The following is a 72,089-nucleotide window of genomic DNA, read 5'->3' as shown; positions in this document are numbered from 1 at the left end:
TGTTCTTTTAACTGTCGCAGTGTATGACTTTTTGTGTGTGCTACTTTTAAACAGTTTTTTATCTCCATTTTACAGTCACCCCGTTTTTTGTCTATTGCCTTCCATGATGTTCCCCCTTTTATATATATATATATATATATATATATATATATATATATATATATATATATATATATTCACCATATTCTCTCCTTTGTTATTTTTAAATGTCTTCTATTGTTTGTTCTATGTCTTTCGGCTGAAGAGCAGCGCATATGCTGCTGCCAGCCAGCCCCGATGGGGAATTGAAATACAATAAAGAAACAAAAAAGAAAAAAAATATATATTGTAATATGGGAGAAAATCAAGTAAATTATGGTTAATTCGCATTGTCTTTCGCATTATACTCCCCTCATGGTTCATTCTTTGACATGTGACCAATTGTATATGTTAGAATAGAAGTTCTTTATGATGTCTTGTTTTGGAAGGAATGGTAGAAATCGCCTTAGATGGTGCATGTTCGTCTCATTTATCATTAAATGAGCCCAATTGAGCCTGATTTACAGGGCTTGGTGGAACTGCAGTTTGATCAGAAAGTTGGAATGTGTGCTCTTCTGCCACATCAATGAATGGCTTAACTTTAACACCAACACGAGTGTATTGTGAACAACAGAATTGCACAAATTGTGTTACATAAAAGAGCTGTTAGTTTCTGTGTGAAGCCCTTCCTTTCCTTTCAACAGAAATATTAGTATTTCTATGGAATTTTGGCCACCACTCCTTAAAATTTGGAACCTCTTCTGTTTTTGATATTTTCACTACAAAATTCCTCTTTGTGCGGGATTCAGTTATTAATTCTGCATATTCTTTCAGAACATATATCCTATCCACCTTGCTAATTTTCCTTTTTGTCTGTTGATATGCCTATCATGTGCAAGGTAGGACTACCCTCCAGTTGGAAAGTAATGGGTGATGAACTGAAACCTTCCCTGTGCCACAAGCATTAAACAAACCTCACCATTGAATGGTTTTTATTTTGGCCTCCACAATAGTCAGAGAATGAGTGAAAGTCTTTAACACGTTGTCCACCATTTTCATTTATATAATTAAAAAGAAATGAACAGGCTTCATCAGGGTTTTTTTGTGCTGTTCCTTCATGATGCAGATAAAAACCTGGCTGTACCACTCTGTAATTCGTGCGCATTAAAAGAATTAATGAAAGCTGCCACAAGTGAAATGTAAGTTGTCTTTGTATCTGAGGTAATTGCAAATTCTGCATTATATCAAACGAGAGGCCTGCAATGGTAGAATCAGTGTCAGTTTTTGCTGTAACTGGGTGTAATTTCTTGTGCACTATTAACTCAGCTATGCTGTCCTTTTAGCAGCATTATTCAGAGATGGACTTTTCATATGTACCCAAGGCTCTTCACATGTACTGCTCGCAGACACTTGTGGTTGCCCAAATTTTAAATTAAAATGCCATGTTTAATTTTCAGATAAAATTTATAATCAACTTAAATATCCGGTTTAAAAGTTTTGAACATCTGCCACATAATCTTCACATGTTTATGGTCAAGATAATTCCATTCTTCATTGGCGTAATGTGCTTTCTGGACTGGAAATGATTTGATGTGATTTTTCATTTCCACTTCTTAAGCCACTGGTTTTGCACTGCCAGTATGTCATTTTCCCCTCTTGCAATGCTCCAGCACCTGCGTTATTCTGAATTACGATACAATGTCCCTCTTAATAGGTGGGTTATCTGGATTCGAGTCCGAGTATGGCACAAGTTTTCATTGTCGTCATTCCATCATACAGCTGAAGCTTGTCCATATTCACAACTGTGAATACATTTCATGTTTTCACCTCTTATCTCTTGGAGATTTACCTTCTTTCAACATATTGCCTTACTCGGCCATTGCTGACACCACCAACAATTTGGAAGGCTGTTTTCCAAAACTGAATCTTTTTTTCAGACCTTGATAACCGATAAATGCATGATTGCAATTTTGGTTTCTTCCACCTAAATTCCTTATCACTTCTAGGCTTCTTCCTTGCCATTTGTTTTACTTCTATGAGGCTTCGAATGATTCCATCCTGTTCATTTTTTGTTCTATTGTGCTGCCCTCTGTTATCTTGTCATGCCTTTCATCTGACAAGTGGAAACAGAATGACATATTCAGCTGAACTTAATGTTCTACATTATAATGTTCACTGTGGTAGTTAAACTTTAATTCTGAAGTAATACTACATTTCAGGTTAGAACTCACATGCTGTTAGAACCATGACATTTTGGTTGAACTCTGTTCCCTCTCCAATTTATACAAGCTTCATTTTTCACTCTGCTCGCTTTATGGCTACATGTTTTGGGAGCTGCACTACATTCTTTCTTTCTTCATCACTCCCTGACATTTGTCACTAACATTATGACTGTCTGACATTTTATCACCAATGACAATAGAGATTAATCAATGAGAATGAGGCAATAATGATTATTTGCCCTTCTTAAAATTGTGCTGACAATATAAAATTTTGGTGAGAGCCCCAGTCTTTTGTACCTGTGGGCATTCTCTTCAGTGAAAGTGATAACAATGACTGCATAACAATACAAAAAGTACCAGAACATATGGGATTTTTATACATCTTTATCAGGCTACATCCTTATAGCACAAAACCGTACCTAACTCAATGTTGTCAAAAAATGGATGTGTGTATTTTCTTAATATTCCCATTCATTTACAAATTAATTCAGTATTGCTTCTTGTGTTCTTACCTTACTCCTAAATCTTATCTGGTCTTTCTTGAAGTCATGTTTTACTATCTATTCACTACTTCTGTATACAGTTCCTGATAGTATTTTGCAGCCATAAATACTCTGGATTTCGTATGTTGTTAGACATAAAATGGACAGATGGATCAGTGTAAGAGGCAAAGGGCATGAAAGTAGAACAGTGGCTGAGAAGGGACTGAGACAGGGTTGTAGCCTATTCACTGTGTCATTCAATCTGTGCACTGAACAATCTGTCAAGGACACCAAGAAAAGTTTTGACATAATTTTTACAGTTCATGAATAAGAAATTACAGCTATAAGTTTTGCCAATGCCAGTGTAGTTCTATCACTGTTGGCAGAGGCCTTGGAGGGTAAGTTGAATGGAAGGAATAGTGTCTCTAAAAGAGTGTATAAGATGAACAACAAGAAAATTGGTATCCTTCAGCTATTGTCATTAGGGAGTTGATCGTCATTTGTTTTACATGTCATTTGTTTCGTGGGTAACAGTGCTCCACATTTGGTAATTGAAGGATCAAGTACTTTAGTCCATTATTAAAAGTTGTTATCTTTTGATAACTGGGTCAAGTTATTTACAATATTGTCCATGGGCAATTTTAAAGTCTTGATTACAGCTAGTTCTCTGCATTAAACACAGCTGTCTCTTCCCAGTACAACATACATTGAACCGGATGAAGGAAAGACTTCTTACTTCTCATCCATGTGGTAGGTCTCCCCAGACACAGTTTTTGGGTGCCTCTCCCAAAACCTACCCATCTCCTAAACCTAACCAGCCCTTTTCCTTCACCCCTCTTCTTTCCTCTTCAATCCTTCTACAAGGAGATGGAGCCACTGCCTCCAAAATCTTGCACATTTCTATAATCTTTGTATATCTTTTCTCCCGTCACCAGTTATTGAGCAGATAAGCATCTACAAAATTACATTACGTCATCAATGAGAGGTAAAGACACGCTCAGACCACTACATAGCTGAAATTAATATAATATTTACACCTTTAAAGAAAATTAGATTCAACCTACATCAGTTGATTAAAAATGAGAAGTACCACCAAATAAAACAAATCATTAAATTAAGATATGACCTGGACAAACTGATATCAAGTCCCCCCACCCCCCAAAAAAAAGAACCATAAACCTCAAAATCACAAAAATTCCAGGAGAGTCTACAAAATCCTTGGGAATTAATTGCAATAGTATTAACTACCTACGGTAATATTTGAGGATAAAGCTAGAAGACACTCACACAGTAACAAAGAAAATGCTGAAACTGTGACAGAAATATTTAATAAACTTTTGGACCATGAAGAAGGCAAAGATCTCTTACTGACCAATGTAAGCAACCCAACAAAAACCAAACCTAACAAATCAGTCCCCTCAAATTTCCCAGATGTACAAAAAGAAATCAGAGGTCAAAAAATTGTAAGGTGGTTGTTAAAATGTGACGCAGCCAAGATCTCCTTACACATACACAGCCCTCTCTTCCCAGTATAACGTAGATTGAACCAGAAGAAGGAAAGACTTCTTCCTTCTCATCCATCTGGCAAGTCTCCCCAGACCCAGTGTTCTGGGTGGCTTTCCCAAACCCTACCCATCTCCTAAATCTGGTTCACGACATTCTTCCATTTTTCTGGCGTTATTCATATGACAGCCTCATTTACGAGACTCTCTGTGTCACCCAGTGTAAAGTTTTCTTTTCGCTCCACAACATCTACTTTTATTTGAGCCGAGATGAGTTCAGTTGCATTGTAATGGCAGTGGTACGGTGGAAGACAAATAACTTTGTAGCCGTGGTTATCTGCTAACATATCAATTACATAATGCGTCTTCTGTGGCTTGTATCATTTGACTACTTCCAGAAGTTCCGATTTCCACATATTCTGTTCGAAGCCTGTTTTATTATGTTTCAACCAGTTGAATACTCTGCCTCTCCTTGCAGCAGCTGTTGGCGCCTTATCTAATTACACAAATGGTATGGCGAGTTGTCCACTACAAAAACACTACCAGAACTGACGTTTGGTAGCAAACAAGTAACAAACCAGTCTTTGAATGTATCTGAATTGATCTCCTCATGGTAGTTGAGAGATTTTATTGACTGAAACATCATCATAGCACTGGGCACAAAACCGTTCATAGAGCCAGCATGGCATATAATTAGTCACCCTCCCTTACCAGTTGGTACACACATAGTTCCGTGGTGCATGTCATCTGTCCTTGTGACAGAACGTGCGTGACGCACATTGACCCACATTTCGACCATCCATATTACATTTTCCAGACTGACTGCTAGCAACTTGCACAGGAAACGACATCTCCGTGCTACAGTGTCTCTGCATTCCGTTAATACTTTTATTACTGAGAACTTTTTCCAATGGAAGCAAATTTTTTTTTTTTTTTTTTTTTTTTTTTTTTTTTTTTTTTTTTTTTTCCAGAACAATGGAGAGACTTGTCGTTCTGCCTGCGAACAAACCACTGTCTGACAGTGTTGCCATCAACTTTTTAAGTTTCGATTTCTCCTTCCTGCTGTAGTACGCGTATATGTGTTGCCTGATAGCACTTTTGACAAAGTTGTCTGTTTCAGTCACACAACACGATCTCTTCCTGGAGATTCCAGGCGTCACAATAACAGGGCTCGCAGCTGAATTGGCAGCTTCTTCAGCATTTGTAACTCTCTTCACTGTTGCTGCAGAGATGTGCAATGCTTCTGCCTTTCAGTCAACCAATTTTCTCACTGATAACAAAAGGCCCACCAATGACCCTTTCCCTTTCAAAGTAAACACGCAATCTGTATATAAATTCGTGTGCTTGGGATTTCAGCGTAGCTCCTTTCCCAAAAGCCATTTTCCCCTTATACACACTTTTGCACTTATACGGCAAGACTCACAGATGTAGCAGCATGCACACGTGTACACACAAACCTGAACGTAGCACGAGGCATAACTGACTGAAAGCAGTGGTCCAGCGAGTACTACGGCAACACTCGGCCATTGCCACGGTAACGTAAACAAAAGCTCATGATCCAATCGGCCGTCGCGGATGCGCGAAGCAAGTGCGCCAAGGCCGTGTCAACTGTCGGAGCTATTCTCTCGCCGTATGGAGTATAGCTGTGCACGCTGTGAACACTACACGTTGTTTATCAAATTTGTATCTATTTGGCCCGTAAGGCAATTACATCACGCCAGTTGTGCATGCACAGAAGCTCCTTAAAATTGCACAAGTGAAGGTAAGCTCACGATCCTGATGCCAGTTTCCACCAAATCTAGAGGAGTAATGCAGCACAGCACGGTAGACTTAGTGCCGTGTATTTCAGATTATACATTACATTTTAACAGCATTCAGAAATAAAAGAAAACAGTAAATCCAGAAGGTGTCAAAAGTTAGGGTGCTCACGGTCTCTTGTGCTCTGACACAGCAGCTTCCACTGGTAACATTGTAATGGCTACTGCAGTGATCTATAAGTTATTATTATTTCTCTCCCCTCTCAGACGCCACATCTGGTCAAAGAAGGCAAGTGACGCTAACCATGATGAAGCGTGACTTCCTTTTAACTGTATGGTATATGTTATATTGCATTTAGGAACTTTCGAGTAATTGAACATGTATCAATAATTACGGATTTCTGTAGTTGTATATATAAGTTTTGATGTAGCTGTATTGCATTGATGTACTGGTGGATATTGTGTGGTATGACTCCTGTAGTTGATAGTATAATTGGTATAATGTCAACTTTATCCTGATGCCACATGTCCTTGACTTCCTCAGCCAGTTGGATGTATTTTTCAATTTTTTCTCCTGTTTTCTTTTGTATATTTTTTGTATTGGGTATGGATATTTCAATTAGTTGTGTTAATTTCTTCTTTTTATTGGTGAGTATGATGTCAGGTTTGTTATGTGGTGGTGTTTTATCCGTTATAATGATTCTGTTCCAGTATAATTTGTATTCATCACTCTCCAGTACATTTTGTGGTGCATACTTGTATGTGGGAACGTGTTGTTTTATTAGTTTATGTTGTATGGCAAGTTGTTGATGTATTATTTTTGCTACATTGTCATGTCTTTTGGGGTATTCTGTATTTGCTAGTATTGTACATCCACTTGTGATGTGATCTACTGTTTCTATTTGTTGTTTGCAAAGTCTGCATTTATCTGTTGTCGTATTGGGATCTTTACTAATATGCTTGCTGTAATATCTGGTATTTATTGTTTGATCCTGTATTGCAATCACGAATCCTCCAGTCTCACTGTATATGTTGCCTTTTCTTAGCCACGTGTCGGATGCGTCTTGATCGATGTGTGGCTGTGTTAGATGATACGGGTGCTTGCCATGTAGTGTTGTCTGTTTCCAATTTACTTTCTTTGTATCTGTTGATGTTATGTGATCTTAAGGGTTGTAGAAGTGGTTATGAAATTGCAATGGTGTAGCCGATGTATTTATATGAGTGATTGCTTTGTGTATTTTGCTAGTTTCTGCTCATTCTATACAGAATTTTCTTAAATTGTCTACCTGTCCATAATGTAGGTTTTTTATGTCGATAAATCCCCTTCCTCCTTCCTTTCTGCTTAATGTGAATCTTTCTGTTGCTGAATGTATGTGATGTATTCTATATTTTTGCTATTGTGATCGTGTAAGTGTATTGAGTGCTTCTAGGTCTGTGTTACTCCATTTCACTACTCCAAATGAGTAGCTCAATATTGGTATAGCATAAGTATTTATAGCTTTTGTCTTGTTTCTTGCTGTCAATTCTGTTTTCAGTATTTTTGTTAGTCTTTGTCTATATTTTTCTTTTAGTTCTTCTTTGATATTTGTATTATCTATTCCTATTTTTTGTCTGTATCCTAGATATTTATAGGCATCTGTTTTTTCCATCGCTTCTATGCAGTCGCTGTGGTTATCCAATATGTAATCTAATTGTTTAGTGTGTTTTCCCTTGACTATGCTATTTTTCTTACATTTGTCTATTCCAAAAGCCATATTTATATCACTGCTGAATACTTCTGTAATTGTTTGAGTTGTTGCTGTCATTAGTTTTAGATCATCCATGTATAGCACATGTGTTATTTTGTGTTGGTATGTTCCAGTAATATTGTATCCATAATTTGTATTATTTAAATTGTTGGATAGTGGGTTCAGAGCAAGGCAGAACCACAAAGTACTTAATGAGTCTCCTTGGTATATTCCACGCTTAATCTTATTATTATTATTATTATTATTATTATTATTTAGTGGGAGTGCTCAGACATGAAGCATTGGCATGCTGAAGCCTTCTAATTTCTGCTAGTATGGAAGGTTGTCCAGCAATCAAATAATTTCCAAACAGGAAGAACCACATTTTAACTGTGTTGATTTTATCTGAGGGCAAAGTGTGTGGAAGAAGTAAATGCTAGTAGGTAGGACAGTGCACATTTCTTTTCTGAGGTGGAGTTGTTGATGGCACTTGTGATGCACTGGGTATTACTTTACCGTTCATTTTATTTCACAGACTGCTGCAACACACACACACACTGAAAGAAACACTGCACTGCAGTCATGGACTGTGTGGCTGGTGCCGGCAAAGATTAGAGGCCTCCCTTGGGCATGGGTGTGTGCGTTTGTCCTTAGGATAATTTAGGTTAAGTAGTGTGTAAGCTTAGGGACTGATGACCTTAGCAGTTAAGTCCCATAAGATTTCACACACAATTGAACATTTTTGAGAAACACTACATTCAAGATATACTCATTTGAAAGTAGATTTTTGATTATGATATCAATGAAACAAAAAGAACCTGAATAGACTTTGTACATGACTTACAATGTGTAGTGCCTGAGAAGAAACCAGATGTAAAAAAAAATGAATAAAAATAAGCAGCACCCATATCTCACAGACTCACTAGTTCTTGGTTCAGTATAATAGAATCAAGAACCAAATATTATTTATCTTTAATCATTTTATAAATAAAACTAATCAAATTTTTTTCTAAAATTAAGTTTGGCAATAATGTCTGTGATATAGGAGGGAGATGGAATTAGCTGATACCTTACACACTCGGGGATAGGGACAATGACCTTATAATGGTTGCCACCACAGGCAAGAAGTAACATATACTTTATCGACTATAGCAGGTCATTTCTATATTTTAAATTTACATTGTTCATATTTACTGAAATTATTTTCCCGACTTTGATATAATCCTCGAGTGCTTCGCATATGTGCCACTTCAGATTTCAGGAACTCTGTGTGATGCAGCTGTTGTTGAAATTCGAAATAAATGTTTTAGACTTGTGTAAATGTTTCCAGTTGTTGGCACGGAGCGTAAGTGCGAGTCTCTCTTCAGCCGAGGTCTCTAGTCTATAGCCACGGTCTTGATTTTAGTTTTCCTTTCAATACGTGTTACCAACCAGTGAAAATCATCCACCGACATACATATCGAAGCAGGCCTTATGAAGTTAGTGACTAGTGAACTGCCACCACATATCTGACGCTTCCACAAAAATTCAGACCGAAATTTTTCTCTTCCTTCGCTGCTTTATTTCCTGCATCAGCAACAGCGCAGTTGACATACACGACAATCCTGTCTAGATATCACTGTTTTCATCGCAACTATTTCACTGCGGTGTGGTTCTATCGGGTATCTGTGTATGTAAGTTTAGTACCAAAGAAACAAAATCGCAGACTTCGCTTTTGTTCACTCTCTCAATACTTGTTTGGCAGTGCTTTCTTTCGCTCGTCTAGTGTAAACACTTGTTCGTAAGTACAAGCGAATTGTAGTGAACTGTTGTCTGGATTGCTCGTTCGCTTGTGTTTGCTGCGGTGCACAGTCACTACACAGCAGACGGCAACAGGAGAGACAAGACTACACTGACAGAGTAAGGGACGTAGTTCACATAAGTTACGACATCCAGTTGAAGGGTCAATTGTAGTGTCTGATTCCAACCGTTGGCTTTGAACAGTGATGTCATATCTAAGGCAAAGACGCTACATTGAGGTAATCTTTGAAAGTAACTGATCAAAAAAGTAACTGATAAAAAAAAAAAAAAATGTAGCATACTATAAAATTATGTACAATCACAGGTGATTAATTACTTAGCCGAGATTTATATTGGAAAGAACTGAAGGTAACGAAAATAAATAACAGAAAAAGAGTAATATCCATGTCTGGAATAAATTAATATCGTAATTTATGTGAGTAAGAAAAGGACAGATAACCTTTAAATCTATTACAGTAGAGCATGTGGTGAAGTCATTATGTTATAAAATAGTGTTAATATGTAATAATTATTGAATCTAAAAATTCTACTGGGGGAAAGTGGGAGTTTTTGTGCATGGAGAAACTAAAATGTAACACAATAACAGAAAATGAAATAAATCGTAACATATATGAAACATTAAAAAAAACAGTAGCAAGAAATGTGAAGAAACTGACACACAAATCCTGAAAGAGCTGTCGGTATACAGGTAATGAACAGTCACATAAAGTAACAAATGTTGGCATCAGTAAGTAGCATTAAATGATGTAGGTCAGTTCTATTTACCGATTCCAGCCATTTCATGGTTCATTATTTATATAGTTTATCCAGCAGGTTTGGGCACTGGGTAATAGGGTTTCACCATTAATGATTACTCTCTGAACTACTATGGGAAAGTAACAAATATTGGAATCAGTAACCCCAATTGACCTAATTGGTTTATTCTGTTTACCAATTCCAGTCCTTCTGCAGTTCGTTATTTAGACAGTTTTAATAACACATATATACAGTACAGTATTATAGGACTTCTACATTTACTATTACTTTTTGCACTACTATGAAAAAGAAAAAAACTTGAAATCAGTACGGTACTTTCGTATTCCCTGGATCATTTGCACAACAAGTTGTAATGATGTGGAAAGAATCATTTTACGCTCAAGTAACAAATTTACAATATGCTGCTACATCCAGACTATTTACTGGGTGTTTTTATTATTTTTTAAGTATAAAGAAGTTAATTACTAATTACTACCAATCACATTTTACACATTATTGGTACACAAACAGAAATACAGAACAGTTGTTATCGAGGAGAATCTTTTCAGTTGGTTTTCAAATTTAACTTTGCCGTGTGTCACATGTCTCTGATGAAAATTTTGACAGTAATATTGTGCTTCACTTTTTGTGCAAAAGACAACCTCAAACAAGGATAAGTTACACCAGAACTTTATTCCACGTGACATTATTGAATGCAAGTATGGAAAATATGTTGCCTCTCCCCAATATCTACGTGGCCGAACTAACTTGTTTTAGGGCTTACGAAAACCTTTTTTTTACCTTGTAAGTCTTATCAATATAGACATTAAGAAAATTTTGATGTTCCACCCTATGTATCACCCCCCCCCCCCCCCCAATTTGTTACAGTTATCATGGGTTTAGTACCCCTAAGAGGGCAGAACTGCATAATTTGTGCCTTTTGAAATTGAGAGCGAGACCATGTGAAGAAAACAATCAATGATATGTTAAAGAAGATTGTTTCTCATTTCTTACCCTGCTGTATACATGCTTGGATTGATTGCAAAACTAGTGTCATCTACAAAAGGAACTAACTCTGTTTGTTGTGTGTTAGACGAGTGGCAATTTACATGATTGCAGATCTATGATGGGACCTTGGGGAACCCTATTATGATTTCTCTCATTAGAAGAATCTACCCTGATTGCATTGGTTGGTTTACTATGCATAACTTTTCACATTCCATTGGTTATGTATGATATTATCTGTTGGTTGGCTGTGCCATCAATTCCATAAAACCTCAGATCATCTACAAGAATGTTGTGATTTACACACTCAGATGTCTTAGATAGATAACGGGAAATAACAACTGGTGCTATTTTGTTATTTCATCATCACAAGTTTTCATGCTCATCATGGAGCATTATGACTCCACAAACGGAGTGTCTCCATCCTGTTAGGCCCTGTTGAAGAAGTAGACCAGAGATTATCTTCTCCTCGGTCTCTTGCCCTCGATGTTCCCTTCCGAGATTATTTTCTCCACATCTTCTCACAGTATGGCCAAAGGGTGGAGAATTTTTTGATTGATACAAGAAGAAAGGCGTCTGGAGATATTCAGTTGCTCGACAACAAACATCTGTTCTTCTTTCCATCCGTTTTATGTACAGTAATCTGTCAGCACCAAAGTTCAAATGCATCAATATGCTGCACACATGTGCATCTCTCGTGTCTTTGGACAAAATGATAAGCAACTACTGATGCTCTAAAAATTAGTGAATGACAAATAATAAGAATTGACAGTGAGACATTAGCAAAAGAAGATTAGCCATCATCTAAATTGGTGATGCTTGGGAAGCAGAAGCCCCTCAAGAGGACAGTCGCAAATTGTATTCTTTCTCATCATAAAATATACAGTTTGTGTATTATTCGAGAAAGGAACAGCCAATGCATATAAAACTATCTGCATCTCTTGTCGCAGCAGACCTGTTTCAGGGTAGTTAATCGTTATTGCCTCAATTTGTAAGAAAGTTAGGATTCCATTACATGCCTGTTTGTGGCTGGATGTTATTAATGCAGCACCAAGATACTACAGCCTGGCACTGCCGTTTTCTGAGTGAATCAGTAGGGACGAATTTTCACAAAATCATTTGGCTTGATGAAACCTGGGTAAAAGCGGGACACAGCTTTGGAAAAGGTTGTAAATATGATACCATCAGCAGTAGTGTGGCAGCTCAAACTGACACAGAGAAGTAAAATAATTGTAGAGCACACTGGAACTTCAGAAAGTTTCATTCCTAGTTGTCTGCTGTTATTAAGTTCGCAGAAGACCTCCGAAGAAGAGGTGAGGCACAGAACTTTTGTAAAATGGTTTTAGGATACTGTACTTAAAATCGTTACAAAATAAATCTGTGATCTTTATGGATTACTATTTATATTATTCAGTATACAAGGTAGAACACCCACAAAGACAGTGAGGAAAAACAAGACATTATTTGCTGTCTAGAGAAATGAAACGAACCTGTTGACAGTAACTTGAAATGCTGGCACCTCCAACATAGTAGTTGCCCATTCACTTGTTGCCCATTCACTTGCCAGTCCATTCAACTGTGGACTGGCTTTTCTGGGTGATGTCTAACTACTTATAGATGTAGGTAAGAATGAGTTATTATTTAGAAAAGAACATAATGCAATGAAATATGGCTTGATTGGAATTTAGATTTTCATGGCCTAAAGAATCAACAGAATTCTGAATTACATACAACTTTGCTGGCTAAAAATTTACAATAATGAACATTATTTTTCTTCTGCATTGTGAGCCTTGTCTTCTATATGAATGAGAAAAAGTGCAAATTGGAATGGATTACTTGAAATAATTAGTATCTTGATTCACCAATGGTGTACATCTGACGGTATAGAAAATTTAAGGTAAGAAAGTAGTTGAAGCCCAGAGTCTAACGGTGGCTCTGACTAAATCTGCAATGGAAAACACTACTGGTGGGGGGGGGGGGGGGGGGGGGGGAGTCGGGGGGGAGGGGGGGGGAGAGCTTTTCCAATAGTGTCAACATTCATAATTCATACAGCATGGTTCCATGGCCTAGGAGCAGATTTCTATTGTTGAGGAACTGAACGACTGTTCAATGTTCTGACCATTGTTTAGAGACTTTGCGACTGTGCTGAAAAAAATAGTGCCACATATCTGTGTCACTTGGAAATGTAATGCAGCGTCCAGTAAACGTTATTCTGCCTGCAATAATAAAGTTTACCATACAAAGAGTGGTTCAACAATTTGAGATTTATCACGTCACGTTGTTCTGGGTCTGGTGAGCTTATAAAAGTATTTTTGAAACAAACTGCCATAGTTTGAATTTGTTGCCACATAATTTGCAAATCTGTTCAGTATGATGCTTCAGAGTCCATTGGTTTCTGGTGTGAATTTACTCCCTTTGTCAGATAAGTTCCCGGACAGGTATTTTAATAAAATAGAAAATTACACTTACTGAGTAGTTATCCTAGCTCCTATCGAAATTAGTCCCCTTGGCTCTCTATACACAGTGGCCAATGTTTCTGGAGGTCTTGGAAGCAAGCAGGAAAATTTTTAACTGCAATTGCTGTAAGGTCATTTCTCACAGCCCATTGGATGCCTGCAATATCCTGATGGAGCTTTCCTTTCAGTCACCCTTTCACTCAAACACGGAAAAAACAAAAAACTGTGAGGTGAAAGGTCAGGTGAATACGGTTGATGTGGGATGGCAATAACAGAATGTCTGCCCAGCTTTGGGGTATTGCATTGTCATGCAGTGAAAACCAGTACTGAGAATGTCACAAATCAGGGTGGTGATATCAAATGACTTGTTGTAAATGTTTCGAGACTTCAGTGTAAAGAGTTTGGTTCACTGTTTGAACTGTAGGAGCATACTCATGGCGAATAATCCCTATCAAAGGATGTGGTCAACATTTCCTATATTCTCAAAGGTTGTCATTTGACTTGTTTTTTATAGGCTGGTAATCCAGGTCTCCGCCATTCAGCACTTTGACACTTGGTGTGAGGGCTATACTGGTAGCACCAACTTTCTTCTTCAGTAATAACCTTTTACAGAAATGAGGGATTGTCCAATTTTCACAAGTGGTTTTCCAGAGCGTAAAGCAGAACATAATGTTAATTCATTGCTCACAATCAGCATTCATTGTGTGACCATAACTAAAACCCAAACAGTGTATTCCTAAGCTCAGTCCTTTCACTTAGTGATTTTGTATGGCAACCTGTCCAAGTTTATTTGAAGGACATACACATACCACATAACGTAAAAATAACATTTTTCATTTTTACAAACAAAGAAAGAAAAAACCGCCCTGAAACTTTTTTGACAGAAGGAGTGTTTTAAAATAATGTATATATGTAAAAGCTACTGATTATGGGAAAAAACGTGATATTTTCACAGCTACATCGTATTCTGCAGTCAGTGTGAAGTGCATGGCACAAAGTACTTCCTGTTGTAATAGATATTGATAAGTCTTCCAATTCCATTAGCTTGTATAAATCTGTTTGTACTGTGTTTAAAATGCAAAGTATTTATAGTAAAGTAAAGGGGTATGTTACATCCAGAGAAATTATGCTGTTCGAGCAATGACATTTCTACAGACTAATAGTATGTTGACTGGGAAAATTCTTTAAAGGAATAAAATACAGGATGTACATAAAGTTTGGGAACACGTTGAATTATTTATTGCACAAGAACTAAATATTGTAGAGATGTCATACATATGGCATTTTGAAGAGGAAATCTGAAAGTGTTTCCCCCCCCCCCCCCCACCCCCCCAAACATTTGGTGTGTGAACCATGAGTGAGCTGTCAGATGTCAATATGGTAATCAAATTCCTGCCATACCCGTCTGAGCATTGCATTGTCGACTGTGGCAGTCACTTCCAGTATTCTCTCCCGGAGATCTCCTACATCACGTGGTAGAGGCGGTACATGCACCAGATCTTTAATGTCCCACAGAAAGAAGTCACACCGAGTGACATCTGGCGATCTGGGAGGCCATTTCGAACTCCAACACACAGAAAGCTTGCTCCGCACCTGAACTCGCCATGTCTGCGACTGGCGCTGACTATCGGCAAATTACCAAACTACACTGTGGCGGAATAAGTGAAGAAAGAAAAAAAAAAAACTTTCAGGGTTTCTCTTCATAATGACATATGTATGATATCTAACAGTGTTTGGTTTTTGTGCAATAAATAATTGAAAGTGTTCCTGGACTTTATGTACCTCCTGTATTTATGTCGGTGGATTAGCTTCCACCTAACACAAAACATGACACTGCAAATTGCCACCAGTTAAACAAAAAATTAAATGAATGCACTTCCTCCACAACTGACCTGACTACCTACATTCAGGGTTTAAACGTTACTGTCAGCTACTGACAAGTAACAGTATTGGCTATAAGGATGCACAAGTGGTGATATAACATAACAACAACTTTGTTACAGGTGTAGGGAAACATTTTCTGCAAAACACGGAAATCCGCTCAAGTAAACATTAAGCTACCAATACAAGATAAACAGTGAATATCTGGTACAACTGAGTCAGTAGTAGCACTGTTAAAAATGGCAGCATTCCTGCTGATTCACTATATTTCATTTAGCGGGCATAATCACTGAGCATATTAAAAGGTTTAGTAACAGTTCATCCCAATGTATTATTTTCCTATAATTTCCTTGTTCCTTATTAAGCACTGTATTCAGCATTGAATAGTAGCTCTAGGAAGCTTTGGTCCTGATGCACCATATTGAACCTTCAGTAGATGGAGACTACTTCCTGCCATCTTTTCACTGTTTTCAGATTGCAACTGCTGCTTACATCTTCTTTGCACATTCCAACGATGTGAAAATACAGCCCGTGTGATGATCATTAAATGCAGTTTAGTGGACACCTTTTGTGTAACAAATTAAGTTATATTAACCAATAACAATAATAAAACCATGAGGAAGGAAGAATGGAGTAGGAGTCTATTGTTGAAGTGGTCTGCAGACTTACAGCACAGGTTATAAGTTATTATCTCAAAAAGTTTATTATTCTTTTCCCACATCACTAACACATTCTGTATACCACAGTTGTCACTATAATACTGCTAAATGCTCTCACTTATACACTAATATAAATTTTTTTCACTGAACACACATTCTCTTCATCACTTCTTGTTGCTGTAAGACATTTGGAAAGAGTACAAGCTTTTTGTGCAAATTAGACATTTAACAAGTAATCTACTGCAATGAACTGCAAAATTATCAATGACAGACAAAAGGCAATTACCAACAGCTCAATGGAGAAGTGCATTTTCTACATATGGTATTGTCTGTCTGTCTGTGTGTGTGTGTGTGTGTGTGTTGGTAATTGCCAAACACGGATTGCAATAACAATACTGGAAACCCATGTGCAGAAGAATTCATCCACACACACACACACACACACACACACACACACACACACACACACGCCAATACAAACTGATTACAAAGTTCTGACCAGGAAACAGCTTCTCAGTTATTTCGGAAGTGGATACACATTTATCTTCTTAAAACAACAAATTGCTAGCACATTTCTTTTAATCATAAGTACAACAAACACTGCACATCCACTCCTGCAGATCCACAACACACACACACACACACACACACACACACACACACACACAGGGTAATAGGAACCTAAGGATGCACCAGCATGTCAAAGTATTTTCCATTACCAGTTGCCATGTGCCACTACAATAAGACAGTCATACACGATCACATTACATTTTTATGTGCGGATAACTTAACAACAAGACATAGCCAATAATCACCAAACTACATTAGGAATGATTTAAATCAAGTTTTTCCTAAAGTGGCTCTTACTCCTTTCTGTTTGATACATCCCTATAGAGCTCATCAGTGTTCTTTCCCCAACCAATGGATATTCAAAAACCTCAATGTAATACTTGATGAGAGCTTTTTTATTATTTATTTTTCATTTTTTATTTGTTCATCTGTACATTTTGGTTGCCATGCTATCACAATAAATAGCAGCCTGCAAGAAATACCATGTGGAATAATCTGATAAAGGAAAGCTTTAAAAAAAGAAGGGGTTCACCACAAGTATTTACCTTTGGGAATGATTTACTACGAGTTTTGAGTGTGATGTGTCTTTTTACAGATATGAAAGATGAACAGCTAGTGGAGAAGTAGGAGAGCAGAGGACAGACATGTTAGATATATGGAGCCGTCTTTAGATGGCAGAGGTACCACTGCCTGTCAAGAGCAGCCAGGGTATTCCACCAACAGGATACAACCTTCAAATACCATTACAACATGCCACTACTCCTGCATTGGTCCTATAATTGATGGAGGTATGTTATGAACCATATTAGAATGTCCTGAAGCCTGTTAGGATGTAAGATCAGTACCAAGAATGTTGTACACTGATCAAGGAACATCTACACCATCAACCCAATACAGAAATGAAACATATGGCACAGGACATGAGATAATCCAAGAGAACCAACATTTGGTTCAAAGGTTACAGAAGAAGGCTGCCCTCAGTTCTTATGATGTGGATCACCCAGCGTCAGAGGGATATGAGAAGATTAATTGGATACAATAGAAAATTTTCCCCAAATATGCCAATGGAGCAAAGTACAGCTTTCATACATTAATTCCCCACAATTTACGTTACCCAAAATTTATTTTCTTATTTTAACACTTATCCAAAACATTCCACTTGTATTGGCAAGTTCTTGGCCTCACACAACTTCACTTAATCTGCACAAGTCCTCTTTATGAAATGATATGCTTGTGATTGTTTTACTATTGCAACAAACATTTTCAACAAAGAGTTCACATTACACAATACCTCCGAGCTCCTGGCCACATAAGTGTAATCAGTGAGCTTCCAACAAATTGGCCTACAGTAATAATTAGGACTTCGAGTACAAAATAGTGGATCTTTCTCGTGAGTTTTAGCCACTTGTGTCCTCACATTTCAATGGAACTCACATAAACACAAGTATGGCAACACAAGACCGCCCGGTTTGGTAACAACACTACATAACAGCTAACAGTTCCAGGCAAAGATCCAGCTGAGGTAACTGCATTTCTGTTGAGCCAATGCTCTGTTTTAGACTGAGTGTAGTATAGTAGGTTGGTAGATGGAGTTGGAGTGAAACCTGCAGTTTTAAAGAGAGTTCTGTTCAAATGTTGGGAGGATCGTCAGCAAGCAAACTGGGAATTAGTGGGAGGCACATGGAAGCCAATAGCTACACAAATAAGTAGATGACATTAGAAAATGACAAGCAGCAGCAGTAGGAATGGATGTGGGTGAAAATTTGTAAGGTGTGGCAAAGTGAAGAGGCAGCTTTTATTTAGTAGTGGGTGTCAAATGGATGGTGATGAAGAATGAAAGTGAGGACTGATGGTCAGGGGCAATAGCGGAGAGTAATGACAGTCTTAAATAACTGCTAAAAGCGGGTAAGTTCTCAGTATTTGTGACAGTATTTATGAAACTTAATATTCCATTTTTTTAATTTTTTCTTGAGAATTAATTAATTTGAAACAAACTCATGTACAGTACACTCAAGTAGGGACTCATCTCATTTTCTGCCATTAAAAGAAGGGTTTTCATGTTTAAATGTGTCCCTAAGATCCTTGAAGATGACCCACATTAAGTACATCTGAGAAAACCAGTATCACAGTAGCCATGGCTGAAACCCAAATTTTCACCACCCTGTTACATCTCTAATCCACAGTTAGAGTGGTTAAAAAAATCCTGTCTCCAAAAAGTTTATGGCAGAAAGAGTTTCTGTCATCTGACACAGGTTATTTTTGTGAGAAAGCTAGCATGAATTCAAAGTCATTCATTGCTTCACTACCTGACCATCATAGCTTACCTTCAACCCAACAGAGGCCATTTTCCCCCCAAATCAGGATTTCTCATTAATTTCCTTTGTGAAGAATCTAATTGTCATAGTACCAAATGACTAGGATACAGTCATTACTTCCTCTATACAATATCCGGTACCCTTCAGTATCTGTAATATAGAGTAGTCCTCCATGTGGGAAGAAGCTGTTGCTCAGCCTTTCATATGTCCAGTGAAAAAACATGACAATCACAAAATATTGAGAATGTATGCAGCTACAGTATGTGCCAGAACTGCTATGCATATCTTCAAGATCTATTGCACTCTGGAACAAAATGAAGTCTCTTCAACTGTTTACCAGAAGGAGATCGAAATTATTAAGTCAGAAGCCCACCTCAAATTCATCTCTCCTTTCTCAACCCAAAACTTCAACACAGTGATAGCTTTGGGACAGTAATTTTTGAGAACAATTTTCTTGAACAGTAGTTTTCCTTAATACTTTAAAATGTACATAAACAGTCTCGACCACAAGAACCGTTATTTTTGTGGTTGCTAGTTTCCTTCTGTTACTATCTGATGGTAGGTGGTATGGACTCCACAAAACTCCGCAGTGGACATTAATGCATTTTGTAATGCCTGCTCTCTTCTCTGCCAACACCTGTCAGCATTATATGTGGTCTGAAGGTGGTCAGTAACTGACAGAAACCAGTAACTACAAAAATAAAGTTTTTTGCAGTCGAGACTGTTTATCTTCATTTTTAAGCTCTGGGACAAGTAGAAAATTGACCAAAGTTGGTAGTGAGTGAGTCTGACAACACTAGTTGCGAGGCAACATAAATGGCAGAGTTTTCTGCATTTCTAATGTAATTTTTGTTTTTCTAGGAACTTGATATGTTCCATGCATGATTTTGTAACAAGACATTCATCACTGAGGACTGTATTTTATTAGAATATTTATTTTTGTTAGGACACAAATTACATTACTTGAGATGCCAAAGGCACATGCTAGTAGGATTAGGAAGTAACATACAAAATGTAATGAGACGAGACAGCAGACAGTAAGATTGAGAAGATTTTAGTTGCTGGCAAATTTTTTGGGGTTGTACTTTCATGGTCCACAAATGTTTTTGGCCCTGACATGTCATATAGAGCAGAGTCAGATATCTCCACAGCTGCTTCTGATTCTGCCATGTCTTGCCGAGATTCAGGTCAGGCATGTGACACGAATATTGTGAAAAGGGGGCATGGTACGTGTTTTAATGTGATTGACAGACGTAATCACCATCAAAGATGAAACTTAACTATTGATTCTTGATTCATAAAGAAATTAATAGTGCACAAAGAACAGCAGAATTAGTACAGATCATTGACCAAAGTGTCCCTGCATAACACTGGTATTTAAAATTCTGACAGTGCATCTATACCATTGTTTAAAACATGCATCAAAGCCAGTTTGGAATAATTCAGTATTTTGCTTCTTGACCCACCGTTTTAAAGCTGATTTTATGTCATCCATCAACCAAGCGTACGGTGATGCTGCAGTCAACACCAGCTGTGTGTGGTACTGCGTGAAAGAGATGGGTTACAGAGAAACAGATACTGCTGTGCCAACATATGTCACAGATGTCAATTGATGTGTTGTTGAAGTGATTCACAGTGACAGACATGGTGACAAAAATAGGTTAAGAAGCAAAAGTGTGACTTTTTTCCCCCAAATTGGTTTTGATGCCTGGGTTCAATGATGGTGCAAATGTGTATAAATGCATGGCAACTGTGTTGAATAGTTGTGTTGTCTAGAGGGCTAAGATCTGTAACAATTCCAGTGCTGTATGTTCATTATTAAATATTTTTATCAATCCACATACCACTAAGTCTCATGGCTTCTTTTCTGTTAAAATCATCCACGTATTTATGTACTTTGATGGCTTCTCTATATAGCTGTGGACAACATTTGATCACTGAATATGAAATATTTGTATTTATATTTCTTTCCAATGCCTAACTCTTCATTTGGCAAAACAAAGTGGCACCAGGAGCATCTCTGAAGATGTCAAAACACAGCTCTGGACGTTAACCACACAAGTTGGAAGATTCGTTAGCAACTATGACAACTGCCCATGAAAGCATTAACTGTGTGCTGAGCAGGTTTTACCACTGTCTTGAAAAAGTTTATTTTGGACTGGGGATATTTTGTAACCCACACCTATTTCACTGGTGGTGCAATCAGTGTACCCCCTGCAAACTCTATAGCCACTCAGTGGGAACTGAAGACAGTGTTTACTAGTGGACAGATTACCAGAGACTTAGAGACAGGATGCAACTTTAATGAAAGACAGAGGGGCTATATATTGAAAGATGTTCGGCCAAGGGATGACAACATGCGGAATGTGATGTCGATGGTGCCAAATTGTGGAGGATGATGTAATACTTAACATTAAAAAATAAATCGGCCTGACATTTATTTGGATGCTGTTGGTCCCTTTGCCACATTTTCCAAAATATGAAGTGATGACAGTTTTGGATGGATTATATAACTAGTGGAATACAAAAAGAAAACCACATAGGATTCAGAAGAGGTTCTAGGCAGTGGATGCACATACAGGTAAAGTAGTAAACATGTGGCTAATTTTTGCAGCTCTGTACTTCAGTCTGCAATGCAATGTTGTCACTGTTTTTCATCACAGCCAGAATTCTCTGAACACAATTTGCATCCAAAACTTACTGTGTTTTCCAGTAGAAAATGAACACAGTCTGTGGAATTTGAGTGCTTGGTAACAGTGTGCCTCACACATTTTCACTCAGTGTTGGCCTGTGGCATAATCTTCACTCATTCATTAATTCACATACTGTGTACGGTAAATCCCATCATAGTGCAGAGCCTGCAGCAATGCGGGCTGATATGAGTCATGGATCACCAGGCAGAAGCAGCCAGTCTAGGAAACATCCACAAAGCACACTCACTACCAATTGAGGCTCTATCGCAGAGAAGCAGAGGTCAAAAAACTACTTAGTCTATAGTGAGAATATTGAGTAAAGTGGAAAAACCAACATCAACAGATAAACATATGTTCACTCTTTTGTCTTATCTGAGGTAAATAATAATGAATTTAGGACAAACTGCCTAAATACTAGAAGTAAAAATGCTTTTCATGTAGACTATGAATCCTGACTGGGGTTTGGGACTGAGTTTTTTGTTCTGGTGAAAATGTTTTTGGAAGGTTGCCAACAGACATCAGGTAGAGAAATGGAAATCTCCAAATATTCAAAACTAAGGTGCAGTGGTACCATCACACTTACAGGTTATCAGAACAATGGAGTTTTAAATGCCCTAACACTGATAATTAGTCAGGTTTAACTACGGTCTAACACATACAGTCGTGACATTCCGACTCATTTATGTTATATATTGCAACAGCAGTGTTCCAAGCCAACAGAAAGGTACGTTTACAAATATGGTATCAGACTAGTGTAAACAGTACCATTTATGTTGATTTCTAACAGCTTTTACAATAGGGAACTTCATGTACTGCCGTAAAAATAAGCACTAACTAAGAAAGAAAAAGAAGGAAGGGTGGGCGAGACCACATTTGTCTTTCTTTAGTTTCCTAAGGGCCTTGGGAGGTATGAAACAGTCCGTTACAGAATAGTTTGTTTATGTTTCCCTTATAGCCTACAGATATTTGCTGAAGCATGTTTTTTTTAACCCTTAACCCAAACCAATGGTCTCTCAGACCCATCATTCATTTTAAACATTCATTCTAAAACATGTGGCAACATTCAACAATGAGCTTGACTTTGTCAGCCTAGCAATAAGACATATCATTTCGAAGTTAGTGCAAAATTGAGTGCCTTTGTGACCACGTTTCACATTATGTATAATAATTAGGTAGGTCCAACACACTGCATGTTTCTAGTCAGTACATATTTTGCTTTCAGTTGATATTTTGGATATTCTTACTTTATAGCATTTTATTGTATGTGTGAATTTATGCTATTTTTAGCTTCAGCATGCAGCAACTTTATAAGAAGACAAAGGGGTCTGCAGTTGAACCAAAGAAGAGGAAGCAGAAAATGGGAAAAACAATAACATTTTTGATGATTCTAGTATCGATTCTGACTTTGTAGTAGCTGATGGTCACCACAAAACAGGAGTGGTACAATAAAGACGTTGCTTTACTGGAAGGAGAGCCTGTTTGAATTGTACTACAGCTAATTACTCACAGCAAACACAGTAATTTTATGGCAAAGATAATTTCAAGTAGAAACATTCAGTCTGTTACAGCAAGAAAAACAGCTCAGCATAATATTTTGGAAAGAGGAATGGTTCTACTAAAAGCAAAAATCGAATTTTGGTGCAAATGCCTATTAAATCTCAAACACAGGAGAATTTATTTGATGACACCTTAGAGGCATACCAAATGATAGAATGGAAAAGAAGAAGATGTGTATAAAGTACCCAGCATAAAAAAAGGAACTGGTGGTCTCATAAGTGCATCAATCGTGCTCAGCCAACATTCATGGAATGCAATAGGAAGATGTGCATCGAGTGTGAAAAAGTTCTCTGAATTGCTTTTGTTTGCATTTTCTGCAATCTTTCATTTATACTCATGTACATCGTGATTGATGTCACAATATTAAATCATTTCAAGATTCTTACTAAATGACTGCACATATGTTTTTTATTCATTTTGAATACTGTAAGTTCTCAATAGTATTGCATCTACTCGTAATATGAAACAGTTGACTATTCACTTAATTTTTGTCAGCTAATGTGGGGATATGTGATAACAATATTACAAACTTTAGGAGACATGTTTCTTGTTACATACTTGAGAGATGTTTTGGGTTAAGGTCTTAAGAACAAAAAGTACTAGTAAACAGCAGAAGAACTGACTTTTTGCAGAAAGACACCCATGTTGAGTATCTACTCAATTATGTTAACTCTTTTCATTACAGTTCCAATCAAATCAGAGAATATGTAATGTAGGAAAGCTGTTTGAAACGCAATACCTGCATTATTTAATGTACTACATATGCCTCCACAGATGCAGCTGAAGGTGAAACCACACAGACATTACAATAAAATGCCAAAAGCAATAATCCTGCAGGATTTCTCGCTGCAATGTGCACTAGTGTTGTTCCAGCTTGCAGACAGTAACAGTTCCCACAGCAATGAATATCATGACCATATATGTTAAACTGTGCTTTAACTTTAATGTTCTGTAGACAGCTGACACTGTTCTGTGCAAATTTACTCAAAACTATTAGATAAAAACAGCAGCTAGTAGTATGATAAGAAGATCAGTAATTTCCTTTAAAAAATAATAATGTTGCTAATGTCCAACTACATTCTGCCAAACAAAATTCTAGAAACTAAATACAAAACAATTAAGTGATTCTTGAGTCAAATATTTGGATAAATTGTTCTAGGAACTAGTTTTGAAAACAGTATGGATGTAGCCCACTGACAAAGTATTTCAAATGGGCAAAGAGGCGCTGAGGAAATATAAAAGAAAAGAAAGTAATCACAAATTATTTTGTTAATAAAAGGATGGATGAAGGAGCAAACAAGGAGATTCTAAATTAGATCAATATTTCTTCACATGTAAAAATATGCACTAAACTTCTATGGGATATTACAAGAATAGAGTCAACCAGATTAACCAGGTAAGTTGTGGAGCTCTACAAAACCAGCAGTAAAGCTAGAATACAGACAATGGAACTTGTCATGACAGTAAAGACGACTTGAAAAAAGCAGGGATAACACAACAGCCAATGTTCGACAAATTTCATGTCTCTACGCACACCTTTTAATGAATACTTTAACTCACTCCATACCCCTAATGTGGAGCCAGAACAAAATGGGTGAATGAATGGATGAAAAACATGTTTACCACTAAATTCTTTTTACACTGTACAAGTTGAACCCACATTAGAAATACCATATTTGTTGATTTCTTTGCCATTTATGCAATATGTGTTTGTATAAGTTCAGCCGTGACGGAAGTGGTGCAGATAGCAATGCAGTGTGTTGTATTGAGTTCTATTTAAACTGATGCATTATTCAAAAGAGTGAAGTACAGATGCAGCTTGATTTCGAATTACTCAATTTAATACAGGTACCAAAAATCAGCTGACAGTGGGTGAGTGAATGATGAAATAAAGAAACATTTATATTTAAAAAAATTTTAAAGCTGAAATGGCAAAATGGTTTTAACCTTAAAAAAATTTACTTTGGCAAGGAACCCATACACACAAGACAAGACAGATTCTTCTAAAGTGCAACATGCTCTAGAAAAATAATTACAGTGCAGTAAATATGATGGAAAACGTACATGTGCAAATTTTTTGATTGGTTTGTATCTGTGACCTTTTATAGGCAACTAGTTTTATTTTGGAGGCATCTTTTCTATGCCATTCAACAATATTATTCAGCCATCTTTACACCATCCAATGCCTCCTCCCTTCTGTAGTATTGTTCTTCATCACACGATTATTGATTTCCTGGTCAGAACTTTTTCCAATATTGTAATAATTATTGTCATACTTTTGCTCACAGTTTACCAGGTAAGCAATTGCCCATATTTAATAAGTCCACTGAAATGTTACATTTGTGAAAGTTTCTACACTGCACAGTATTGCATCACCAGTTAACTTTAGCAACATTTTTCTGCCTCATATAATCTCTCCCACTCTCTTTGGCTGCTTCTGTCGAAGCTTCATGCACCTATAAAACTGATTTTGCAGTGCTTCATTATTTGCAGCAATTCAGCTGAACAGAAGAGAACTGACAATAAAAAGCACAGCTATTACAAACTGAGGAATACTGAGTGTTTACAATTTTTTCCTTTTTTACAAAACTAGAAAATAAATGGACCAAGTTGTTGCAGCCTCTGTAGAGAAGGCTGGAATGTCTCAGGCTGAGAACCCACAGATCAGCACCTGCAACACAGTAACAGGGAAAACAAACAGCCACACATACTGGATTTCAAACATTCAGTTTACGTGGTTGTGGGAAACATACAAGCTGTGTAAAGGGAAATTAAAGAAACCTTTGGAAAAGCTCAGAGGGCAAACTCATATTTAGCAAAGAAAGGAAGGCTGAAATGTGGAAGAAATATACAGAGGCAGTAGATGAACATGATATGGGAGATATGACATTGTGAGAAGAGTCTGACAGAGCATTGAAAGATGTAAGTGAAAACAAGGTACTTGGAAATAGATTAAATTCCCCCAGAAATACTGAGCTCCTTGGAAGAGTCAGCCATGACAAAACTATGCTGCCTGGTGTGCAAGACATATGATACAGGTGAAATACCCACAAACATAAAGAAAAATTTTATAACTGCTATTTTTTAAAAAAAAAAAAAAAAAAAAAAAAAAAAAAATTATTCTGATTGTGAAGCGAGACGAAAATTTAATAGTCATGGGTGACTGGAATTCGAGTGTAGGAAAAGGGAGAGAAGGAAACGTAGTAGGTGAATATGGATTGGGGGACAGAAATGAAAGAGGAAGCCGCCTGGTCGAATTTTGCACAGAGCACAACATAATCATAACTAACACTTGGTTTAAGAATCATGAAAGAAGGTTGTATACATGGAAGAACCCTGGAGATACTAAAAGGTATCAGATAGAATATATAATGGTAAGACAGAGATTTAGGAACCAGGTTCTAAATTGTAAGACATTTCCAGGGGCAGATGTGGACTCTGACCACAATCTATTGGTTATGACCTGTAGATTAAAACTGAAGACACTGCAAAAAGGTGGGAATTTAAGGAGATGGGACCTGGATAAACTAAAAGAACCAGAGGTTGTACAGAGATTCAGGGAGAGCATAAGGGAGCAATTGACAGGAATGGGGGAAATAAATACAGTAGAAGAAGAATGGGTAGCTTTGAGGGATGAAGTAGTGAAGGCAGCAGAGGATCAAGTAGGTAAAAAGACTAGGGCTAGTAGAAATCCTTGGGTAACAGAAGAAATATTGAATTTAATTGATGAAAGGAGAAAATATAAAAATGCAGTAAGTGAAACAGGCAAAAAGGAATACAAACGTCTCAAAAATGAGATCGACAGGAAGTGCAAAATGGCTAAGCAGGGATGGCTAGAGGACAAATGTAAGGATGCAGAGGCCTATCTCACTAGGGGTAAGATAGATACCGCCTACAGGAAAATTAAAGAGACCTTTGGAGATAAGAGAACGACTTGTATGAATATCAAGAGCTCAGATGGAAACCCAGTTCTAAGCAAAGAAGGGAAAGCAGAAAGGTGGAAGGAGTATATAGAGGGTCTATACAAGGGCGATGTACTTGAGGACAATATTATGGAAATGGAAGAGGATGTAGATGAAGATGAAATGGGAGATACGATACTGCGTGAAGAGTTTGACAGAGCACTGAAAGACCTGAGTCGAAACAAGGCCCCCGGAGTAGACAATATTCCATTGGAACTACTGACGGCCGTGGGAGAGCCAGTCCTGACAAAACTCTACCATCTGGTGAGCAAGATGTATGAAACAGGCGAAATACCCTCAGACTTCAAGAAGAATATAATAATTCCAATCCCAAAGAAAGCAGGTGTTGACAGATGTGAAAATTACCGAACTATCAGCTTAATAAGTCACAGCTGCAAAATACTAACACGAATTCTTTACAGACGAATGGAAAAACTAGTAGAAGCCAACCTCGGGGAAGATCAGTTTGGATTCCGTAGAAACACTGGAACACGTGAGGCAATACTGACCTTACGACTTATCTTAGAAGAAAGATTAAGGAAAGGCAAACCTACGTTTCTAGCATTTGTAGACTTAGAGAAAGCTTTTGACAATGTTGACTGGAATACTCTCTTTCAAATTCTAAAGGTGGCAGGGGTAAAATACAGGGAGCGAAAGGCTATTTACAATTTGTACAGAAACCAGATGGCAGTTATAAGAGTCGAGGGACATGAAAGGGAAGCAGTGGTTGGGAAGGGAGTAAGACAGGGTTGTAGCCTCTCCCCGATGTTGTTCAATCTGTATATTGAGCAAGCAGTAAAGGAAACAAAAGAAAAATTCGGAGTAGGTATTAAAATTCATGGAGAAGAAATAAAAACTTTGAGGTTCGCCGATGACATTGTAATTCTGTCAGAGACAGCAAAGGACTTGGAAGAGCAGTTGAATGGAATGGACAGTGTCTTGAAAGGAGGATATAAGATGAACATCAACAAAAGCAAAACAAGGATAATGGAATGTAGTCTAATTAAGTCGGGTGATGCTGAGGGAATTAGATTAGGAAATGAGGCACTTAAAGTAGTAAAGGAGTTTTGCTATTTGGGGAGCAAAATAACTGATGATGGTCGAAGTAGAGAGGATATAAAATGTAGGCTGGCAATGGCAAGGAAAGCGTTTCTGAAGAAGAGAAATTTGTTAACATCCAGTATTGATTTAAGTGTCAGGAAGTCATTTCTGAAAGTATTCGTATGGAGTGTAGCCATGTATGGAAGTGAAACATGGATGATAAATAGTTTGGACAAGAAGAGAATAGAAGCTTTTGAAATGTGGTGCTACAGAAGAATGTTGAAGATTAGATGGGTAGATCACATAACTAATGAGGAAGTATTGAATAGGATTGGGGAGAAGAGAAGTTTGTGGCACAACTTGACCAGAAGAAGGGATCGGTTGGTAGGACATGTTTTGAGGCATCAAGGGATCACCAATTTAGTATTGGAGGGCAGCGTGGAGGGTAAAAATCGTAGAGGGAGACCAAGAGATGAATACACTAAGCAGATTCAGAAGGATGTAGGTTGCAGTAGGTACTGGGAGATGAAAAAGCTTGCACAGGATAGAGTAGCATGGAGAGCTGCATCAAACCAGTCTCAGGACTGAAGACCACAACAACAACAACATTTCAAAAAAGGCAAGTGACAGGTTTGAAGGCAAATGACAGGTGTGATAATACTGAACCATAAATTTAATAATTCATGACTGCAAACTACTGGCAAATTATTTATAGAAGAATGGAAAGAATCATACAAGCCAATTTGGAGGAGAATATTCTCTTTGCAGTTGCTAAGACAGCAGGAATAAAATTCAGGATGCAAAAGCTTACAGTCAGTAAAGAAACCAGAGTATAGTTATAGGAATTAAAAGGTGTGAGAGGAATGAGTCAGGGTTGCAGCAAACCAGACTGCAGTTACAAGAACTGAAGGACACAAAAGGAATGAGACGAGGTTGTAGCCTATCTCCCAAGTCACTCAGTTTGTACATTGAGCAACAGAAAAGGAAACCAGACAATTTTGGACAGGGAATTAAAATTTAGGGAGCAGACAAAAAATTGTTGTTTATTGATAACATCATAATTGTCTCAGAGACAGCAGAGGACTAGGAGAATCAGACGAATGGAGTGGATAATGCCTTCAGAAGAGGCTACAAGGTGAACACCAACAAAAGTAAAGCAAGGCTAGTGCAATGTAGCCTAATTAAAAAAGGAGGGGTCAGGAATATTTTATTAGGAAATGAGACACTGAAAGCTACAGATGAGTTTTGCTATTTGGGCAGCAAAATAACCAAAGCAGACACGATGTCAAATGTAAATAGGATGATAAGTTTTCCCAAAAAAGAGAAATTTATTAACATCAAATACAAATTTAAGTGTTACGTCAGTCTGTTCTGAAAGTATCTCCCTTAAGTTCCACCCTGTATAGAAGTTTAATGTCAATGATATCGATTTCTGGGAAGAGACATGGTGCTATAGGAGAATTCTGAAGATTAGATGGATAGACTGGAAAACCAAATTATGGAAAAACCAAATTATGGAAAAAAAGGAAATTTATGGCACAACGTGACAGAAAGAGCAGTTTAATTGCGAGGGCTTAATCCTGAGGCAGCAATGAATTGTTGGAGGGGAGAATCTGCAGGGGAGGGAAGGAGAAATGGTAGAGCTTTGCTGCAGAAATAAGGCTGATACAAACCTAATCTCAATCTCTTTTACCATGAGAAGGCATGTTGCATATTTTATACTATTTTCATTATGTTCAGTCATGTATAACTGAAATTCATATCTACATCTACATCCATATTCTTCAATCCACTGTGAGGTGCACGGCAGAGGATACATAACATTGTACCAGTTATTAAACTTTCTTCCTGTTCCATTGATGTATGGAGTCCAGGAAGATTGATTGAATGCCTCTGTGCACGCAGTAATTATTCTAATCTTATCCTCACAGTCCCTGTGTGAGTTATACATTTGGGATTGTAATATATCCCTAGAGTAATCATTTAAAGCTGGTTCTCGAAACTCTGTCAGTAGACATTCTGGGGATACTTTACACATATCTTTGAGAGTCTTCCAGTTCAGGTCCTTCAGTATCTCTCTGACAATCTTCCATGGATTAAACAAACCTGTGATTATTCAAGCTGCCCTGCTCTGTATACAAGGTGACAACTATTGAACTATATGAAAAAAAGTTAAATTAATTACAAATTATGGCATGCATACACTCTATTCAACATGTAAATGTCACTGCAGATATTGGGTTTAGGTTATGACATGTTTGATATGTCTGCCAACATTGGCGATGATGTGACGCAGATGAATAGCAAAATTGTACATGATTTGCTGAATTGTCTGAACTTTGATGCTGTTGATGACCTCCGAAATGGCATTTTCCAGCTCGGCAATGGTTTTGGGGTTATTGTGTACACCTTGTCTTTAATATAGCCCCACAAAAAGCAGTCACATGTTTTCAGATCCAGAGAACCTGAATGAGAGGAATGAGGCTCATGCCAGTGGCCTATGGGTACTCCAGAGCCAGGATGGGGTCCCCAAAGTGCTCCTCCAGGGCATCAAACACTCTCCTGCTTCCATGAGGTTAAACTCTGTTTTGCATGAACCACCTCCTGACAAAATAAGGATCATTTTAGATAATGGGGACAAAATCGTTTTACAAAACATTCACATACTGTTAGGTAGTTACTGTGCCAGCAAGAGATACGGCACCGATTATTCCACGACTGGGCATTGCACACCAAACAGACACCCACTGAAGGTGAAGAGACTTCTCGATATTGAAATGCAGATTCTCAGTCCTCCCAAATGCACCAATTTTGCTTACTGACGGACTCATCTAAATGAAAATACGCTTTTCTGTTAAACCGAACAATATTCAGATTGAAGTCCTGTTTGTCAGTTCTGTGGATAATAGTGCTGGTGAAACACAACCACTGTTCCATACCCTTGGGGCTTAATGGCTGACGGGTTTGAATTTTGTATGGGAAGAGACGCATGTTTCAACAACAATTCTCTCCGGTTGGTCCCCACCTGTTGTGCAGCTCATCTGATCAATTTCCTGTGGCCGGTTTGAAACACAACACACGTATCCTCGATGTTTTCAGCCTCTTTCGATGACCGATATTGCCGGCGCTGTCTTCACGACACTACCCATTCTCTCAAATTTGTGAATCAAATTCTTGATTGTTAGCACACTTGGACTAGTTGTCTTCAGCTTGAACTCGGTTGCAAATTTCCTTCGGACCACAGCTGGGGTGTTATTGCTCGTATGGTAGGCCTTTACAAGTGCTATACACTCAGGCACGCTGTACTGTGACATTTTCATGTGCAAATGGTGAAAGACCTGTGTGTATCCACATACTAATTCCCATCATGCCCTGCAGCCAACCATGTAAATAGCTGTCAGAATGTATGTTCAATATCTCCTGTTAGTCCTGTCTGGTATGGGTCCCACACATGAGCAATATTCTTGAACCAGCCATACAAGTGATTTGTAAGCTATCTCCCGTGTAGACTGAATGCATTTCAACAGTATTTTACCAATGAATCAAAGTCTAACAGCTGTTTTACCCACAAATGAGCCTGTATGAACATTCCATTACATATCCCTACAAATCGTTACAACCAGGTATTTGTATGAGCTGGCCAATCTGAACTGTGGCTCATTGATATTATAGTAATAGGATAATGAGTTTTTTCATTTTGTCGAGTGCAAAATTTTACATTTTTGAACATGTAGAGAAAATTGCCAATCATCTCTGCATCACACTGAAATCTTATTAAGATCTAACTGAATATTTATCCCACTTTGTTTCAGATAGTACTTCATTATAGATAACTGCATCATCTGCAAAAATCCTGATTTTTACTATTAATATTGTCTGCAAGGTCATTAACATACAACAACAGCGTGGGTCCAACACACTTCCTTGGGGCACAACCAAAATTACTTCTGCATCTGACAACAACTCCCCATCCGAGATAGCATGCTGTGTCCTTCTTACCAAAAAGTCCTCAATCCAGTCACAAATTTCACTTGATACCTCATATGATCATACTTTTTACAATAAGCAAAGCTGCAGTACTAAGTCAAATGCTTTTCAAAAATCAAGAAATATCACTTCCACCTGGTTTCCTTGATCCAAAGCTTTCAATATGTCATGTGAGAAAAGTGAAAGTTTGGTTTGAAAACCATGCTGTCTGGCATTGAGGAGGTCATTCTATTCAATGTACATCATTTTGTTTGAGCTCAGAATATGTTCTAAGATTCTACAACAAATTGATGTGAAGGATATTAGATGACATTTTTGTGGATCACTTCTACTACCTTTCTTGTAGATAGGTGTGACCTATACCTTTTTCCATGAACTGGACACAGTTTTTTGTTTGAGGGATCTACAATAGATTATACTTAGAAGATGGGCTGACTCAGCCAAATTCAGTATAGAATCTGACAGGGATACCATCGGGCCTGAAGCTTTGATCAGCTTTAACAATCTCAGCCATTTCTTAACACCACTGGCACCAATACTTCTTTCATTCATCTTTTCAGTGGTACAAGGACTGAATTGGAGCAATTCTCCTGGGTTTTACTTTGCAAAGGAAATTTGAAAATGTAGTTAAGCATTTCAGCTTTTGCTCTGCTACCCTCAATTTCAGTTCCTGTCTCATTCACTAGGGCTGGACGCTAACTCTGTGCATTAACAGCCTTTACACAGGAACAGAATCTCTTTGGTTTTTGTGAAATGTCATTTTCACAATATTCTGCTATGGTAGTCACTGAAGGCATCACTAGTTGATATCTTGACAGCCAAATGCATTTCATTCAGTATCTATCTATAGCCCTACTATTTGTTTTGCACCTATTATGCAGTAATCTTTGTTTGTTTAGAAGTTTCTTTGCGGTGACTGTATATCATAGAGTTTCCCTAATGGCAGTAAATAGACAACCTTGACATAATTTACTTTTAGATATGCACTGTGAAGTGTTGGATGAAAGTTCAGCCTATTCCCCTGGCATGTTTCACTCAGACTTGCATTTCTTCTTAAAATTCAAAGTTGCTCTTGTTCATCAGCATTTTTCACCTAACACAGAAACAACTCCAGCTGTGGAAGAGAACCCTTCCAATGGTACACTACAAAGATGAAATTTCACTGGATGAAATATGTTAATGTTAAAGAAGATTATGTTGAAAAACATTCTGGAAACATAAATGCACGTTTTTCAGTATGAGGCAGAGAACTTTCGAGACCTCCCTCCTATCTTCACTGATTTCATCTCTACTGGTTACACTTATTACACATTTCAGTTAATTCTGAAGTCCATTATGAAGTGCACAGCAGAAGACACAGCCCACTGTACCACATATTTACATTTCATCCTGCTCCATTACCTCATACAATTCTGTCTGTATTATGTCTGAAATGCAAAGTCTTTTTTGTGAGGTAAGGGAGATTGTTACACACAGAGAAATAATCCATTTTAAAAATGACATTCCTACAGCGTGACTATATCAAAACTATGGAAATGCTGGAAAGGCATTATTTCAGTGGATAAAAAGTGATATTATTGGTTTGTCCCATGCATGATATCTTTATGTAATTACTGATGCAAGGGGATGGGAGATTGTCACCCCCAAGGAAGTTGCATCACAGGAATGCCATTTTTGAAAATACTGCAGTGAATGGAAAGAGTAATGACTCAAGAAATAAACTCTGGAATTTTGGTGTATGGAGTTATTACTCCTTCTATGAAAACAGGCAACAAATGTTCATTATATTGAGGTATTAAGTGGTGTGATTCATTACCATTTGGAAAGCAAGTATTCATTTATTTGCATACCATTTATATATATATTTCTTTTCACACATTTTGTAATTCTTCCATGAGGTCTTCCATGAGATCCTATAGCTCTGATATTTTGCTTTCATGGACTTTTACATGCTTGTAGTATTGTGATTCTTCACTGAATAACTGTCTATTAAAGTTGGAAATCTGCTGCTTGCTTTAGAAAATATGTTGCTCTGACATCCACAAATCCACAAAAATATTTATATAATAGGGCACCAGGTGGTGGTGATGAAAGGACTAATGCACATATAGCTGAGCACGACCTCACAAATTAAGTTCTGACACAGGTAAACAAGAAAAATTATCCAGTCAGTATACTCTGTGACCTTGCTACAGTCTGTGACATCATGCCTTCTACAAATGGCATCTAACCTTCAGAATAGAAAGTAGAGGGTCACACTGGTGCACTTAGACACAAGAACGAAACAAACTTGACAATTGTATAACATCAAATGTGGGTCCCATAAATGACAGTACCAGGTCTGTTGTTTATCTTAGGTCAAATTATGATGATCCCTCAAGTACAGGGAACAAAAATTCATGGTCACATGCCATGTGGATTCACCTTTCAGCTCACAGCAGTCCCCACTGTACTCTGTCGACATCACATTGGGGCGACGTGGTGGCCATCTATGCCATTGAGCGGCTCCTCCTGGGTCTTGGTGTCTGCAGCTGGTCCCACACCATTGGACAGGTCACCGGCCACACGTGTCAGCTGCAGCGAGTTGGAGCCCTGCACACAGATATATACTGGCTGTAGCCACTGACTGTACTAGAGCCAAATATGAGAAACTTTAAACTGTCAATATTTTATGGAACTTTTCCAAGGCCTTCAGATGCACAGATCATTTAATTCTACAAGAGAAACTATAAAATGTTGCATTGTGAATAGAGTCTTGTCTCAAGGACAGAAAACAGACCACATTAACAAATTGTAATACAGGAACAAAACCAAATTCACAGTGAGAGAAACACTAAGTATGGAGATCCACAAGGTTCAGTATTTGGCCCACTACTGTTTTGACCTAAATAAAACGTGATATATTGTTGAGCAATATTTCTGAGCGTTTTGTTATGAGAAATCCATGCTATCCAGTGGCTTGTTACAGAATAACTGCATCTAGTTTGACACTTTACACAAATTTTTTTCATATCTGGATTGGGCTGTGCACTAAGCTTTTATTTGATTCAGCTGCTATATTCGGGACCTAATTGTTAAATATTGTATATTGTACTGTCATGGTAAGCTATTTGGACGTCACTTATAACTCCCTGCAACTGACTTTACGAGAATATAATGATTTCAAAGCAATCTAATAAACAGGACATTGAACTTACAGAGACACAGAACTACACTGTCCACTGGTTGTAGCTTTTCTGATCTGGTATGAAGATATTATGATATGGTTTGCCATCCATGTGAGAATATTTCATTATAGCATCACTGTATTGTTCCTTCCACTGCATTCAGTGAACCTTCACACTAGATGTATTGGCCAACTCGATCCATATTACTCTGCACTACTGTTAACATACAGCTAACACTGCCAGAAAAGAAACCTGAGAAAGTACTGAGCTGTTTGAAAAGCCAGCTTGAGGGCAAGGACTAAAGTGGACATTATTGACATTGGCAGCAAGAACTGTGAGCAAATTGAACAAATTTGTTTCCAAACAAGACACACAGTGCATAAAATAAATGTTGGGTTGCAAATGTCTATGATATGCAGACATTTGCAGCACAACCACATCACAATACCTTCACAGCAGGCCAGAAAAGCTACACCCAGGCCTATCACTGAAGCCTGTTTGTGTACAGTGTAGTTTTGCCTTTCTTTAAGGTTACAGTTCTGTTAGTTTGGTTACTCTGAAATCTTCTTCTTCTTCTTCTTCTTCTTCTTCTACTACTACTACTACTACTACATAAGCCAGTTGCTGGAAGTTATAAGTGAACTTTAAGTAACTTTCAACAATAAGTACAATGTAGAGTAGTTAACAGTAACTTTCTGAATATAGTGGGTAAGTTAAATAAAAACTTAGTTTCTCCAGGGAATTATCTAATTCTCTTAGGAAATGGCTTTCAAAGACTGCTATCTGAAATACACCTCTATGATACTGGAAAGGTGGAGATTCAGTCACTGAGTAAATAAGTGAAGACTAAGAACTCTCAGGTACATGATGGATTATCTAGCGGAATACTAAAGCAATGTGCTGCCTATGTTGGTCCAGTACATGGCCAAATTTGTAATTCTTCTTTTAGGAATGTTTAGTTTCTGAATGATTAAAGAACATAACAGTGAAACCACTTTATAAAAAAAAGAGAGAAAAGAATAATGGAGACAAATTCACATTTCAGTGCCAATGGCTTTTCAGAAGAAGTTTAAAAAAATTAATAAGTAGCAATAATATTTTGTCTAATTCAAGTAATTGTGCAACTGGGAATTTGCAGAAGTGACTTTATACTGGCTGACAAACCCAGTGACTGTACATGGTTGTGCACGAACTGACCTCTGCTCTGTAGCAGCAGCTATTTACAGATGCATATAAATCTGTCTTTACAGAACAATAAATTATGTATAAGATTTTTGAAAACATAGTCAGTGATCTTAAAAGTAGTTAAAATCAGGACTCTTTTAAATTTTAATTTTAATAAACTATGCAGTTGTTGAATTTCAACAGTAACATAAAAGACAGAAAAGTAGAGAAAACATATATACATTAAGCAATTAAGTTATTTTGATTAACAACTAGCTGGATGCACAAAAAACAGCACATGTAGCTGGTTCTGGTTTTATGAGCAAAATTTTAAGCGTGTACTAGGATTGTGTGGAAGAAAACATTGAGATTTGAGGGGTCTCACTAAAATACATCATCCTGGTGCTGTAGGGAACAGAACACCATGTTATAGTAAAAGTAGCTTCTTTTCCACATTTTCAAAGGTCCAAACGAAAAAATTTTACTGTGCAATCAAGTTTTGAACACAAGCACAACTGTTCAGAAGAGGAAAGTTTACACTTTTATCACAAATGCAATGTAGAATGAAATGAGTCAGTTCTTAATTGAAAAAGCCAGAGAATCTGAAATCTGTTCAATACTGCCCCACCTACCACAAATGAAAAGAAAGTTTCAGGTAAACCCTAGGTATTTTTTGGCATAGACTCCAAATCTGCGATGAAATGAAGATTTCCATTTGAAAATAAAAAATTGACCACTGCATTGTGGGAATGGAAGTTAGTGGGTAGCACATATATATACAATCCAAATGGTGCTCCGTATATCTAAAAGAATGCCTATTCACTGTGAAGTAGCACTGAAGGATGCATCAGAATGCATGGTAAGCGCATGCCTGTAGCATATACCTCTATGTAACACACAGATGGGAATGAGAGGACACATTGGGCCATATCTCAACAGATACTGGTTTCTGAACACATCTTTTATTCCATTTTTGACCAATATTAGCTCCTATAGGTATATGTAACAATTTTCTATAATACCCTGTATATGCAATGGGTGACATCACAGTAAGTGGAGGAACTGTACCTCACTACATTCTGCCATGTCTAAATATAATATGTCAGGCTCTTACTTTCTCCCCATTTTATTATCAGTTTCTTGGTAGTTCTCCTTTTACCTTAAGTTGCTTTGTTTGCAGAAATATTGAGCTTTTCGGTCACCCCGACACCGCTATATGCGATCCAACATGACACACGGCATTTCCTGTAAGCTCAATCTCTCTGGTGAGCGAGATGACCTTCGACAAATGATCGGCATATATAGTGGAGCCATTCTTCTGACTCTCAGCATCCATTAAGTCACAGAGCATGTTGTGTAGCTACATCATAGAAGCTGAGTTGTCTGATCGGCCCCAGTGGGGTCACAGCAGAATGGCTCATGTGACTTTTTTTAAAACTAAGTGCCAAGATTAGTCTCTTGAGAGCCATTTAGGCCACTAGACTAAATACATTCTGCAGTCGAGAAAGACACTTTATAATTTAATAATAAAATTAAATAAATTAAGTTTAATAATAAAGTTAAGGACAAAAGAGATAAAGCTAGTGTTCTTTATCCCACAGAATCTTGGTCAAACACATGTAAATAAATAGTATGTGGCCTGTGAAAAGTACGACACTGCTGGTATATATCGCATCAGTTGTGACAATTGTCCTGCCAGGTATGTGTGGCAGACTGGCAGAGGGTCTGCTATTACGTTTCGAGAACATGATATTCTGAGAAATTTGAGGTCTACTTTAAGTAGCCACTTATGTGATTCTGGCCACTCCATAACAGGTGTAGTCAATAATTTAAAGGTCTTACACAGAGAAGTGAAGGACTAGATCTTTAAAGGACGAGATTGAAATTATGTGGAGTCTAAAGCTATACCCCAAACACATCCTTAACAATCAGCTGGAGTTAAGACGTTAAAATATACTGTCTAACTTTGATTACCTTTCAAAGATGTAGTGTCATATTTGCTTGGTTATTGATCCTGGGCTTGTTGTTACATGTTCTTACATCTGGTCTATTTGGTTTTACAATTTTTTTGCCGACATATTTTATAATTTATATGATTATGCTGTGTAACAGAGGCCTCAAACATTCCCAAGATATTTTGATTGAATAAAAATGTTTGTAGCTTTCCCTGCTATGTGCACGGTGATGCTAGTGCCCTCCATGATACACATGAACACACTGGCACACTGAGCAGGCTGAAGCATTGCTGTCTGCAGCTTCCCAGTATGAAGTGAGGATTCATAACCAGATTATATCTGAAATTGACTGCCTAATCACTTGTCAGGGCATCGCTCAGCTGGAGACAGTGCTGCCACTGTTACCACTGCCACTCACCCTGCCCCTCTCCTCACGAGCAGCGCCCTCCGGACTGGCGGCACGAAGAGGTCGGGGTCTGGTGGCGGCACGCTGCGGTCCCCCTCGCAGGCGATGCCCGCCACCCACGACGCAACGGCGCCCACGACGAGTGTCAGCAGGAATCCCAGCACGACGACCCACAGGTACGACACGCGGTACAGGTAGAAGTACTCGCTGCAATGTGGGGGATAATACGTATTGTCCATACGTGTAACATGTGGATCCCAGGAGTGGGGTGCGTGTGACATCACAATATAACTGCCGATGTTCTTGTTGTGGTCTTCAGTCCAGAGACTGGTTTGATGCAGCTCTCCGTGCTACTCTAACCTGTGCAAGCTTCTTCATCTCCCAGTACTTACTGCAACCTACATCCTTCTGAATCTGTTTAGTGTATTCATCTCTTGGTCTCCCTCTACGATTTTTACCCTCCACGCTGCCCTCCAATACTAAATTGGTGATCCCTTGATGCCTCAGAATATGTCCTACCAACCAATCCCTTCTTCTAGTCAAGTTGTGCCACAAACTCCTCTTCTCCCCTATTCTGTTCAGTAGCTCCTCATTAGTTATGTGATCTACCCATTTAATCTTGAGCATTCTTCTGTAGCACCACATTTTGAAAACTTCTATTCTCTTCTTGTCTAAACTACTTATCATCCACATTTCACTTCCATACGTTTCTACACTCCATACAAATACTTTCAGAAACGACTTCCTGACACTTAAATCTATACTCAATGTTAACAAATTTCTCTCCTTCAGAAATGCTTTTCTTGCCATTGCCAGTCTACATTTTATATCCTCTCTACTTTGACCATTGTGAGTTATTTTGCGCCCCAAATAGCAAAACTCATTTACTACTTTAAGCGTCTCATTTCTTAATATAATTCCCTCAGCATCACCCAATTTAATTCGAGTACATTCCATTATCCTCGTTTTGCTTTTTTTGATGTTCATCTCATATCATCCTTTCAAGACACTGTCCATTCCGTTCAGCTGCTCTTCCAGGTCCTTAGGTGTCTCTGACAGAATTACAATGTCATCGGCAAACCACAAAGTTTTTATTTCTCCTCCATGGATTTTAATTCCTACTCCAAATTTTTCTTTCGCTTCCTTTACTGCTTGCTCAATATACAGATTGAATAACATTGGGGATAGGCTACAACCCTGTCACAGTCCCTTCCCAACCACTGCTTCCCTTTCATGCCCCTTAAGTCTGCAATCTGGTTTCTGTACAAATTGTAAATAGCCTTTCTCTCCCTGTATTTTACTCCTGCCATCTTCAGAATTTGAAAGAGAGTATTCCAATCAACTTTGTCAAACACAGGCTTGCCTTTCCTTAATCTATTCTCTAAGATAAGTCATAGGGTCAGTATAGCCTCACATGTTCCAACATTTCTACTGCCAATACGGAATTTTAATTGAACGCTACTCTTTCCGTTTACTAAACTACCCCATACACTGTGCATTTTTTCATACTTCCATCCTTTTATTCTCAGGTGATGCTTCATTCCACTATTATGAGCCACATTTGAATGTTTTCTGCATATTCTTTACTGATTTTATGTTAATCTCGTTTTATGAGACATTGTATTTCATTAATAGTTGCTTGTAGGTGGAAGGTACACAGTGTTTCAATAGCTTTTCAATAAATTATTAGGAACAGTATAAATGTATTGAAGTACTCATATATGCAGAAATGTTAAGAATAATCAAGAAGTTAGTATTGATTAGAATGAAAGCAGTTGCTGACGTGTGTGAATATTACCAGACTATCAGTTTAGTAAGTCAGGGTTGTAAAATACTAAAACAAGTTCTTTACAGAAGAATGGAAGAACTGGTAGAAGCTGACCTGGTGGAAAGTTTGTATAGATTCTGGAGAAATGCAGCAAAATATGAGGCAATAGTGATCCTACAACTTATCTTAGAAGATACATTAAGGAAAGGCAACACTACATTTACAGTATTTGTAGACTTAAGAAAGCTTTTGACAGCCTTGACTGGAATGCTCTCTTTTAAATCCTGAAGATAGTAGGGGTAAAATACAGGGAGCAAGAGGCTATTTACACCATGTGGAAGATATAACAGTTGGGGGAATAGAGGAAAGCAGTCATTGAGTGAGTGAGGCAGGATTGTAGGTCTATCACTAATGTTATTCAATCTGTACATTGAGCAAGAAGAAAAGGAAACCTAAGAAATATTTGGAGTAGGCATTAAAGTTCAAGGAGAAGAAATAAAACTTCTGAGGTCTGTCAATGACAGTGTAATTCCCTCAGAGGCAGCAAAGGCCTTGGAAGTGCAGTTGAAAATTATGGACAGTGTCTTGAGAGGAGGATATAAGATAAACATCAACTAAAGCAAAACAAGGATAATTGGATATAGTTTAATTAAACCAAGTTATGCTATGGGGATTAAATTAGGAAATGACACACTTGAAACAGTAGACGAGTTTTGTTATTTGGGCATCAAAATAACTTAGGATGACTGAAGTAGAGAGGACATAAAATTTAGACTGGCAATGGCAAGTAAGGCGTTTCTGAAGAAGAGAAATTATGTTAAAATTGAGTATCAATTTAAGCTTTAGGAAGTCACTTCTGAAGCTATTTTTATCAGTGTATGTAGCCATGTTCGGAAGATAGAGTTGACACATGAAGAGACTAGAAGCCTCTGAAATGGGGTGCTATAGAAGAGTGTTGTAAATTTAATGCCTAGATTGTGTAACTAATGAGGAGGTACTAAATACAGTTGGGGGGCACAACCGCACTAGAGGAAGTAATCGGTTGATAGGAGACATTCTGAGATACCAGGTGATCAATTCTGTACTGGAGGGAAGTGGGGGTGGGAGGGAAGGGGGCTGTAAAAATCATACAGGGAGACCAAGACATGAACAGAGTAAGCAGATTCAGTAGGATGTACGTTGCAGTAGTTACTCAGAGATGGAGAGTCTTGCACAGGCTAGAGTAGCATGGAGAGCTGCATCAAACTAGTCTCTGGACTGAAGGCCACAACAACAGCAATAACAAATAATAATAATAATAATAATAAATAACAAAATATATGTTCACATTTTGTGCATGTCCAGGTGTGCAATGGGAACATGTGGTGATAAACACTGGAACCAATCCTTATATCGTTCAGTGTAATAGCATCGGTGCTCTTTTTACACACTCGTGATCTACAGCCTTAACTAAGACAGGTAGTGCAAAGCTGATCTTCACTAATTTTCTCTTTTAGTTCCAGGTGAGAACATAGGAAGGCAGGTTGTGGTGTCGACACTGCATTATCTGTGGCTAACATTATCCCAGGCTGAAGTTATCGCTGAATTGTTACTCGATATTTTATTAAAAAGATTTATGAATATAAGTCCTATATGCTATGGAAGGTAGAAAGTGTACGAGATGTGGCAGTAGCTGCTCCATGCCTGCTCGGGTGACTTTTGGCACCCACTGTCCACAACCTCCTCACTGCCCCACTACTACTGCAGGCCGACACCACCGTGGACAGTGAAGCTCTTGACACTGTGCTTCCAGGTGACCAGCTGAGTTGCGAAATGCACGTTCCTGTATGATATTTCAACAACAGATACAGTTGTCACCTTTGGGAGCTGCTAGCTGGGTCACTATGCATACTTGCTGCCTGGCCTACAACTGGACCGAAACACTGTCTACGTCACACAGTTATTCGTAGCTGAGACTGATTCCTAGTGCCAGTTACACACTGTGATCCTCTTTTGTTTTTCAGAGACCGCACTGATATTCCGTGAAATGCAAATGCCTTCAGTGTTTACCACCCCTGGTGGGCAAGGTGCCCAGCCTTATTTAAACTGCTATCTCCATCCCAGTTTACTAAACTTTTTGGACTTCTTTGTATTGCTAGAATCCTTAATTACAGTGTCCCAGAAACTTTGTGTTTACACGAGGACACTGGCCTTAGAGCATTTCATCTTGAGATTATATCAGAGGCAGTGCTCAGCAACAACTGATTTGCCAAGCTGTTTTAGTTGGGTGTGCCAGTGAACCTGTTCTCAATTGTTCTACTAGTCTGCCCAATGTAAGATATGCTACATACACTTGACCTTCTGAGAAGAACATCATCTCTAATATTGCAAGCCACATTGCTTATCTTTGTTGACGTGAGTGAAAGACTGTGGATGCCATTTTCCATACAGGCATACTAATTTCAGTAGATATTGAGTAATTATTTGTATGTAACCTCCCCCCCCACCCCACCCCCACCCCCCTGTAATAATAAATAACAAAATATATGTTCACATTTTGTGCATGTCCAGGTGTGCAATGGGAACATGTGGTGATAAACACTGGAACCAATCCTTATATCGTTCAGTGTAATAGCATCGGTGCTCTTTTTACACACTCGTGATCTACAGCCTTAACTAAGACAGGTAGTGCAAAGCTGATCTTCACTAATTTTCTCTTTTAGTTCCAGGTGAGAACATAGGAAGGCAGGTTGTGGTGTCGACACTGCATTATCTGTGGCTAACATTATCCCAGGCTGAAGTTATCGCTGAATTGTTACTCGATATTTTATTAAAAAGATTTATGAATATAAGTCCTATATGCTATGGAAGGTAGAAAGTGTACGAGATGTGGCAGTAGCTGCTCCATGCCTGCTCGGGTGACTTTTGGCACCCACTGTCCACAACCTCCTCACTGCCCCACTACTACTGCAGGCCGACACCACCGTGGACAGTGAAGCTCTTGACACTGTGCTTCCAGGTGACCAGCTGAGTTGCGAAATGCACGTTCCTGTATGATATTTCAACAACAGATACAGTTGTCACCTTTGGGAGCTGCTAGCTGGGTCACTATGCATACTTGCTGCCTGGCCTACAACTGGACCGAAACACTGTCTACGTCACACAGTTATTCGTAGCTGAGACTGATTCCTAGTGCCAGTTACACACTGTGATCCTCTTTTGTTTTTCAGAGACCGCACTGATATTCCGTGAAATGCAAATGCCTTCAGTGTTTACCACCCCTGGTGGGCAAGGTGCCCAGCCTTATTTAAACTGCTATCTCCATCCCAGTTTACTAAACTTTTTGGACTTCTTTGTATTGCTAGAATCCTTAATTACAGTGTCCCAGAAACTTTGTGTTTACACGAGGACACTGGCCTTAGAGCATTTCATCTTGAGATTATATCAGAGGCAGTGCTCAGCAACAACTGATTTGCCAAGCTGTTTTAGTTGGGTGTGCCAGTGAACCTGTTCTCAATTGTTCTACTAGTCTGCCCGATGTAAGATATGCTACATACACTTGACCTTCTGAGAAGAACATCATCTCCAATATTGCAAGCCACATTGCTTATCTTTGTTGACGTGAGTGAAAGACTGTGGATGCCATTTTCCATACAGGCGTACTAATTTCAGTAGATATTGAGTAATTATTTGTATGTCACCTCCCCACCCGCCTGTATCTCAGGAGTTGATTACAAAGCCCACTCAGTGTACCAATCCAACTAACCTCTATTTCAATACACTTCTTGTAGATGATATAATTCTGCAGCAGTGCTCTCATGATATGACACTACACGAGGAAGGCTTTGTTGCAATGCCCATAGTTCGTAATAATGGCACAGTACAATGAGCCTACACCTGTGTAGTTCTGGAGTACATCGGATAGTGATTCAGCTGGAACTAATGTATAAAGTAATATATCTTTTGTTATTATAATATTTTGTAACAATAGCAAAGTGTATTTCCTTAGTTTTAATTTATTGATTTATATTGATGTTTGGGGACCCATGTTTCTTATGTCACATTTAACTATATTCCTTTATTTCTGAAAGCCTATGCCTTTGTATTTTGAGTTTCCAGGATGAAATACTGATAACCATATGTGAAAAATTATGTTCCCACTTATCAATTATCAGCAGAGAATTTTGGTCTTATTAATATTTAAAACTGTTAAAACCCCATTTTAAATTTATTGCATCTGACACTAATTGATTATTCAAGCTTAACAAAACTTAAATCACTATTTGGTTAAAGTATTATACACATTCCATTTGTGAACAAATATTGATATGAGTGATACTCTACAATCCATCTTATATCTTTGGTTTATGTTTCTCTAGCTGGAGGTAGTTGGCAGTGAGCTGTGGAGAAAGGAACCCGTTTTGTAACTGTGTTGATGATCAGACATGTGGAGGCAAAACTGCAACTTCTCTCCATTGCACCCATGTGAAACACATTGTTTATGTGTGAACAAATCTGAAAAACTGAAATTTATTATTTTATTTATTTCTTTATTTTTTTTTTAAGAATTTTATTTTATACCTGATTAGATAATTCTGAGAACATGACAGAAATGCATTGTTGACTATTTTATTGCATGAATGAATTGTGCTAGTATACTGAGACCAAGAAGGAGAAGGATATATTGTTCTGAAACGTTGTCAAGATCCAGACACCCTTTTGATAAAATCATACCCCATTTTTTTCCAGACAGCAAGCAAGAACAACAAGTACAACAATGTACTTATGATTAGTGTTATTCTTAACTATTTATTGTTCACTATGTTAATGAAATATTTTTATTGCAACAGTTATTCAAACATATTTTAATCATACAGCAGGACACGGTGGCTTTAGAAGACCCATTACATACCAGCTAGCAAAATATCTGGGACACCAAGAGAATGTGTATTTCAGAAAAAATTGTGTCATCTCAGTAAAACAAACATGTGAAGCAGTGCAGCAGGAGCTAGGAGTCAAACTCAGCTATAAATAGTGGTGTAATACAAATTTTAACATCATTCTTTACAAAAAGATATCTCCAAGTCAAAAACAAAGTCATATTCTATACGAACATGGGAACATGTCTTTCAGCACCCATGTAAGGAACTATAATCTGGGAACTTCCCTCCATTACTCAACAAAATAGACCAATTAGTACAAAATAAGTCATTAGGTGGAATCCTTGGGAATCTCTGTGCACCCCCCCCCCCTTCCTTCCCTTCCAAATTGGGGCATCTTTACATTCTCACTGTGCACTCAGAGCTGTGAGGAGCGACGTGACGCGCGGTCGACAGGTGTATTACAGACGCTGTCCTACAGATCTGTGCAAAACTTCATCAGGGTTTCACTGTGGTTTCCTTTTTTGCAACTGATTGGACCTTACTTTCTGAATAGCCCTCGTATGACTTTCTTAAAAAAAAAAAAAAAAAAGGTAAATCAAGTGTGGAATGTAACAACATTATGAAAAAGATAATTGCAGTCTCTGGCTACTGAGACCTGACTTGGTTTGTGGCCTCATCAGACAGAGACTGCTGTCATGTGTGAGTGAGCCCCATTTGAATGTCTGTGTGTGGGGGGGGACGTGCGCCCAATGAGGTCTTGTTGGCCAAACCCTCATTTTCTGGTGCCTGTCTGCAACTCAGTATATCTGCTATATGGTGAGTAGCAACTATACTTTTCACAATACTGTTATTAAGAAATGAGATTTATGAAGAAGAATCTAGACCCCAAAACAGGTTCTATGTGCTATTAAAAATTACATATCAATAAGCAAAGTTTTTCCTCTGTAGCATGGAACCCGTGAGGTGTGGAACTAACAACTTATGACCCAAACCTTCCCCCAAGGGGATCAAAAGAATGTGTGCCTTCAAGGTTATAAACTAAATATTTTAATGTCATGCAGGTGATAGCAAAGGTGATATAATGTGTGAAAAAAGGGAAAAAAATTGAATTTTGTGAGAGTCCAGGCAGCAGGTACACTTATCAATACATCTCACGTCAACTGAAGAAGATGACTGCATCAGTCGTTGAAGTATCGTGTGGAATAATGGAACTGACAACTCTGCTGAGCACCCAAAAGTACAGTGTTAATTTATGACGCTGCGGAAATGTTTGAGGAGATGCTGCGGCCGACCTTGGGTCCTGGGTGGGCGGCAGCGGTGTGGCCGTTATGTTGAAGTCGCAGCCATCCGTCCTCGTGGGCAGCCTTACTGCGTCCGGCCGGGGGACGCCGAAGCCGACCCACATGGAGAAGGCGAGCCCTGTGGCCAGGCCCGTTATGGCTCCCTGCAACACCGTCACGTAGCAGTAGGCCTCAGTGGGAAGAGGTGATGAAAAATAGTCAAAAGAGTCTGCAGGCATCTGAGAAAAGTTTACGTCGCTCTTTCAGTTGACGGTGAGCAGAAAGAACTGAAGGATGAGAAAGCCTCGTGGGCATCTGTAGATATTTATGCAATCTGGGCAAGACTAATACTGCCATTTCTGATACCAAAGTATTTGGGAAATTCGTGTCGATTGTTAAGAAAAGTAACGAGGAAAAATGTCACTGATTACTACCCTTAAAAGTGAAGCAACGGGAAACGAACTTAACCATGCAGTGGGTTCACCATTTTTCGTAACACAAGCTGGCATACGGTATACTTTGTACACTTGTAAAGAGTAGTGGTCTTTATGATACCGAGATTAAGATGTGTGAGCAAAATCATTGTTTAATCTTAGTTTGATTACACAACCGTATAATAAACTTACATACCCTTGCTAAAGCATTGCTTAACTAAACTATAATGAAATAAACTTTCATTACGTCGATCTGTTGCCAAGGATAGGTGTTACTTCTCGGTAATGACCCATGGTATACAGCTGCATCAGACCCCAACCAACCAATTATTTGATTACTAATTAACTCGTAGAGAACAGCTTCATTAGGGGGTTTTGCTGCTAGCTCACCATCTGTGTCACTTTCGTGCGTGACCCATGAATTTTTTTTGTTTCCTAACACGCTGTTTATTTTATGTTACTGCTAATCACTTGGACATATGTCAATCACCAACCTAGCTGATGCAAAAACGAAGGAATTGGTATAGCCCCACAACTGTGAAACAACAATGGAATAGTGCAAAACAGTGTCATTTGTGTTGGCGGACTTTTTACTGATTGCTGCCGCTTAATGATGTTGGCAAAGATACGGACATTCTATAGTTCACAAAGCTGACCATCAACTGAGCTGTGTGTTAATAAATGTGAAGAGAAACGAACACATTGTTCCACAGTGTTGGGATATCATTTAATAACAGTGCACCACATTCAACTATCAAGCAGCAGAAGGTGCAGATGTTTATGTGCAAGTTCGGTAAGCTAAAACTGTTATATGACATATACTGAGCTGTTACAATTCTCGCAATGTCTGTCTCAGTTTCACGGATGGCTGCCGTCAGGTCAGTAAGTTGACCTTAACACTGGAATAGCAGTCTTGCATGGCTAAAACTGGTGTCTCATGCGTCAATTCCTTTACAGATACAAAGCGAGCTGGTGCATTGGTTAGCACGCTGGACTCCTACCTGGGAGGGCCACAGTTCAAATCTGTGTCTCGTCATCCACATTTAGGTTTTCCATGATTTCTCAAAATGAATCCAGCCAAACTCCAGGATGATGCCTTTGGAAGGGCATAGCAAATTTTTTTCCACATCCTTGAACATCCTGAGCTTCTGCTCCGTCTATTGATCTCAATGTTGACTGGATTAAATACTAATGTTTCCTTCCTTTCTTTCTTTCTTCCTTCCTTCCCTTCACACATGTATTGCATATTCTCAGGACCCTCCCAAGTCCTGGTTTTTCAGAACTTTTGCTACAACTGGTTTCGAGATTTCATTTTATAATCATTCTTAGTATTATCTTCGGACAGGTGATATGAAAGCCTACACAAGCTATCATCCATTTTTTAACTGAGTGCTATCAGGTTCCCTCCTTTTATAATACCTTTTATCTTTCATTTATTCACACTTCTATCAGAGTACTGCTCATCCTAATTGACAATTATTTTATAGACCGATCTAAAGCAAAAGGGCTAGTCATTGCAGTTGGCACTATGGCACTATTAGTTCCTTTCTCAGGGAACAGAGATGGATAGATTGGGGAATGTTAGAAGGAGGGGTAGCTCACCTGGACACCAGAATGAAAAGGAGCCACTGATTGTGACAATGAGGGCAGAGAGGATGAAGGAGGGAAAGGGAAACTTTTCTGAAAAAGAGAAATACCTTAATTTCTAACACATATTTAAGTAAGTTTTTTCTGGAAGAATTTGTTTGGAATGTGTCATTATATGGAAGTTAGACAAAAACAATAAACACTACAGACAAAAAGAAAATAGAACGTTTTCAAAATGGGTGCTACAGAAGAATGCTAAGAGACATGTGGGTTGTTTGGATAATTACGGAAGAGGTACCAAATCAAAATGGAGAGAAAATAATTGTGGCACACCTGAAAAAAGATCAGATGAGTGGTACACATCTGGAGGCATCAAAGAATCATCAGTTTGGTAACAGACGGTAAGTATGGGGGACAGAAATTGCAGAGGGAGACCGAGGCTCAAACACAGCAAGCAGGTTCAAGTGATGAAGGTTGCAGTCATTAAGCAGCTTAGACATGACGTGTTTGGGGAGAGCTGTATGTAACCAGTTTGTTGGTGATGTTCAGTATGTAATGGAACAGCTCAATTGTATCAGTGAAGTATGTGATAGACTCCTAATTTCCTTTATGGTACAACAAGATATCTTCCACAATTTTTTTGGATTACAACATTAAAAAATTAGTGTAACATTCACACACAAACTAACAAAAATTCATATAAGGAAAAATATTTTCACACAAATAATGTAATTTTAAAACTGTCATGCATATTTTGTGCATTCATGTAACTAGAAACATTCTCCCCCTCCTCCTCCTCACCATCACCACAATTACTACTACTGTTGGCATTAATATTGGATACTGAACTACAAAAATTAAAAATTAATTATAAATGAAATATGCAAGAAGTTGCTTATATTTACGATGTGATTGATACTTACAGCAAGCAATATCTTTGGATGTTTTGGACCCACTGACCCTTGGCGAGCAGCACCAGTTACAGTCTGACATGTTTTGGAAGTAAGTTTCCGTGTAGCATAAAGGCAAGGTGCATTGTGTTGTACAGGATGCGACAATTCAGATAGGGATTGTGAGGGTAAGATTAGAATAATTACTGCATGAACAGAGGCATTCAAAAATCATTCTTCCTGCAGTCCGTACGTGAATGCAGTGGGAAGAAAGCCTAATAACTGGTACAGTGGGACATACCATCTGTTACGCACTTCACAGTGATGTGTATGGTAGAAATATAGATGTAAATTATCAGTAAAGATTGAATGAAATGTGGAGAAAAGAAGTAACCTGCCTGTTACAGATCCTTTAATATAGTACACACAACGAAATTTGAACCCTAAAATCTCTTCCGCATCTGTAGATGCCTTGTGCATGGCACAACAAACCCTGATAATGAATTAACACTGAATGGCAGATAAAACAAAATCATTTATTTCAACACTGACAGAAAAACAGGTCTCATGTCGTCTCTTGTATTTACTTCTGAGAACACTGAGGGGTAATGGTACAAACAGATCACTGTGGGAGTTTGTCAGGCTTGCTATGTCTCATCTGCTTTACTTCAGTTATTTCATCACAGTGCCAATAACAATAGATAAGTGAGTTCACTACCGGTATATCTCGGCATCCCAGTTCTACACACCAGACCTCTCTAGCAGAGTCTCTGGCGAGGCAGCAGAACGAGGAGTACGTACCGGCTCGTTGGCGTGGGGCAGGAACATGCCGAGCGAGAAGAAGCCGAGCACGGGTCCGCCAACGGCGCCGAATATCGTGAGGCTGGCCTGCAGCATGCCACCCAGGAACTGCGCCATGAATGCCAGTCCCAGGAACAGCAGTCCGAACACCAGTGCCAGCAGCTTCCCCACAAGCGGCGACCGCGACTCCGCCAGTGGGTGGCCCCGGTACCGCACGTACAGTGGCTGCCGAACACCGCAAAACTGCGTCACCGTTTCGTCATGAACGGCAATCGCACAGCTGGCTAGCGACCATGTACGCAGAGCCCCTGCACTAACACAGTAACTGATACCTGTCTCTGCAATGTTCCGGCGGTGGTCTCTCGGCAGTCTGTTCACGGTATCGTGACAGTAATCCGTGTTTACACCGATAGGACAAAATTGTGAGGCCGCTGCCTATTGCCAGATTCAGTGCAGCCTGGTGCACTGTAGGTATGTGATGTGAGAACAAGTGGCTATGAGCACTGTGGAAACTGCACAGTTCATTGGATTTTGGCGTACTGCCGTCATTAGCATCTACGGACAGTGGTCGAAGGGTGGTGGAATCGCAAGTCGGTGACAAGGTGTTTAATGTCTGTGCCAGTTAACAGAGTGTGGAGGTCTGTGGCTCGCCTGCTCTGTGAAGAAGCACGGATGGCAGTCTTAGCGATATCTGAACGAATTCACCATACGCAGCGAGAACTAGCGGAAACTAGCAGTAAGCTCTTACATCTCCATTTATACATCAGTAACACAATGCAGTGTTATGACTGGAATGAGGTGGACTGTAACATTCAGGACCGTGGAGATCAGTGCAGAAATGGCAACTAATGGGCAATAAGAGGAAATTCCATGGCCTACAGAAAGGCAGAGGTGAAACATCAGTCGCTGGCAACTCTCAAACTGTGATTAACATGTCTGGGAGAGAATTAACAAAATAGGAACATTCAGTTCTGTCGAAAGGAGGCAACTTTCCAGTCACGCCACTAAAGGTTCCTACGGAGGACATTATAGCGAATGTGGAGGCAGGAATCCGTTTGTTACCATCGCACTCCGTGGATGCAGTTGGGACTGAAACAGCCAGAATATTACGCCAAGCGAAACCATCTACCAGCAATTTGTCTCAATCGGAAAGGAGGGCACTGAGGGAGATCAATGCGCGTAAGAGCATTATTGTACTTGCAGCTGATAAAGGAAATGCTACGGTTTTCCTGAATACTGAAGATTATCACAAGATTAGTGACCTTTTGGATCCCACTATGTACAAAAAGCTTCAGAAGGATCCTACAACCAAAATATTGAGAAATACCAATCAACTGGTGAAACAATCTTCTCTTTCTTTGGATGATAAAAAACAACTCTGCAAAACGAAGCTTATCCACAAAGACTTTTTGGACTCCCAAAGGTGCATAAACCAAAGGTCCCGTTGAGACCAATTGTGAGTGCCATAGGATCTCCGACACAAGAGGTGGCCAGATACCTCACCTGCTTGCTGCAACCACACATCGGCAGAACGGACAGTTACATTAACAACTTGGCGCATTTTATTGAAAATCTGAGGGAGCTTAACATCAGCCCAAGTGATATTCTTGTGAGCTTCGATGTAGTGTTTACCATTGTGCCTGTAAATGAAGCTATTTCATATATAGCAGATATTTTTACGACTGACATAGTGGCTTTATTTAAACACTGCCTGACAACAACTTATTTCCAGTATAACTAGTTTTACGAACAGATCGACAGGGTGGCTATGGGAAGCCCTCTCAGCCCAGCTGTTGCCAATTTATTTATGGAGATCTTCGAACAGCCAGCACTGCAGACTGCCAGTAAAAAGCCTGCTAAATGGTACCGCTATGTTGATGACACATTTGTAGTGTGGACTCATGGTGAAGAAGAGTTGGATGTCTTCTTGGTGCACCTGAACAGCATTAATCCGAAGATACAGTTTACGATGGAGAAAAAGAGCAATGGTCAACTCAATTTCCTGGATGTGTTGGTAATTAAACGGGTGGATGGGACGCTGGGCCACAAGGTATATAGAAAGAACACTCACATGGACTGATACCTCCACAAGGAATCTAACCCTCATCCTAGGCAAAAAAGAGGTGTCATTAAAACCTTGGTGGCCAGAGCCAACAAAATCTGCTATGTCCAGAGCAACAATGGTCACCTACTGGAAAAGTTTTCCTACCATTTACTAATAAGGTTACGGACCGTGTCGGGAAAGTTCTGGCCAAGTATGGGATCAAAACAATCTTCAGACCCACCAAGAAGATTAAGGAATATTTAAGAATTGCAAAAGACGCCCGACATCCCATAGCAACACCTGGGTATACAAAATTCCATGCAGTTGCGGACAAGTATATATTGGAACAATGAAAAGAAGTGTAAATACCCGCTTAGCTGAACATAAAAGAAACTGTCGCTTAGGACACATCAAAAAATCGGCCGTAGCTGAGCATGTTTTTCGAGATGGGAATCATGAAATTAAATTTAATGAGACAAGTGTTCTAGCACAAACATCCCATTATCATGCGCGCTACTATTTATAATGATTATAATGTGAAAGTATGATTAATGAAGCATCAAATGTATGTAAACGTGTCAAATGAGTTAGAAGAGAGATTGCATAATCAATGAAAAAGATTTTTATTTATTCAGGTCTAACATTAAAAACCTCTAAAATGACAGGCATCATCAATTTAATTACAGCTACCATGCTCTTAAGCAGAGAGAATGATAAAATATTTTGTACATTTTTAGTTTAGTCAGCACAATAGACACACATTCATACTTGTTTACTTTTGCAGAATTATGTTATGCTTTACCCTTTTAACAAGAAGAAACAAGAAAGCTTGTACTTATTGGCTCCGTTCTCACCTGATGATGCATGTAATGGATTTATCATCATTCTCACATCCCCAGCTGGACCTGTAAGAGCTTTGGCAACTATCTACTTATCATATTTCTTTTTGTTTCGCATTTGTTGTGTGGATCGCTTGGCTCCCAGAAGCATATATGATACATATAGTGCTGTATCACCAAAATTACTTGTTTTTTTTTTTTCAGACCACTCTATCACTCACTCCAGTTCAACCAGTGGAACAAGTGTGAGTGTAAGTAACTGTGAACCAAATGTGATCAAAGGCTGTTCACTTACGTACCATTTACAAAAGACAGAACATTTCTTGGCAGATGCTCATTCTCCTGTATCTTCTCCTGTGCAAACCAGGCTCCAGACAACAAAAATGATCTACAATTCAAAACAAATAATAAAGTAGGCCCATCCAGTTAATGCATTTAAAAACAAACACACACACACACACACACACACACACACACACACACACACACACACACACACACACACACTGGTGCACAAACACCATACATCAACTGTTTTTAATACAGGGACATATGACATCCATCCACACATAGCCCACATATTCCTCTCATCGCAGCTGCAGTAGGCCTCACCTTAAAGTAATCCTCCAATGTGACGGCAGCCAGCGAGTTGACAGCTGACGAGACGGTGCTGAGGGAACCACTGAAGATGCCAGCGACGAAGAGGCCCGGCATGCCGCTCATTGTGTCCACCACATACAACGGCATCAGCTGCAAATGAAGTGCTTGTGTCATTCCGAGGGCAGCTGCATTACATCCGGCACAGGAGACCGTGACAGCGCTGACTCGGGTAAACACAGGATGGACCGACATCTGCCTGATTTCTTGTCAAATACCTCTCAGTTCAGTTACCACAACTGCATTGTAATTTGGAACTTCCTAGCAGACTAAAACTTGGTGCAGACCACGATTCAAACCTGAAATGTCACCATTCAGTGGAATGCTCTTCCTGGCTGAACTACCCTGGTACAGTTGGCACCCCATCCTCACAGTCTGACTATTGCCAGTGCCTCTCCAGTACTTTTCAAACTTCACACAAGACTACCAGTACTCCTTGCTCTATCACAAAATTATCTCAAATTACCTTATAAATTATGTAACAAGAACCAAATTTGTTACTGAAATAAAGCATCTAATTTAATTAGATATTTAGATACCTATTTACTGTGAAAAAATTGGAAAGAAAGTTTATGATAGTGCTATAAGCTTTACTGGAGTCAAGAGCAATAATTACAAGTATATACACACACACACACACACACACACACACACACACACACACACACACACACACACACACACACACACAACGGGTAGAAAGGCCATAAGAGTGCATTACTGTTTTTTATGTTTTGTGTTGTTACCAGGTCTGGTACAATATAAAAAAGGCATGAACATATTAGGACATTAAGTGGTCATTGTGAAGGAGACAGAGAAGCTGCATAATCATATGAGAAGCGTTATCAGCACCTGCAGAGGCCTCATATTGAATTTCCATTTGGGCAGATTTTCTAATTATGCAATATCCAAATTAAATTTTTGAAAACAGCTAAAAGTCACACTTTTTTTGTTGTATTGACTGGTTTCACTCTTCAGATTAACAAGAGCATCATCAGAATATACACTGTAAAAGATACAAATTGAGGCAATACAGGAAACTTACACTGACATCACATGAAGTACATATTCTCCTTTCAGTATGGTGACTTACGTTTAAAGTTGGCTGACAGGCCTAATGATTAATGTGGCTCTACTATAGTACTTAAACTTGTGTTTAAAGTGTGTTTAAAGTACAGCAGTAAACGATGACATAGATATGACAGCATGAGAGGAACATACAAGTAAATCTGTAAAAATCAAAATATCTTTCAAAATACATGATAAAAATACATATCTAAAATATCCATTCAAAAATGCATTCAAAACTACTGCATTTAAAGATATTTCTAATAGGATGATAGGGCAGGTAATATATGTTTCCAGAATGAGATTTTCTCTCTGCAGAGGAGTGTGCGCTGATATGAAACTTCCTGGCAGATTAAAACTGTATGCAGGACTGAGACTCGAACTCAGGATCTTTGCCTTTTGTGGGCAAGTGCTCCACCAAGCTCTACCAACTGGGCTACCCAAGCATGACTCACGCCCCATCCTCAAAGCTTTACTTCTGCCAGTACCTCATCTCCTAACTTCCAAACTGTATATTAAATCATATACACACATCAAAAAAAGCTTTGCATCACCCCGGTTCCCAGAACTCCTGAAGACAGATGTTGTCTGTGGATATTGTATCACAGACACGGTCCCTTTGACTGTTCAGAGCTCCATTAAAAGTGCCCAAAGATGTAAACAACCATGCATGAGCAGCACCTATTAGATGGAGGGGACTGACAGCCAATCAGTTCCAGTGATTACACCACGAAGGAGGTACACGGCTCATGTTGTCTATAGTTCAACCGTGCCTAGACAGTTAATACTGCAGTTTGATCATGTCTGCATTGTAACTTTGTGCCAGGAAGGCTCTCAACAAAGGAAGTGTCTAGGCGTCTCAGTGTGAACCAAAGCGATGTTGTTCGGACATGGAGGAGATACAGAGAGACAGAAACTGTTGATGAAATGCCTCAATCAGGCCGTAATACTACTGCAGTGGATGACCGCGACCTATAGACTATGGCTCAGAGGAACTCTGTCAGCAATGCCACGATGTTGAATAATGCTTTTTGTGCAACCACAGGATGTCATGACTTGACTCAAACTGTGCCCAATAGGCTGCACGGTCTGAAACTTCCCTCCCAACATCCGGGGCAAGGTCCATCTGTGCAACCATGACACCGTGCAGCGTCGTACAGTTGGGCCCCTACAACAGGCCGAATAGATCACATCAGTGTATCAAGCGTTCATGACTATGACATCATGAGTGAACTGCTTAATCTTCTTCAACTCTTGCAATCATACTCTTAATACATAGTACATGGAACAGAAAATACATTGGATTAATTAATCATCATCATCATTTAAGACTGATTATACCTTTCAGCATTCAGTCTGGAGCATAGCCCCCCTTATAAAACTCCTCCATGAGCCCCTATTCAGTGCTAACATTGGTGCCACTTCTGATGTTAAACCTATTACTTCAAAATCATTCTTAACCGAATCCAGGTACCTTCTCCTTGGTCTGCCCCAACTCCTCCTACCCTCTACTGCTGAATCCATGAGTCTCTTGGGTAACCTTGCTTCTCCCATGCGTGTAAGATGAACCATCTAAGCCTGTTCGCCCTGACTGCTACATCTATAGAGTTCATTCCCAGTTTTTCTTTGATTTCCTCATTGTGGACACCCTCCTGCCATTGTTCCCATCTTCTAGTACCTGCAATCATCCTAGCTACAGTCCTATCCGCAACCTCAACCTTGTTGATAAAGTAACCTGAATCCACCGAGCTTTCGCTTCCATACAACAAAGTTGGTCGGAAGATTGAACGGTGCACAGATATCAAAGTCTCTGTACTGACTTCCTTCTTGCAGAAGAGAGTAGATCATAGCTGAGCGCTCACGGCATTAGCTTTGCTACACCTCGCTTCCAGTTCTTTCACTATGTTGCCATCCTGTGAGAATATGCATCCTAAGTACTTGAAACCTGTTCTAACTCTGTTCCTCCTATTTGGAACTCAATCCATTTATATTTCTTTCCCACTGCCATTACTTTCGTTTTGGAGATGCTAATCTTCATACCATAGTCCTTACATTTCTGATCTAGCTCTGAAATATTACTTTGCAAACTATCAATCGAATCTGCCATCACAACTAAGTCATCCGCATTGCTTATTTTGTGTTCACATATCTTAATCTCACCCAGCCAGTCTATTGTTTTCAACATATGATCCATAAATAACATGAACAACAGTGGAGACAGGTTGCAGCCTTGTCTTACCCCTGAAACTAGTCTGAACCATGAACTCAATTTACCGTCAACTCTAACTGCTGCCTGATTATCCATGTAAAGACCTTTAATTGCTTGCAAAAGTTTGCCTCCTATTCCATAATCTCATAGAACAGACAATAACTTCCTACTAGGAACCCAGTCATATGCCTTTCCTAGATCTATAAAGCACAGATACAATTCCCTGTTCCACTCATAACACTTCTCCATTATTTGCCGTAAGGTAAAGATATGGTCCTGACAACCTCTAAGAGGACTAAACCCACACTGATTTTCATCCAATTGATCCTCAACTAATACTCGCACTTTCCTTTCAACAATACCTGAGAAGATTTTACCCACAACGCTGATTAAAGAGATACCTCTGTAGTTGTTACCATCTTTTCTGTTTCCATGTTTAAAGATTGGTGTGATTACTGCTTTTGTCCAGTCTGATGGAACCTGTCCCGACCCCAAGCCATTTCAGTTATCCTGTGTAGCCATTTAAGACCTGACATTCCACTGTATTTGATGAGTTCTGACTTAATTTCATCCACCCCAGCTGCTTTATTGCACTGCAATCTATTGACCATTTTCTCCACTTCCTCAAATGTGATCCTATTTCCATCATCATTCCTATCCCATTCTACCACGAAATCTGAAACATTACTGATCGCATTTTCACCTACATTGAGCAACTCTTCAAAATATTCCCTCCATCTGCCCAAGGTATCCACAGGATTCACCAGCAGTTGTCCTGACCTGTCCAAAATACTTGTCATTTCTTCTTACCTCCCTAATTACATTCCAGAATGGTTTTCCAGCAGCTTGACCCATAGTCTCCAACCTGTTTTCAAAGTCTTCCCAAGATTTCTTCTTGGATGCTGCAATTATCTGTTTGACTTTGTTTCTTTCTTCAACATAACTTTCTCTGTCTACTTGAGTTCTAGTATGTAGCCATTTCTGATACGCCTTCTTTTTCCTTTTACAGGCTGCCTTGACTGTGTCATTCCACCAAGCTGTTTGCTTCATCCTACTTTTACACACTACTGTTCCAAGACATTCTTTAGCCACTTCTAGTACTTGTAATGGTACTTTGACTACCGCGCCTCCGCCAATACAAAGATATAATTTACGATCGTGCACGCAGAAGAGCGCTGCGCCAGCGACCGATTTTCATAAATAATTTTGTTCGTCTTTTTACTTTTTGTGTAGGTTTTTGTTTTTAACAACTAATTGATGACACTCTCTCTCTTGTCTTCATATGAAACACGTGTATTTTTCGGCGATGTGTTGAATGTGCTTTTGGGTGGAAATGAAAATTATATTACAAAGTGAGGTTGTTTCAATAGTGATTCGAGGTGGTTATCGCCAAATTTGTAAATTGATCATGACAGTGACAACTTGACGTTTTCAACAGACGGAGAAAATTGAAAGACGGGTCGTCCTACAAAAGAAATTAGGACAGCCATGAAGACTATATTGTAATTAATACTGCGTATCTAACAAGATTATAAGGTAAATTTCAATTAGTTTCTGATGCTATTTCCGTACAGTCGCTTTTTGTAGTGTTGCCAGCCCGGTCTGCCATGCACGGTCAAATTACAGCATGATCTCAATCAATAATACGAAGTCCACCTTATCCATAACTGAAACCACCAAAATTCAAAACCCAATCAGAGTTTCTATTTTATATTTTTCACGGCAGAACCCTGAGAAAAAGGAAACACTACAATTGGCGTCCTGGTGACAGGACTTATAATCTCCGGATTTGATACAGGTGCAATTATTATAAATTTTGGACATTTGATCTCATTTTAACCACATTATAGCATCAGAAAATTAATTTGGACTAAGTCTCATTCATTTCAATTGTAATGTTACGTGCATGAAATTTACAACAATAATTTTTCCCTGTTATTAATTCGTGTTAATTTTCATTTTCATGCTGAGGAAATTAATTTGGTAAAAAATAAAAAAAATAAAAATAAGGAAAAAGAATAACGTTCCATAAAATAATTTGCACGGACACGAAAGAAAAATTTTGGATTGAAAACTGTATATTTGACGCTACATTTGCAACATAAGACTGAAGAACAAAAAAAAAATTGATGAGTACCGAAATTTACATTTTTTCCAGTTCAAGCAGCCACCTGTACTTCCTTTATTCCGATCCATTTATTTCGCAATTATTTTTTCAAATTGTAGTTAAAATTGATTTACTATTATTGCAAATGATAGGTGAAGAGCATATTCACAGTCATTTATTTGTGAGAGGGAAATTTCAGTACCAGTTTAATAATAATTCAATTTCTAATTAAAAATCATATCGAAATATCCATTTCCATAAGAGAACTTTCAGATTTCAACACATCATATTTTAAATATATATTTTTTTTTTTTTTTTTTTTTTTGCCATTGGAAAATTTTATTTGCAGTTAATTACGAAAACCACAAGATGGACGCTAGACGCGTAGAAATTGTTTCCGCGGACGAGCTTAGTGAAAGTGACACATTGCAAAACATGTCCGACAGTCAAATGAATATTGAACTTAATTGTGAGATGTTCAAGACATAATTTTACCGGATCGATTAAGACAGCAACCCCTATTATTTAAACAGATATACAGGCGAATGGAGAGTGAGTACTACGCGACAAAACGCGACATTGACAACGTCAACTTCAGAACCAGACATCAATCAGACACGAAAAAATGACGAAACTAAGACACAGGACTCTGACATGCTCAACCAGATTCTGAAGTTACTTGGTGACCGAAACAGAAAATTTTACGAAAGATTTGACGCTTTAGAAGAGAAAAATGACAATTTAAAACGTGACATTGGGAAATTTGACACTAAATTCGATGAACTGACACGGGACATAAAACAAAATTTTGAAAAACAATCGAGACAAATTGCCGACTTGACAGAAACCACCAGTAGTCTTGAAAGGAAATTTACTGACTTAGCAGACAAGGTTACGAGACAAGAAAAGGTATTTGTGGAATTCAGTGACGAGACAAAAACTGACTTACAACGATGTAATGAGAAATTTTTAACAGTAGTTTTTGAACAACAGAAAACCAGTATCCAAGTTGACGAATTACGACAGTCACACAATTCCGTAAAAACAAACCAAGAACACTTAGACCTGACAATTACAGACCTTTCAGACAGATTAAATGATGTAATATTGGAGCAGAAATGCTTACAGGAAAAGTTAGAAAAACTAGAAGACAGAGCAGATGTAGCATCTTTGAAGAATGACACAACTCTAGCAGAGAAACTTGTACATGAATGCAAATTATGTGATGATTATTTAGATGAGAAGTTTGAGACAATGACACAGATCATTTTAGATAAGACAAAGGAACAAGTAAAGGGAGAAACAGATAATATTCAGAAAGAGGTACATAAACTTAAAGAAAATGTAATACCAAGTTTGTCAGTGATACCAAAACTCATAACAGGCAACCAAAACACAAATGAGAATCCGAATAATGCTAGACCCAGCACACAGCCGAAAATATAATTACCAATGAGTGATACAAATCCCAATGAACCATTTTCAATGCTACCACAAGATCAAAATTGCTATCAGACATCACCACATACTATGCACAGTTTGACACAAAATGTAGGACCCATAATACCATCGGGAGCAGCTGATGAAACATTAGTACGACATGGATACTTTCAGACATTTTCATGTGATGAGAAAGACAAAGTGGATCTAATTGTTTTCATCCGCTCTTTTGATGGTATTTTCCCGAGACATTGGTTAGAAGCTGATAAAATTCGATATGTTACAAATTTGTTACGTGGAAGAGCAACTAAGTGGCGAGCAGCAATGAAAAGACGATGTTTAACATTTGAACAGTTTGAACAAGCATTTCTTGAGGAATTCTGGTCGATCACAGAACAGCAAAGTTTAAAACGAGAAGTGTACAATCCAGAAATTTACAACCCAAAGAAAGAGACTTTACGTCAATACTTTGAACGCTACCTAGACAAAACATTATATTGGACAAAACCAGCAGATTTACCAGACGTAATTAGAACACTTAAAAGCCACTTACCATTTCCTTATCGTGATAAATTAATAGGAGTGTCCGGAGACAACATAAAGAATTTTTTCAGTTATGTTGATGAGATAGATGTTGTTTACAGAGATGAGATCAGGAATTTCAATCAATTGTATCCGAACCATCCAAGCAAATCGCGTACGCACAACAGAAATGACAGAGGCTATTGGAATCTGCCTCCGACACCACAACAAAACACTCAAAGAAACAATTCGCACTGCACTGGGACAAATCCATTCAATATTAGGAGAAACAACTCGCAGCATTGGCAAGGAAACAGTAATTATTACTATAATTGTTATCCGAACAGTAATTACAATCAGAACAATAACAGTTATATTCAAAATAACAACAACAGAAGAAGGAATCGAAATCAGAGATCAAAGAAGAGAGGATAACAGGTAGCATCCATGATATTTTCAGAGAAACAACGTACAACAACATCCAAACATGTTTTGCAGGAATAACAGTAATGACAATACCAGTTACAGTCGTGGACGAAATAATGTATGTGGAAATCACAATGGACCACCGCCACGACACATGCAATACAGCAACCCTCAATTCCTACCTAACGGAACTCCCAATGCGACGCGAGTTAATGTCAACAACCAAACAGCTGATACTTGGGTGACGCGCGACAGAAATGTAAATATTATTGAGTTGGGCAATGAACCCAACCCGCAGCAACAACCGAATTTACCAGAAAACGAACGACGACCAAGCTAAGCGCTCGAGTTACGGTCGATAGGGAGCAGGGCGCAACGGAACCGACGATTTGTTTTCTCGGATATGATGACAGTAAGAAAATAGAAAATGAATTATATCAGGATGTAGATTTTAATAGTACCAGTAAAACAAAGAAGATTATTCAGGCTATAACACGAGTTACGATTGGTAGTTATGCAGTGGAAGTAATGTTAGATACAGGAGCAGCAGCAAGTGTCATTTCAATGTCCTTATATAATGAACTCAAACAAATAATGAACATACAAACATTGCCAGTACAGAATTGTCACTTTATAAGTACCACCGGTAACAAATCGAAGAATGTGAAATTTCAAGCGCTAATTAACTTCAAATTTTCAAATATACCACTCAATTACAATTTTCTGGTAGTAGACAAATTAGTTATGTGTTGCATATTAGGGATCGACAGAAGCGTCCGATACCACGCGTCGGCTTTGACCCGTGACGTAAGGGTGTTGTCGTGTGTGACGTCATGACGGCGAGGAGTTTGGTTTGAGTGTGGCTGCCTACAGTTCTGTTTTATCTTATCTTATTTACTTTTGTGATCTGTTCTTTCTATCTCGTGAGATTTTTTTTTTTAATTTAAAAACACTTATTACTTATTTTAATTATCTGTTTCCTCCAATTTCTGTTTTAGTTTATTATATTTATCTTTCTGATATGTTCGTTCTAACCCGTGAGATTTTTTTTTTTTAAAGACAAAAAGCACTAATCAGCTACAGAAGCATCTTTATCTTCTACGGGTTGCAGGGGTTACGACCCCTGGGGAGGTGGGTGGGTATTCATGCATGGCTGTCTTCACTTACACGTTGTAGCTACGCAAGGCATCTAAATTTGTTTATATTTAGTTTGCCCCCCACCCAAAACACTCCATTTCCAGCGCTTGTCCCGTTAGTGTCATTAGGTTTCTTGTGGAAAGTGTGTATGTTTGTTTTAGTTTCCGCCATATTTGTGACGTCATGGGTCAAAGCAGACGGGCGGGATCGGACGCTTCCGTATTTCCCATATTAGGAATTGACTTTTTGAACCAATATCAAGCAATCATAGATTTAGGAAAAGGGAAATGTCATTTAACCGTAAACCAACAACAACTGACAATAGAGTTAACACAGGGTACAAACTTAAACAGTAAACAAGGTAAGTTCGAACAGTTACATTTTGTGTATCCACCAGCAACAAACATATGTGATTTAACTTTTAATGAAGCTGTAGCTCAGGAATTATACCTAATGATTTATATGAAAAATGCACAGAATCTGAATATCTGACAAAGGTTCAAAATGGCTCTGAGCACTATGGGACTCAACATCTTAGGTCATAAGTCCCCTAGAACTTAGAAGTACTTAAACCTAACTAACCTAAGGACATCACACACACCCATGCCCGAGGCAGGATTCGAACCTGCGACCGTAGCAGTCCCGCGGTTCCGGACTGCAGCGCCAGAACCGCTAGACCACCACGGCTGGCTCTGACAAAGGAACAACAACTTGAATTACTTGAAGTTTTGCAGCAATTTGCTGAGGTATTTGTGGAGAAACCTCGAATTATTAGAGGCTATACTTATGAGATGGATGTTAAACCACACAAAACATACTGTAGAACATATTATAATATTCCTTAGTCAAAGAAACCCGCAGTTTTGAAAGAGATTGAAAAAATGCAAGCTTGGGGTATCATTGAAAAGGTCACATTCACCATATTGCAGTCCGATCCTAGCAGTTAATAAAGAGGATGGTAGTGTAAGGTTAGTGCTGGACGCACGAGAAATTAACAAAGTTATAATCCCAGTCAACACACGACCGACAAATTTGGAAGAACAACTTTTAAAATTTCATAATGTACAGTATTTAACCAATATCGACCTCCGCTCATCGTTTTGGCAGGTGAACCTCCATAAAAACAGTCGTAAATACACTGCATTTCTATGTGAGGGACGTAATTATCAATTTTGTGTTCTACCCTTTGGTCTACGAGTGAATGCAGGAGTATTTATTGAAGCCTTAGATGCTGTTCTTGGACCACAATTGTTATCGCAAATCACAGTTTATGTTGACGACATTGTCATTGCCACCACTACTTGGGAAGAACTTGTTAATTTTTTGAAGCAACTTCTGACTAAATTTTCTGACGCAGGTGTCACTATCAATTTATCAAAGACGAAATTAGGGAGGGGAGACATCAAATTCACGTCACATCATATCAACTGAAGGCATCTATCCAGACTCAAGAAAAATTGATGCAATAAAGAATTTTCCATCCCCACAGAATCGTAAACAACTCAAAGCCTTTCTTGGTCTATCTTCATTCTTTAGGAAATTTGTACCCTACCACCTTCTTAACAGTCCACATCTTCTATCTTTACTCAAAAGAAATAATATTTGGAAATGGACAGAGTTCTGTCAGACAGACTTTGAAGCGATTAAGAATGCTTTAGTTAATGCACCGTTGTTATGTCATCCTGACATGACATCAGACTTTTGCCTAGTAATAGATGCTAGTTCCTATAGGCTCGGAGCATTTTTATTCCAAATTCATGTAGAAAATGAACAAACAATCATCAAACCTATAAGTTTTGCTAGCCGCACGCTCACTGAATGCGAAAAGTCATATTCAGTGACCGAGCGCGAAACACTTGGCATAGTATGGGCATTTTGCAAGTTTCGCTACTTTCTATGGGGAAAACGTACTAAGCTTTATACTGATCATCAAGCTCTTTCTTTCCTGCTATCATGCAAGTTATTACATTCACGTCTTGCACGCTGGTGTGCATCACTACAAGAATATGATTTTGATATTATATATATAAAAGGAGAATCCAACATTATAGCCGATGCTCTATCTCGTTTGCCACAAGGCCTACAAAAATTTTCAGATGTGACAGAACAAACATCAGATTTCAAAATTTTACTCATGTATGACGGTACATTTGCACCTTACTACAAAAACATGTGCAGGAAGCTAGCCATATTGCATGACAATGATCCCAGGTGGATCCAGAAAAAGAATAAATTACGTGCAGGAACAGACCCACATCTTGAAAAATATTACACATTACACAAAGAAGTATTATTTCACCGACGAAACCCGGAATCACAGCATTCATGTGTTTGCTTACCTGAAGCTCATGTCGATGATTTTATTTTATTTACACACAGAACTTGGGGACACTATGGTGTAACCAAATGTACAGATAAGATTATACAATATTGCTATTTTCCAAATTTAAGGCGAAGAGTATTGAGTAATATTAGGAAATGCATCATATGTCAGAAAGCCAAATATTCTAATCGCACAAGCATGAATGAATTGCATCCAATCATACCTAAGAGGCCATTACAGCTAATTTCTTTAGATATTGCAGGACATTATCCACAAGCACATGGAGGAATGAAATACATCCCTGCTGTGTTAGATGTTTCCACAAAGTATTTAAAATTATATGCTTTATGTTCAGTTTCTACCACTGCTATTACCAGACGTCTATTAACAGATTATTTTGTAAGAATAGGAAAACCTGAAGTTATGATCACGGATAATGCAGCATATTTTACCAGTTTAAAATGGAAGTCTTTTATTGAAGAACAGAATGTTAAACATATTTTAATTTCAAGATTTCACGCGGCAGGAAACCCAGTAGAAAGAACATTTCGGGAATTTGGACAGTTTATGAGAACACACACACCAGAGCAGCACACAAAATGGGTAGAATACCTGGCACCATTTGAACAAATAGTGAACAATTTAACTCACATTTCTACTGGATACACACCAACTGAATTAATTATGGATAAAACAGAAAGAAATGAATGGACAGACCCTCTACCTAAATTTACAGCAACAACAAATCATGTTAGTTTAGAAGAAAAGGTAAGACAAGCTTACACAACATTATGTGACAAAGCTAAGGAAAGAAAGCAGAAATATGACAGAGGTGTCAGGAAAGCACAAACATTTCAAGTTGATGAGTTAGTTTTACTAAGAACACATCCTAAACCCACAAAACTGAAACATTTAAACAGGAAATGGCAGATCTTATACTCTGGACAATACCGAATTGAAAATATTCCACACCCTGGCTGTTATTCATTAGAATATCCATTAACACATAAACCCAGAGGTCTACATCCACACAGACATTTGAAAAAATACATACAGTAATATGTTAGCCAATGAGAAGAAGATAATTAATATGATATACAGTTATGATGAGCCCACATTTAAGTTATACAGATACTTACAATCTAATGAATGCAGGTAAGTCTAGAAAGCAATGTGAACCATGCAATAGCTAATTAGATATTTGGTTATAAGAGGAGTTGCTATTGAGGCATATACACATTAGAGGAGGCAGAAAACTGAATACAATTATTTTCTTTAGGAGGCATGTGATAATAGTGATGTTGATATGAGAGATGTGAGTGACTGAATGGGATGAGTGAATGTAATTTTAGTTTAATAAGAGGATAAATAGTAATAAAACATGCTGAGAAATAAGTATGTTATTTCGTGAAGAATGAATAATGGATGAGTAATTGAGAATATGTTGAGAGGAGAGAAACTAGATTTGAACGCTATATCACATGTACTCATGGAATACAGAATGAAAGTAGTGGAAAGAATATTATTTATTGAAAGATTGGTATGCCTGAGATAGTAACATATGTGATGTCTTCTATATTCTTATAACTACAGGTGAAAGTATAGATTTATGTGGAAAGAATTATTTACAGCAGCCACTGTTGGAAATATACCAGAAGATTTAAATCTATAACACTTTAACACTAAACTAATGGGAACTTGTAATGAAATTTTTGGAGTTATGTAGGCTTGACACTTCAGATTGGAAGAATTATTTAAGAGAACATATTTAGCAGTCATCTAATGATATAATTAAAGCTCATCTACTGTACTGAACTAATGCACCATTAAATAGAAAGGAGTACACAAAACATCAGTCCTCTGTTGTGGCTCATACTCTCATCCCTCCCTTAGAAAAATTTATACATGATGATGAAATATTTGACATTATATAATTCGTAATTATCTGACAGTATGGAGAGACATACACACATATTTATTTATGAATAGAATTTTACAGGTACCACAAGGTAAATACAGAATAGATATACAGCATGGAACACAGCAGCAATTATCTAAGAAGATTTATTTATTTATTAAGTAAAACATTTATTTATATTGCTTGATACTCATGAAAGGAAGGAGATGAACTACACAAACTTTATAAGAACATGATTGACTTGAACTAGATATGTGTGTGTGTGTGTGTGTGTGTGTGTGTGTGTGTGTGTGTCTGTGTGTGTGTGTGTGTGTGTGTGTGTGCGTGTCTAGTTCAATATAGAAGAATTAGAAACAGTATTAGGTATAGGAACTTTTACATTATATTAAGTTAACATGTATTTTATTTATCATATTTTATTTTGTGTAGTCCACTGTAGGAGATGACTTTACTAGTATTTATGAAGTAGTTAGCAACCATCCCATGAACCTATCCTCCTACAGAGGGCTGTCTTGAAGCTTGAAATATGTGTAAATTTTATTCCAGGAGACAAGATGAATTTTAAATTGAATATTCTAGCGAGTTGCCACAATTATCTTCAAATGTTGCAAGTGTAACGAGAAAAAAAAAGGAATGAAAGAAAAAAGAATGAGCTAACAAGTAAAATGTATATTTCAATCTGAATGTAACGTAATTCACATGTCAGCGCAATGATATTGAATGTAACGTAAAAATTTACTATATTTATCACTTAATTCTGTATATGTACTATATGACAACAATGTAACTATCTAATGTAATGATTAATTGTAAATATTTGTATATTTATGTACTTACTATATCAAGAAATGTATTTTAATGAGATGTTAATGAACTGCAAAGGACTTGTGCATATAGCACATGATTCATATAAATGGAACTGAAAATGCAAAGTAGAAACCAACGTGATGGAACACTGGTCAAGAAATATTTACGTAGTGCCTATATGTCTTGAAGTGTATGGTCTTCAGGTTGGTGTAAAAGACAAGCTCATCACCTGTCGTAGGCAGTGAGGTGTTTCCTTTATTTTTTTTTTTCTTTATTGAATTTCAATTCCCCCCGAAGGGGGCGGGCTGGCAGCAGCTTAGTACGCCGCTCTTCAGCCTACAGATTTTGTGACAAAGATCAGGAGAACAAATAATAATAAAAAACAGGCGATAAAATTGGGGACTTAGAGAGTAACAAGGCGAAAAGAAATCATGGAACTTAAAACAAACAACAGAGGGATGATAATGCTAATAAAAATACATACGAAGCAGACAGGGAAAACAGTAGACAATTAAAAAACACGGCGACAGTCTGGATTCTGTTCGCAAAAGACATGAAATTCACACCAAGCAACAGCATGGTTTCTGTTCGCAACACGAGAAAGACAAACAACACTGAATAGTCACTGGAACACTGCACGAAAAAGGTGGCAAATGTGACACCACAGTCGAGAGCAGGTGTGGGGAAACTGGACAGAAGATGGGAAAACAAAAAAGGGGGGAAAGGAGAGTAAAAGCGAAGGTGGGGAACCAGGAAAGGAGCTGATGGAGGATGAGGACCCATAAGAGGGGTGGGGGGCAGACGGGACTGGGAGGGGGGTAGGCAGAGGAGGGGAATACAAAAGGACTGGGGGGAGAAGGGAGGTAGGGAGAGGTTTAGTGGGGAGGAAACAGGACGGAAGGGGGGGGGGAAGAGGGAGCCCAGGGAAAGGACAGAGGAAAGGAGGGGGAGGGAGGATCAGAGTTGATAGGAAGGATAAATGGAGGGAGAGAGGGCATCATCCGGGAGGGGGAGTTGACGGAAGCCATGAGGTGTTTCCTGTGCCCTCATTGACCATTTATACCCCGGTACACGCCACCAAAATTCGACTGCTGGAGATCACAATTTCGTGTTGACACATTGCACAAACTTTGGATTTTCTTCAAGTCACACGCAAGAGACCCAGGCAGTACACACACACTCAGAATCCGATACTACGTTTAAAGACATTGGAGCAATATAATAGAAACATTTATTGTTCGAATTAAATCCATTGTAAACACAAATCATGTGATTGTGAACTGAATTCAAACGCTGTGCTAAGCAACGATAATACGCTGCAATTCCAAGACATTAATATTACGACTCCAAAAGAAGAAACACACCGGAAAGACTGTATATAAAGACTGATAAGCAAAGAGCAAATTTCTTATTTTCTCATATATATATGTATCTATGTAAATTTTCTATACTGCCACGCTCGCTTGCGGAGCGTGTCAGTAGTGGAGGCATTGTAATGGTACATTGACTACCGCTCCTCCGCCAATACAAAGATATAATTTACAATCGCGCACGCAGAAGAGCGCTGCGCCAGCGACCGATTTTCATAAATAATTTTGTTCGTCTCTTTACTTTTTGCGTAGGTTTTTGTTTTTAACAACTAATTGATGACACTCTCTCTCTTGTCTTCATACGAAAGACGTGTATTTTTCGGCGATGTGTTGAATGTGCTTTTGGGTGGAAATGAAAATTATATTACAAAGCGAGTTTGTTTCAATAGTGATTCGAGGTGGTTATCGCCAAATTTGTAAATTGATCATGACAGTGACAACTTGAAGAAGTTTTCAACAAACGGAGAAAAGAGAAAGACGGGTCGTCCTACAAGAGAAATTAGGAGGACAGCCATGAAGACTATATTGTAATTAATACTGCGTATTTAACAATATTATAAGGTAAATTTCAATTAGTTTCTGATGCTATTTCCGTACAGTCGCTTTTTGTAGTGTTGCCGACCCGGTCTGCCATGCACGGTCAAATTACAGCACGATCTCAATCAATAATACAAAGTCCGCCTTATCCGTAACTGAAACCACCAAAATTCAAAACCCAATCAGATTTTCTATTTTATATTTTCACGGCAGAACCCCGAAGGAAAAGGAAACACTACAAGTCCTGTGGTGGCACGGATGGCTAGCGCGGGCGCGTACAGCACTATGCCCATGTAGAGCACCATCTGCAGCGAGAAGGCAATGCTGGCGCACAGCCGGGCCGCCACGCCGAAGCGCATCTCCAGGTACTGCAAAAGCTGAGCACCGGCCATGGCTGTCAATATGCTCGTGCTCATACGCACACCACAGCCGACAAAGGCATACGCGGTCAAAAGCACAAAATGGAGCCACGCATTAACATGAAGTTCTGCTTCAAATTAGGGAATGAAACGACCGAAATTCATCGAATACCAATGCAGGGCTGCAGTATCGAAGCAGGGGGTAAAATGTATAGTCGTGGACAAAACGAGCGAAACCCCTGGCCTTTTCGTTATGCTGATTCGCACAGCTTTAAAGTCTGCTACACAGCGTATCAGGTAAGGCGACGAAGTGCTACCAACATACTATGCACAGGCGTGAAATTGAAAAATTAGCCGAAATTTGTCAGACTGTTTTCAATCAAGTTTAAGACTATATTAATACTGAAACTTCCTGGCAGATTAAAACTGTGTGCCCGACCGAGACTCGAACTCGGGATCTTTGCCTCTCGCCGGCAAGTGCTCTACTATCTGAGCTACCCAAGCACGACACACGGCCGGTACTCACAGCTTTACTTCTGCCAGTATCTCGTGTCCTACCTTCCAAACTTGCCAGAAGTAAAGTTGTGAGTACGGGGCGTGAGTCGTGCTTCGGTAGCTCAGATGGTAGAGCACTTCCCCGCGAAAGGCAAAGATCCCGAGTTCGAGTCTCGGTCGGGCACAGAGTTTTAATCTGCCAGGAAGTTTCATATCGGCGCACACTCCGCTGCATAGTGAAAATCTCATTCTGGAAACATCCCCCAGGCTGTGGCTAAGCTGTGTCTCCGCAATATCCTTTCTTTCAGGAGTGCTAGTTCTGCAAGGTTTGCAGGAGAGCTATTGTAAAGTTTGGAAGGTAGGAGACGAGATACTGGCAGAAGTAAAGCTGTGAGTACTGGGCGTGAGTCTTGCTTCGGTAGCTCAGATGGTAGAGCACTTGCCGGCGAAAGGCAAAGGTCCCGAGTTCGAGTATCGGTCGGACACACAGTTTTAATTTGCCAGGAAGTTTCATATCAGCGCGCACTCCGCTGCAGAGTGAAAATCTCATTCTATATTAATACTGATTAGTGTGTTAACCACAACACCTAAATATAAGATAGAAATGAAAGAATAAACGCTAGGTAGGTCTCTAGAAGGGCGTAGCGATCCAAAGGATTGGAAAAGGGCACAGGTCATCCCCGTCTTCAAGAAGGGACGTTGAACATATGTGCAGAACTATAGACCTATATCTCTAACGTCGATCAGTTGTAGAATTCTGGAACGCGTATTATGTTCGAGTATAATGACTTTTCTGGAGACTAGAAATCTACTCTGTAGGAATCAGCATGGGTTTCGAAAAGACGATGGTGTGAAACGCAGCTCGCGCTATTCGTCCACGAGACTCAGAGGGCCATAGACACGGGTTCACAGGTAGGTGCCGTGTTTCTTGACTTCCGCAAGGCGTTCGATACAGTTCCCCCACAGTCGTTTAATGAACAAAGTAAGAGCATATAGACAATCAGACCAATTGGGTGATGGGATTGAAGAGATCCTAGATAACAGAACGCAGCATGTCATTCTCAATGGAGAGAAGTCTTCCGAAGTAAGAGTGATTTCTGGTGTGCCGCAGGGGAGTGTCGTAGCACCGTTGCTATTCACAATATACA

The 72,089-nt window shown here is 38.7% G+C and overlaps 1 protein-coding gene across 1 annotated transcript; it reads right to left on the bottom strand.

The window, feature by feature from the left end:
* Positions 1–25,350: 25,350 nt before the first annotated feature.
* On the bottom strand, positions 25,351–50,731 carry LOC124720435 (putative sodium-dependent multivitamin transporter). The gene is made up of 5 exons (XM_047245789.1): positions 50,684–50,731; positions 46,984–47,135; positions 39,074–39,268; positions 34,794–34,961; positions 25,351–26,050 (listed from the first exon to the last, which is right to left on the bottom strand). The coding sequence occupies exons 1-4, from the start codon at positions 50,708–50,710 to the stop codon at positions 34,940–34,942; spliced, it is 396 nt and encodes a 131-aa protein (XP_047101745.1). The 5' UTR covers positions 50,711–50,731; the 3' UTR covers positions 25,351–26,050; positions 34,794–34,939.
* Positions 50,732–72,089: the final 21,358 nt, after the last annotated feature.

Source organism: Schistocerca piceifrons, chromosome 11 (genome assembly GCF_021461385.2).
Source record: "Schistocerca piceifrons isolate TAMUIC-IGC-003096 chromosome 11, iqSchPice1.1, whole genome shotgun sequence".
NCBI classification, from domain to species: domain Eukaryota; kingdom Metazoa; phylum Arthropoda; class Insecta; order Orthoptera; family Acrididae; genus Schistocerca; species Schistocerca piceifrons.
The sequence above is the reverse complement of the archived record's forward strand: the minus strand, read 5'-3'. Positions and strand labels throughout refer to the sequence as shown.

Bases quoted from the DNA above. Each gene is read 5' to 3' on its own strand.
- LOC124720435 (XM_047245789.1), bottom strand. From the start codon at position 50,710: ATGTTCCTGCCCCACGCCAACGAGCCG. The intron at 47,136-50,683 runs GTACGTACTCCT...ACGGTGTTGCAG, and splicing joins TGCCCCACGCCAACGAGCCG to GGAGCCATAACGGGCCTGGC. The intron at 34,962-39,073 runs GTGAGTGGCAGT...ATCTGTGTGCAG, and splicing joins CTCGTGAGGAGAGGGGCAGG to GGCTCCAACTCGCTGCAGCT.